Here is a 72,089-nt window from a genome sequence, read left to right on the forward strand (position 1 = left end):
TTTCCAAATTGTAGCTGTGTTTAATTAATATCCAGAAAAATATATATTCCAATATAATATACTCAGCATAAACATTTTAAATAGATTCTATATTTTTGGTCCATCCATGACATATTACTAAAGTAGCCTATTTACTGTTGTTGATGTGGGTCACTTGCTGTTAGCCAATTCACTTTCTCGTACCAGGAGAGCTGAAAGGAACTAGTATTATTCCCTACCTTTTTCACCAAGTCAATTTGAGGCATTGGTTTACCCTGCTCTTTAATTTTAATTTTTTCCTTGAAAGGAAGACTGGCAAATGGCTTCGCCAAAATTAAATCAGCAATGCTTGGCATCCGTGCGCAGCTTTCTTACTAGCTGACTAGCCCCCTCAAGTTCAAGTTCAGTCACTCAAATAAACGAAATTTCTGGAACTAAGATAGCAAACTTGACAACACTATATTTACACTTTATTTACAATGAAAATATATACAAACTAAAAAAGCTGGTAGAAACCGTATGTAATGAATGAAATCGAAATGTAAGCTGATCTCTTACAATACACCACAGCACTTGCGAATCCGCATGGGACTGAACTGAGATTCACCGCTGCCTGTCTATAGTTGAAACGAGCTGTCAATCAAAGAAAATATCCGGCCGCTTTCACCATTCACCAGTCTCCTCGCGGAAACTGCCATGTCCCTCCCACTGTGAGGCTGGGAGTCCGGTGGGTGGGCGTTTTTGTAGTATTTGTCCAATAACCGTCTTGCATTTTGAGATTGAAAAGTGCATAGCTCCCGAATGCCATTGAAGTCCACTGAGGCTGGGAGTCCGTGAGACTCTGTGGGCGGGCATTTTCGCAGTATTTGTCCAATAATCATCTTGCATTTTGAGATTGAAAAGCGCATAGCTCCCAAATGCCATTGAAGTCCACTGAGGCTGGGCTGCATCATGCTCTCGAGGGGGAAAAACTCACGCACACATTAGGCGAACTGGGGAAAGTTATAACGGAATGATTTCGCACTGTAGTTGGGTTGAGCACATACAAGTATATTTCTATGATTCTGGATCTGAAATAGCAATGTTATAAGGTCTGCTATAACATAAGCCTAGCGCAATTCATCCTACACAATGTTCGTCATTTTTAGAGGAGGCTGAGCCTCCCTCATTGTCTTAGAGCAATCGCCCGTGTATTACACAAATGATAAACTAAAAGTAAATTAATAATTAAAAATGAAACTTATTATCGTTAATGTTCCCATATCATTAGCACAGATGCTAATTAACCACTAATTTGTGCATTTGTTAATTATCTGCTAACACAATGGTGTTAATGTAATAATCAAAGAAACCTTGACATAAAGAGATATGTCTTAAGTAACACATTTAACACATTTACACATAACAGTCGGCCTCAGTTAAATGGCTGTAAACCATTTGTTCCAGTGTAGGAAAATTCAGAAAAAAAATTATCTTGCTTGTCCTCTGAAGTGTGTGTAAATTATAACACACACTAAATAAAGTAAACCTCAAGTTGATCAACTTCAGATCATATAACATACCGGTACATGGATTACTGCACTTTTACAGTGGTATGCAAAAGTTTGAGCACCCCTAGTCAAAATTGCTGTTACTGTGAACAGTTAAGCAAATTGAAGATGAAATGATCTCCAAAAGGCATAAAGTTAAAGATGACTCATTCCCTTTATATTTTAAGCAAAAACAATTTCTTATTTTCATCTTTTACATTTTCAAAATGACAAAAAAGGAAAAGGGCCCGAAGCAAAAGTTTGGGCACCCTGCATGGTTAGTAGCCAGTAACACCCCCTTTGGCAAGTATCACAGCTTGTAAACACTTTTTGTAGCCAGCTAATAATCTTTCAGTTCTTACCTGGGGGATTTTTGCACACTCATCCTTGCAAAAGGCTTCCAGTTCTACAAGTTTCTTGGGCTATCTTGCATGCACTGCTCTTTTGAGATCTATCCACAGATTTTCAATGATGTTTAGGTCAGGGGACTGTGAGGGCCAGGGCAAAACCTTCAGCTTGTACCTCTTGAGGTATTCCATTGTAGATTTTGAGGTGTGTTTTGGATCATCGTCTTATTGTAGGACCCATCCTCTTTTTAACTTCAACTTTTTACAGATGGTGTGATGTTTGCTTCCAGAATTTGCTGGAATTTATTCAAATCCATGCTTCCCTCAACCAATGAAATGTGCCCTGTGCCACTGGCAGCAACACAACCCCAAAGCATGATCGATCCACACCCATGCTTCAGAGTTGGAGAGGTGTTCTTTTCCTGGAATTTGGCACCTTTTTTCTCCAAACATACTTTTGCACATTGTGGCCAAAAAGTTCTATTTTGATTTCATCAGTCCACAGGACTTGTTTCCAAAATGCATCAGGCTTATTTAGATGTTCATTTGCAAACTTCAGATGCTGAATTTTGTGGCTAGGATGCAGGAACGGTTTTCTTCTGATGACTCTCGCATGAAGGTCATATTTGTTCAGGTGTTGCTGCATAGTAGAACAGTGCACCACCACTCCAGGGTCTGCTAAATCTTTCTGAAAGTCTTCTGCAGTCAAACAGGGTTTTTATTTGCCTTTCTAGCAATCCAACGAGCAGTTCTTTCAGAAAGTTTTCTTCATCTTCCAGACCTCACCTTGATCTCCACTGTTTCTGTTAACTGCATTTCTTAATAACATTACAGTCTGTGGAAACAGCTACCTGAAAACACTTTGCAACGTTCTTGTAGCCTTCTCCTGCTTTGTGAGCATCAATTATTTTATTATTCAGAATGCGAGACAGTTGCTTAGAGGAGCCCATGGCTGTTGATTTTAGGGACAAGTTTGAGGAGTCAGAGAATTTAGACAGCTTTGAAATCTGCATCATCTGACCTTTCCTAACGAAGAATTTGAACAAGCCACAGCTCAATAAGCTAATTAAGGTCTGGAACCTTGGTAAAAGTTACCTGAGAACTCAAATGTATTGGGGTGCCCAAATTTTGCATGGTGTTCCTTTTCTTTTTTCACTCTCCAATTGTACAAAACAAAAATAATACACAAATCTTGCAGAAAACGCTGAAAAGAAATGTGTCGTCTTTACCTTTATGCCTTTTGGTGATCAGTTCATCTTCTACTCACTTAACAATTCACAGTAACAGACATTTTCAGTAAGGGTGCCCAAACTTTTGCATGCCACTGTATATATGGAACATACCGTCATGGTTAAACTGCTTATTTTTATTCTGTTTACAGCAGTTAGCAGATGCCCGTATCCAGAGTGACTTATAGAAGTGCTTTGGACTCTCTAAAAAAACACATCCTCATACCAGGACTAGCTTCATGAAGTCAGAGACCAGGAGAACCATCGAGAACATTTTATCTCATCTCATTATCTCTAGCCACTTTATCCTGTTCTACAGGGTTGCAGGCAAGCTGGAGCCTATCCCAGCTGACTATGGGCGAAAGGCGGGGTACACCCTGGACAAGTCGCCAGGTCATCACAGGGCTGACACATAGACAACCATTCACACTCACATTCACACCTACGGTCAATTTAGAGTCACCAGTTAACCTAACCTGCATGTCTTTGGACTGTGGGGGAAACCGGAGCACCCGGAGGAAACCCACGCGGACACGGGGAGAACATGCAAACTCCGCACAGAAAGGTCCTCGCCGGCCACGGGGCTCGAACCCGGACCTTCTTGCTGTGAGGTGACAGCGCTAACCACTACACCACTGTGCCACCCAGAACATTGAAAATATGAGAACATTGAGAACATGAAAACCAGTTATTTTATATTATTTGTATTAATTAAAGGATATTAAAAATAAAGAAAGTGAGCCAACACAAACCTATGAATGAAGACAAATAAAACACCATTCAATTATGACAACAGAAAATATAGTAAAAAATGTCTCAGTTGAAAGAAGATTTAGTGCTCGATTATTATTATTATTATTATTATTATTATTATTATTATTATACACATGTATTTTTAAATCTTATTATTGCTGTAGAAGTGAGTCAAAATACCTTCCCCTTCTGCCTTTATGTCTTTCCACTCATTGTCCATGTCATGCCAAAATTGTGTCGGGGGGGGGGGCATGACACCTTCCACTTCTGTCTTTCAGCTTTGCACTTTGCAGTTGATCAGCATATGCATACAAGTGTTCCTAAAACTTTTGTAAATCCTACTGAAATTTTTAGTTTGCTTTGGCTTATACAAACATTTTGACCGCGAGTTGGCCTAGTGTCTGCCTCCTGACCGGGAGATCGTGAGTTCTACACATGGTCGGGCCATTTATAATGGATTGAGACCATCATAAAAATGGTACCTACTGCCATCTGTCAAGGCACGCTGCAATACAGTCAAACTCTTGTGGCTCCCAGAGGACTAGCCCCCTACTGTAACCCTAGCTGTGTCAGCGAGAGGCTGAGGGCTATTGAAATGGAAATCAGTGTCGCACCCATATGCCTTAAAGAGTTGGTTAGTACTGGGACAGGAGACTACCTAGGAAGACCAGATTCTGGCGTGAGAGGGACTTTGACTTGACTTGACTTACACAAACATTTACACAAAACCTTACAAAAAGTTTAATGGCCCAGTGGTGAAAAATTAATGAAAAACCTCAAGGTTTGATGTGTTGTGACTTCCTGACAGTTTCAACAACCTCTCTGATCAACAAGACCCTTTCCACCCACAGAAAATTTTTTTTTGCACCATTTTATGTAACCACTAGAGATTATTATGTGTGAAAAGCAGCCCATCAGGTATCAACAACCAGTCACTGATTGCACATTTTCACCAAATCTCATCTTTGATGAGCGTATTAAATGAAGTCTGATGTGAACATTAACTGAAGCTCTTGATGTGTATCTGCATGCTTTTGTGCATTGCGCTGCTGCCACATGATTGGCTGATTGGATAATTGCATTAATGAGCAGGTGGGTACTGTATATGTAATCAATTTTATTATGCAAATTTGTATTTTAAACACATACATAGTAGAGCGGGCGGCACGGTGGTGTAGTGGTTAGCGCTGTCGCCTCACAGCAAGAACAGGGCTGTGAAATAGAAATGACAAAATCTGAGGAAACAATTTTAGCAGGGGGTTCCCCAGGAGCCAGGGGCCTGCAGGGCCCCAGAAGTTGAACAGATTTTGTGTATATTGATAGATTTGAAGCATCTCCTGAAAGCAAATATTTTCTCAACCATGCCATTTAATTTGAACTGTTATTATTATGTTGAAATAATACAATATGAACTGATTTACCTTTTAACTGATAAGGGTTCAGTTGAAGAATGAAAATATATCAATAACATACCTCATATTGTAAATTCACTTATATTCTTGTGTAGATTCATATCAATTCATTGGGTACCATAATGTCTTTTCCAGGGGGGAAATTCTAGACTGATTATTAAATAATAGTCACTAACGTTCTTGTTTTTGAACTGATTCAATACCAAAATGTCTTTCTTGTTCATGTTAGACAGATTCTAGTCAAAAACTATATACAACTATTTATAAGTCAATATTTATATTTATTTCCTTTTCTTTGTTAGCAGTTTCTTCAGCTTAGAAAGCCTACTCTTTTCTTTCTGACTTTCTATATGGCTTTTCCTTGCTCTTTTGGTCTCTCTTTCAAGCACCTCTTTAGCTTTCCTTTTGGATGGTAGCTTTGCTGCACTTAGGATAACTCCTTGTTCTTTTTGTTTTTCTTGTTTCTTCTTTGCTTTTTCTGCCTTTTCACTGTTGTAAGCTTTATATGCTGACCTGAGGTTTTGGCACAACTTTTTATCAACCGGATCATGCAGAAACTCTTTCTTCTTGTACAGTTTAGCTGAAGTCTTGCCATGCTGCATGACTGTATATTTGACAGTTTGCATGGCACTCAAGGTGGTGACATGCATGCTGGGTGCCTTGCTATCTAGGACGTTGCCCATCATGCTGAATGCTGCTTTAACCTTTGGGCCATGGAAGCAGCTGAGTACAGCCTTCAGCATCTTCAAGAGGAGGGGATACTTCCCTGTTGCATCAACAGCTGCCCACCAGTCATCCACTCTACTTGATGGAGTATATGCTGGTAGATGGTTATCTGTGAGATATGTCCGGACCTATAAATTGAAATGAATAAAAAATTGATCAATAACATCATATATATATATATATATATATATATATATATATATATATATATATATATATATATATATATATATATATTACACAGTGGGGCAAAAAAGTATTTAGTCAGTCACCAATTGTGCAAGTTCTCCCACTTAAAAAGATGAGAGAGGCCTGTAATTTTCATCATAGGTATACCTCAACTATGAGAGACAGAATGAGGAAAAAAAATCCAGAAAATCACATTGTCTGATTTTTAAAGAATTTATTTGCAAATTATGGTGGAAAATAAGTATTTGGTCAATAACAAAAGTTCATCTCAATACTTTGTTATATACCCTTTGTTGGCAATGACAGAGGTCAAATATTTTCTGTAAGTCTTCACAAGGTTTTCACACACTGTTGCTGGTATTTTGGCCCATTCCTCCATGCAGATCTCCTCTAGAGCAGTGATGTTTTGGGGCTGTCGCTGGGCAACACGGAGTTTCAACTCCCTCCAAAGATTTTCTATGGGGTTGAGATCTGGAGACTGGCTAGGCCACTCCAGGACCTTGAAATGCTTCTTACGAAGCCACTCCTTCGTTGCCCGGGTGGTGTGTTTGGGATCATTGTCATGCTGAAAGACCCAGCCACGTTTCATCTTCAATGCCCTTGCTGATGGAAGGAGGTTTTCACTCAAAATCTCATGATACATGGCTCCATTCATTCTTTCCTTTACACGGATCAGTCATCCTGGTCCCTTTGCAGAAAAACAGCTCCAAAGCATGATGTTTCCACTCCCATGCTTCACAGTAGGTATGGTGTTCTTTGGATGCAACTCAGCATTATTTCTCCTCCAAACACGACAAGTTGAGCTTTTACCAAAAAGTTCTATTTTGGTTTCATCTGACCACATGACATTCTCCCAATCCTCTTCTGGATCATCCAAATGCTCTCTAGCAAACTTCAGATGGGCCTGGACATGTACTGGCTTAAGCAGGGGGACACATCTGGGACTGCAGGATTTGAGTCCCTGGCAGTGTAGTGTGTTACTGATGGTAGCCTTTGTTACTTTGGTCCCAGCTCTCTGCAGGTCATTCACTAGGTCCCCCCGTGTGGTTCTGGGATTTTTGCTCACTGTTCTTGTGATCATTTTGACCCCACAGGGTGAGATCTTGTGTGGAGCCCCAGATCGAGGGAGATTATCAGTGGTCTTATATGTCTTCCATTTTGTAATAATTGCTCCCACAGCTGATTTCTTCACACCAAGCTGCTTACCTATTGCAGATTTAGTCTTCCCAGCCTGGTGCAGGTCTACAATTTTGTTTCTGGTATCCTTTGACAGCTCTTTGGTCTTGGCCATAGTGGAGTTTGGAGTGTGACTGTTTGAGGTTGTGGACAGGTGTCTTTTATACTGATAACGAGTTCAAACAGGTGCCATTAATACAGGTAACGAGTGGAGGACAGAGGAGCCTCTTAAAGAAGTTGTTACAGGTCTGTGAGAGCCAGAAATCTTGCTTGTTTGTAGGTGACCAAATACTTATTTTACTAAGGAATTTACCAATTAATTCATTAAAAATCCTACAATGTGATTTCCTGGATTCTTTCCCCCCATTCTGTCTCTCATAGTTGAAGTGTACCTATGATGAAAATTACAGGCCTCTCTCATCTTTTTAAGTGGGAGAACTTGCACAATTGGTGGCTGACTAAATACTTTTTTGCCCCACTGTATATATATAGGAACAAGCATCTATATGGAAAATATTGTGTTGTTAGACATTTACTTTACCAGTTGATACTTTTCACAAATATCTAATTATTTTTTCACAACTACTAAATGCTAAAAAGTTATGCTAAGCATAATAGTAAGCTTACCTGCATATCATATTTGTCAACATCAGCACTGGTCAAAACATTACGGACAACCTTTGGTAGATGCTTTGACCACTGAAGGGCCACAGTGTGACCACGGATGACTGGGTCTATCAATGAGAAGGCCTGTAGAACCTCACTCTGCAACAGCATGGTTTCCTGTAAATACTGGCCACATTCGGTGTAGGCTGACTTGACCTTCTGCATGAAACCCAAGAAGGTTGAATCGTCTTTCCTACAGCCATCCATAATCTTCCTTGTGACTCCCCCAACGAAAATGTCCTTACTTTCCAGCAGATGGTCACGCAGGCTTAGGTCTTCGATTTTCTTTGGTGTCAGATTTTGGAGGAATTCTGGTTTAATGAAACAGGACATAAACTCTGTAAGTAGATCCACCTGCATGCCATGGAGTTTGGGCACCATGGGCTGTTTCATTTCAAACAGAAGGACGTATTTTTTCAACAGTGGCAAGACGGAGATGTAGAACTGCAGGATCAGTCTTGTCAGTGTTCGCTGATGGAAGAGGCGCTCCACTATCCTGACCTTTCTGTCTCTCCCCTCCTGCGTCATGTTCTTCTTGACCAGTGTCTCCTGCAATGAGCGGATGGTGTTCCTACCTTGGCTTGAAACTTTTCTTTTCTGATATACGCCGACGACAAACGGGTGGTAGAGGGCCCGATCTCTCTTCAGAATGAAGCTATAGTAGAATATGATGAGGACATCAGACAATCGTACATGATCTAATGCAACATCATAGACCGATAACCATCTGTGGCTGACGTAATGTTGTGGCACTGTATACTTTATGCCTAACACATCGCACATTTCTTCAAAAATCTGCCTCATATCTGCAGACCACTTGAAATCTGTAAATACGTCTGCAAACAGTTTCTCTACGTGTTGTTGAAAAACATTGCAGAATTTCTTTGCAGCATTGTGCGCATGGTGACATGTGTCTCCATCAATGTCGACGAGATGCGGTGCATTATCCTGGCGAATCCTTGTTTCGAGACCAGACTTGCTGCCCCGCATAACAGCACAGGAATCCATTAAGATTGAGACAAGATTCTCCCATGGAAGATTTTTCTCATTCATAAGTGCAACAAGCTCTGAGTGTAAGGTGTGACTATCTACTCGAATTACACTTAGCGATGATAGGTGATTCACAACCACTTGCTTGAGACTGGGGGAGAAGTAACTCACCAGCACAGCCAGAACTCTTTTATTGTTCTGTGAGGTAGCCTCGTCAATATTTAGAGAGAAGTGGGACTGCTTCAGGTCATTTGTGAGCTCATCATCCATGGTCTTCGCTACACCAAATCTCAGTTTATAGGATGCAGATGTTCTGTCCATGGACACCGAATTCAATGCCTTCTTATCAACTGCTGCAACCTTCATTAGCTCAAGAAGCCGTGGCACAATAGAGAGGGAGAGAGAATTCTCAGCAACAAACCCTAATGTCATGGCCTCCAGATTATGAACTCGATCACATAGCGGTGTGAAATTCTTTGGCGCAGGAACCACTGCTTCTGACCCCGTTTCTTTAAGCCACATCTTTGGACATCCGTAGGCAGCAGATGGATTTGGGGCTTCTAAATTGTAAAAAGTTATATCGTATACATGATAATTTTTACATGATAACAATGAACATTATGAACAATAACAAGTTAAAACTACATAAATAATAAATGTGAACAAGATGGTCTACCTGGTAATCTATAGTTCGACAAATTCTATTTCACCAATTCCGCATGTTTTCTTCCTTTAACATGGTCAACCAAATGCGTTCTTCCACCAGAACCGTACTTCACATCCTGATGGCACAAGATGCAGTAAGCTTTCCCTGGTTCTTTTATCTTCCGTATGTGCTCATGGGGATATTGACTACCGACTTTAAACTCCAGTCATCGCCAATTCCATGGATTTTTGATGCCGTTTTCCTTGTCAATGTTTTTGACATCGTCGGTCTCACCATCCTCCCTCTGAACGATGTCCCTCCGTGACACGGACATACTGCGAAATTCTCCTTTTCCAAACCGTTGATATCGAAAGCATGTTTAAAGAGCACAATGGTAAAACGAAAAGAACACAAGATTCGCGCCGTGGTTTGTAAGCATGGTGCAAATGTCGTAAACCGGTCTGTCATTGCTGCAAAAGAAAAAAGATACCGAAAAAATTATGATGTCGTTACAGAAAGAACAATTTGCGGTAGGTTCTTTCCCAGACTCGCCGGCTCGGTGACACTCACTGTATGAGACTACTAGCGGTCGGTAGACAACAACCCCTCCCCCCCCCCCCCCAAAAAATAAAAAAAATTATTGCAAAATTAGATGATTTACTAAAATGGTATTTTTGGCTGCCAAATTCGCGGAATTCTGCGGATCCGCGGATTTTTCACAGCCCTGCAAGAAGGTCCGGGTTCAAGCCCCATGGCCGGTGAGGGCCTTTCTGTGCGGAGTTTGCATGTTCTCCCCGTGTCCACGTGGGTTTCCTCCGGGTGCTCCGGTTTCCCCCACAGTCCAAAGACATGCAGGTTAGGCTAACTGGTGACTCTAAATTGACCATAGGTGTGAATGTGAGTGTGAATGGTTGTCTGTGTCTATGTGTCAGCCCTGTGATGACCTGGCGACTTGTCCAGGGTGTACCCCACCTTTCGCCCGTAGTCAGCTGGGATAGGCTCCAGCTTGCCTGCGACCCTGTAGAACAGGATAAAGCAGCTAGAGATAATGAGATGAGATGAGAGACATAGTAGAGCTGCTTTGTTGGATATATAAACTATTACACACATTAATTGCATCATATCAATAAAATATTGCAGTTATATCAAAATAACTGGAGAATTTTAATATCAGAAACTAACTGCAAACTAATTTCAGTCTTTGCAGATATTTTTTATGGTAGACGAGAACATTCCAGAAAAATAAAAGTGCACTTACAATTACAATGATGATAATGAGTGCTTACATTTTCTAAGTAGCATGTTGACTCCTACAGTACAAGTAATCCTCTCTCTCTTTCTCTTAGCATTAACCTTTTCAGCAGTTTGTGCTACAGTACCTCTTCTGTGGGATTGAACCATATGGACTAGCCTTTGTGCCCCATGCAAATCAGTGACCCTTCGACACCCATGACCTGTCGTCGGTTCACCGGTTGTCCTTTCTTGGACCACTTTTGATAGGTACTAACCACTGCATACCGGGAACACACCACAGATGTTCAGACCCAGTCATCTCACCATCACAATTTGGCCCTTGTCAAAGTCACTCAGATCCTTATGCTTGCCTATTTTTCCTACTTCCAACACATCAACTTCAAGGCCTGACTGTTCTCTTGCTGCCTAATATATCCCACCCCTTGACAGGTGCCATTGTAATGAGATAATCAATGTTATTCACTTCAACTGTCAGTGGTTTTAATTTTATGGCTAATCAGTGTATATTATGTATATTGTAAAAGCATGTTAAAGGCATACACAGTATATTATCAACATTTTCTGGCCCGCCTGTACTTGAACACTGATTCGACTCTCCTTTTTTCCCCCAGTAAGCCTGGTTTCTGGAGATGTATCAAAATGGTGTAATAAGACCTTTGAGGGAGGCCGAGCTTTCCCATTATCCCATGGTGCATCTGAGACACTGCATACCTCTAATGATCTACCAGCCCTTATTCCCTGCGATTTAATCATAAGACTTCCACTACAGAACGAAAAACAGCCAGCTTAAGCGATTGAGTGCGGCACAGGCTTTAAAGGTCTGATTTGATAAGTGTGCTTCCCCCATTTAGAAATGCTGCTGCACCCTAATTTGTCAACGCACTCAGGTCGTATTTTGCTCAAGCCAGGAAGCTGGAACAAAACAAATTACTTGTGTTTAGTATCTCAGGAATTAACATACAGTTGGTCATAAAAAAATCTAATCTACCCACTGTTATTATCATAAATTAAATCCATTTTATTTGCATGTATTAAACGGTTGTATTGCATGTGTTCTGTACATGTCATGAAACAGAAAACTCAGTATTACTGAATATATACTGAACCTTAGATTCAGTACAGATGGCTCGGTTTCAAGGATTAATCTGTGTGTGTGTGTGTGTGTGTGTGTGTGTGTGTGTGTGTGCGCACTGTATGCAGGTGGAGAACTTGAGAATTGATCTACTGACTGTATAATCAAAATGTGAGTGAGTCATGAGTTAAAAAAAAGAAATCGTGTTACTAATCCACCTATATGGACCTCCTGTGACCAATATAACACTGTTTAAGGTTCTGGGTTTCTTATTAGAATATAATGGATTCAAACTCTGACACAGTCAAGCTGCCAAAATTGGGTTCTTCGTGGTATATCAGATATATTCCATTCAGTTAGCATGATACTGAATAAGTCAAAGATGAGTAGCTGAATGGAATATATCTGATATACCATGAAAAACGCCAGCCAATATTATTATTATTATTATTATTATTATTATTATACATACAAAAGTTAAGAACAGGGGGGTAACTTACCAATATTGAATGCTGATTCTGATCGAATGTAATTCAATGTTCTGTCAATCTAATGTACTGTACAAAGTCAAAGTTCTAACAATAAAAATGGTACAAGTCCAAAAAGCCTGAACAACAACCCAACTTATATCCAACTATATCCAGGTTGACAGTTCAAGTTCAAAGTTACTTTTGGTCATGGTTAATTGTTCCATTGCAATTGTTCAAAACAAAAGGGCTTTGCTGAGTGAAGTCCACGAGTGAAGTCGTCTTGTAAAAGTCTCCATCACTTTTCCTCACCTCCAAGTAGAACTTTGACAATATTTCCACTATTGCTCTCTTTTCCAGTTTTTCAATGTCCATTGGTATGTTTTTCTCTTGTAAATATGCATGAAGAATATTCAGCTAAGTTTTGGTAGCCTTTCGGGTGTTCAGTGCATCTTTCTCTTTAAATCTTCTGCTTTTAATGAAGTAAACCTTGCGACCATGTTTGTTTACAAACTGTCACAGTCACTCACTAGAGGGAAGTTCTACATCTCCGACGTGTCTCTTTTCCAGTTTTTCAATGTCCGTTGGTATGTTTTTCTAATATGCATGAAGAATATCTAATGACGTTTTGGTAGCCTTTCAGGTGTTCAGCGCGTCTTTAGTTTCAGTTTTCAGTTTATTTATTTAGTGCTTAACCCGAGCACTGAATTAACCTCGTCTTCTCTCTGTCCTGGCCGACAAAGAAATGACTGGGTGCATACGCAGCAGAAAAGTTTTGTCATTGGATCTTCGCATGAGCTCTGATGTGTGACGTTGTGTTGTCTTGACAACGTGCAATATTATAACAATATTGCATGCTCATTCTCCATTGGGGAGAGTGGCGTAATACATGGAGGATAAGCGATATGATAACAATATTGTATGTCAACAAAACCCGCTAGAAAGGAATAGAATACATGTTTTTATTCCATGGAAAATATTATATTATATTATATTATATTATATTATATTATATTATATTATATTATATTATATTATATTATATTATGTGTGTTGGGGTTATTATTATTATTATTATTATTATTATTATTTCCTTCACAGTACGTATGCACTGGTGAGTCCTGTGCTGGCCACAACAAGTAGCCTCAGCAGTCCAGGGCCTTAAGGAGGATCCTCGCTGATCCAAGCAGAACAGTCGTCTGCATAGTAAAGGGTTTCAACCCTACATGGATGTTGCTCAAATATCCTTCTAATCTGTCAGTCAAGCTACCCAACACTCCTATAACAATTGGGCTGATAACAACTTTCTTCATCTTCCGCAGGGTCTTGATCTCTATAGCCAGATCACGATACTTCTCGATCTTCTTGTCCTCCTTCAACGCAATCCTACTATCACCTGGGCAAGCAACATCAATGATGTGACACACTTTCTCATCCTTGTCTTGCAGAACGCAGCGACTCTAGGGGAGACAACCCCGATAACAAACCCGCCACACTGGTGGTTATCTCATATTAATGATGTCAGATAAAACTAGAAACCAAGATAACAGCGTGAAAGGGACCCAGGTCACAGACATGGGTGTCTCGCCAGGCACGGGGATGGGTTACGAGCAGCCAGAACCGGGTCGACATCAAACTACTGCTTGAAGAGGATGGGGATATAGAATCAACAAGATTGTAATGGAGTATTATTATTATTATAATTATTAATTTATTTTATTTTTTGAGATCATCCTCCATTAATATGTCAAAGATGGCTGATTTCTGTGGATCTGTCTCAGTAAATATGCTTGAATCTGAAACAAGTTCCAAAATACAAAAACCAGGAGCAAGACAAGACAAAACCAAAGAAGTAATAATGATAAACAAGGCTTGGGAAAGTCAAGTACGTAACACTGAGCATTTACTTTGCAATTATGGTTTGGAGTCTGTATTTATGTGCTTGGGTGTGATTGTGAACAATTTGTGTGATCAGCAGTCCGATGATTGAGAATGTGAAAGTGTGTGAGTGTTGGGAGCTGTACTCCATGGCGGCCATGTTTATAGGCCGGGGTGTACCCTGGGAAGTAAAATCCAGAATAGATTGTAGAAATGGTATTACATCTCACATTTTGCAGTTAATAGAAGCCACACGTTCTCTCGTTATCCCAAAATACACCAGAACAGTTTCCATTCCAACTTCCATTTTGTAGTGCAACATTCTTGCTTTTCAAAAATTTTGAACATTTTTACAGCAACTTTAGATGACATTGCTTCTTTTTCTATTTAGAACTGGCTGTGACTGATGAGTGCATACAATGCTTTATAAAAGTTTTCGTACATCATCTGTGTATGAATGGGTCACTCACTGCATCCTTTTGAATTTTCCCAATTTGAACATATTACGTGCACAAAAATTGATTCGTCCATTCAGGAAGTGCTCTCCGAGCTTTGAGTCCTTGTGGATGGGGCGGGGTCATCCTGGAAGAGACTGCTTCCATCATAATAGAAATGTTTCATCATAGGATAAAGGTGATTTGCAGCAGTGCATTCTGGGGAATTTCCCTTGCCCTTTATGAAGAACTGTCCCAATTCAAAGCTTATTTCATCAATTTACTTAGCCATGACGTACCGGTAAAACACATTGAACAGTGTAGTTTGAATTTTCTAGTTCATTCTTTAAGTGCTGATCATAGGTTTTCTTTTCCTAGTAATTAGATTTATGAGCTTTTACAGTTGCAACCAGAAGTTTACATACAGTTTAGAAAGACAATTTTTTTTCCTCCATGTCTGACAGTACAATTGAGGAAACTTTTCCTGTTTTAGGTCAGTTAGGATACCCCCGATTTTTTTTAATTTGTAAAATGTCAGAATAATCAGAGAGAGAATCTTTTAGAGAATCTTTAATTACTTTCAGAAAAGTCAAAAGTTTACATACACTCGGTAAGTATTTGGTAGAATTGCCTTTGAACTCTTTAACTTGGATCAAGTGTTTTGGGTCGCCTTCCACAAGTTTCTCACAATATCTTGCTGGAATTTTGGCCTATTTCTACTGACAGAACTGGTAGAGTGGAGTCAAATTTGTGGGCCTTCTTGCTCACACACGCCTTTTCAGTGCCGCCCACAAATTTTCCATAAGATTGAGGTCAGGGCTTTGTGATGGGCACTCCAATACCTTCACTTTGTTGTCCTTCAGCCACTTTGCAACTAATTTAGAGGTATGCTTGGGGTCATTGTCCATTTGGAAGACCCAGCCACGCCCAAGCTTTAACTTTTTGGCTGACGTCTTGAGATGTTGCTTTAGTATGTCCACATAATTTTCTTTCCTCATGACGCCATCTATTTTGTGAAGTGCACCAGTCCCTCTTGCAGCAAAGCAGCCCCACAACATGATGCTGCCATGCCCATACTTCACAGTTGGAATGGTGTTCTAAGGCTTGCAAGCTTCCCCCTTTCTCCTCCAAACATAACGATGATCATTGTGACCAAACAGTTCAATTTTTGTTTCATCAGACCACAGGACGTTTCCCAAAATTAAGATCTTTGTCCCCATGTGCAGCTGGAACCTGTAATCTGGCTTTTTTATGGTGGTTTTGGAGCAGTGGCTTTCTCCTCGCTGAGTGGCCTTTCGGCTCATGTCGATACAGAACTCGTTTTACTGTGGATAATGATACTCTCTTACTGGTTTCAGCCAGCATCTTTACAAGGTCTTTCACTGTTGTTCTGGGATTCATTTGCACATTTTGCACCAAAGCATGTTCATCTCTGGGACACAGAAGCTGTCTCCTTCCTGAGTGGTATGATGGCTGTGTGCTCCCATGGTGTTTATACTTGCACATTATTGTTTGAACAGATGAACACAGGACCTTCAGGCATCTGGAAATTGTACTCAAGGATGAACCAGACTTGTGAAGATCCACAATTCTTTTCCTTAAGTTTTGGTTGATTTCTTTTGATTTTCCCATAATGTCATGCAAAGAGATAAGATAAAATAACCTTTATTATCCCACAATGGGGGCGGCGTGGTGGAGTAGTGGTTAGTGCTGTCGCCTCACAGCAAGAAGGTCCGGGTTCGAGCCCTGTGGCTGGTGAGGGCCTTTCTGTGCGGAGTTTGCATGTTCTCCCTGTGGGTTTCCTCTGGGCGCTCTGGTTTCCCCCACAGTCCAAAGGCAGGTTAGGATAACTGGTGACTCTAAATTGACTGTAGGTGTGAGTGGTTGTCTGTGTCTATGTGTCGCCCTGCGATGACGTGGCGACTTGTCCAGGGTGTACCCTGCCTCTTGCCCGTAGTCAGCTGGGATAGGCTCCAGCTTGCCTACGACCCTGTAGAACAGGATCAAGTGGCTAGAGATAATGAGATGATATATATATATATATATATATATATATATACACACACAGTGGCATGCAAAAGTTTGGGCACTCTTACTGAAAATGTCTGTTACTGTGAATTGTTACCTGTAAGTGAGCAGAAGATGAACTGATCACCAAAAGGCATAAAGGTAAAGATGACACATTTCTTTTCAGCATTTTCTGCAAGATTTGTGTATTATTTTTGTTTTGTACAATTGGAGAGTGAAAAAAGAAAAGGAACACCATGCGAAAGTTTGGGCACCCCAATACATTTGAGTTCTCAGATAACTTTTACCAAGGTTCCAGACCTTAATTAGCTTATTGAGCTGTGGCTTGTTCAAATTCTTCATTAGGAAAGGTCAGATGATGCAGATTTCAAAGCTGTCTAAATTCTCTAACTCCTCAAACTTGTCCCTAAAATCAACAACCATGGGCTCCTCTAAGCAACTCCCTTGCATTCTAAATAATAAAATAATTGATGCTCACAAAGCAGGAGAAGGCTACAAGAACGTAGCAAAGTGTTTTCAGGTAGCTGTTTCCTCAGATTGTAATGTTATTAAGAAATGGCAGTTAACAGAAACAGTGGAGATCAAGGTGAGGTCTGGAAGATGAAGAAAACTTTCTGAAAGAACTGCTCATTGGATAGCTAGAAAGGCAAATAAAAAACCCTGTTTGACTGCAAAAGACCTTCAGAGAGATTTAGCAGACCCTGGAGTGGTGGTGCACTGTTCTACTATGCAGCGACACCTGAACAAATATGAACCTAATTGGAGAATCATCAGAAGAAAACCGTTCCTGCATCCTAGCCACAAAATTCAGCATCTGAAGTTTGCAAATGAACATCTAAATAAGCCTGATGCATTTTGGAAACAAGTCCTGTGGACTGATGAAATCAAAATAGAACTTTTTGGCCACAATGTGCAAAGGTATGTTTGGAGAAAAAAGGGTACCAAATTCCAGGAAAAGAACACCTCTCCAACTCTGAAGCATGGGTGTGGATCGATCATGCTTTGGGGTTGTGTTGCAGCCAGTGGCACAGGGCACATTTCATTGGTCGAGGGAAGCATGGATTTGAATAAATACCAGCAAATTCTGGAAGCAAACATCACACCATCTGTAAAAAAGTTGAAAAAAATCTACAATGGAATACCTCAAGAGGTACAAGCTGAAGGTTTTGCCCTGGCCCTCACAGTCCCCTGACCTAAACATCATTGAAAATCTGTGGATAGATCTCAGAAGAGCAGTGCATGCAAGACAGCCCAAGAAACTTGTAGAACTGGAAGCCTTTTGCAAGGACAAATGTGTGAAAATCCCCCAGGTAAGAACTGAAAGATTATTAGCTGGCTACAAAAAGTGTTTACAATCTGTGATACTTGCCAAAGGGGGTGTTACTAGGTACTAACCATGCAGGGTGCCCAAACTTTTGCTTCGGGCCCTTTTCCTTTTTTGTCATTTTGAAAATATAACAGATGAAAATAAAAAATTGTTTTTGCTTAAAATATAAAGGGAATGAGTCATCTTTAACTTTATGCCTTTTGGAGATCATTTCATCTTCAACTTGCTTAACTGTTCACAGTAACAGCAATTTTAACTAGTGGTGCCCATACTTTTGCATACTATTGTGTGTATATATATATATATATATATATATATATATATATATATATATATATATATAATTATCTCTAGCCACTTTATCCTGTTCTACAGGGTCGCAGGCAAGCTGGAGCCTATCCCAGCTGACTACGGGCGAAAGGCGGGGTACACCCTGGACAAGTTACCAGGTCATCACAGGGCTGACACATAGACACAGACAACCATTCACACTCACATTCACACCTACGGTCAATTTAGAGTCACCAGTTAACCTAACCTGCATGTCTTTGGACTGTGGGAGAAACCGGAGCACCCGGAGGAAACCCACGTGGACACGGGGAGAACATGGAAACTCCACACAGAAAGGCCCTCGCTGGCTACGGGGCTCAAACTTGGACCTTCTTGCTGTGAGGCGACAGCGCGATACTCAGCAAAAATAAAAACTTGACACTCATTATTTTTCAAATAGTGTTTAGAAACTTTTCTTGAAAGAGTTCTTGTTGTGATTATGGTTAAATGCATTGTCAAGGGCATTACGTCACACATTCATTCTACTTGTCGGGCCTACATAGCACTTGCGAGAGCACTGCACGCTAAAATCACGTTTCCACGTGACACAAGTGACGTGACCTATTGATACACGTGCAATTGATCTCACGGTAGCAGAGTAGAGTGTCATCTCAGAAAAACAAGGTTTTATGGTTAATTATTCGTTAATTTGCAATGCCACGACTGTCAAACATTCAGCGTGAACGTGCCATTGGCATGCTGAATACGGGAACATCCGTCACTGACGTTGCGAGGGTTATGGGATGCAGTCGACAGACCATCCATAATCTCCAGACATGTCTTTATCAAACTGGCACCACAGCCGACCGTAAGGAACCCTCCACAGAACTTGCAGGAGCTTGGTGCCATGTTGGTACAAATATGGCGGCGCATTCCCCAAGCTGTGTTCAGACGCATCATCCAATCCATGAGGAGACGTTGTATCGCAGTTGTGAACGCCCATGGAGGACACACCCGATATTGACATGATTTCATTAAGTTGTGACTCACAGTTTTTGATCATGGACATTGTCGTCACATTTCCGGTGGAACTGATTCCATGACAAACATGATCTGTATGCTATAGCATCTTTAATGACAAGATAATTGAATACAATCGTTATTTCAAACCTATTTTCCAAAATGTTCAAATTATTGACTTTGAAACGAGTGTAAAGTTTTTATTTTTGTTGAATATATATATATATATATATATATATATATATATATATATATACACACACACACACACACACACACACACACACACACACACACACACAGTTAGGTCCATAAATATTTGGACAGAGACAACATTTTTCTAATTTTGGTTCTGTACATTACCATAATGAATTTTGAACAAAACAATTCAGATGCAGTTGAAGTTCAGACTTTCAGCTTTAATTCAGTGGGTTGAACAAAATGATTGCATAAAAATGTGAGGAACTAAAGCATTTTTTAAACACAATCCCTTCATTTCAGGGGCTCAAAAGTAATTGGACAAATTAAATAATTGTAAATAAAATGTTCATTTCTAATAATTGGTTGAAAACCCTTTGTTGGCAATGACTGCCTGAAGTCTTGAACTCATGGACATCACCAGACGCTGTGTTTCCTCCTTTTTAATGCTCTGCCAGGCCTTTACTGCAGCGGTTTTCAGTTGCTGTTTGTTTGTGGGCCTTTCTGTCTGAAGTTTAGTCTTTAACAAGTGAAATGCACACTGTAAAAAAATCCCGTTGTTTTTACGGAAAAAAACTGGCAGCTGGAGTCACCAGAAAAAATCCGTAAAATATACAGCAAAACGGTAATTGCTTTTACGGTACAGCTTGTACATTTTACAGTTAAATCCAGCATATAAAACACTGGACTTCTGTTATATTTGCTACTTTAAACTGTAAAATGTACATGCTGTGCTGTAAAAGCAATTACCGTTTTGCTGTATATTTTACGGATTTTTTCTGGTGACTCCAGCTGCCAGTTTTTTTCCGTAAAAACAACGGGATTTTTTTTACAGTGCATGCTCAATTGGGTTGAGATCAGGTGACTGACTTGGCCATTCAAGAATATTCCACTTCTTTGCTTTAATAAACTCCTGGGTTGCTTTGGCTTTATGTTTTGGGTCATTGTCCATCTGTATTATGAAACGCCGACCAATCAGTTTGGCTGCATTTGGCTGGATTTGAGCACACAGTATGTCTCTGAATACCTCAGAATTCATCCGGCTGCTTCTGTCCTGTGTCACATCATCAATAAACACTAGTGACCCAGTGCCACTGGCAGTCATGCATGCCCAAGCCATCACACTGCCTCCACTGTGTTTTACAGATGATATGGTATGCTTTGGATCATGAGCTGTACCACACCTTTGCCATACTTTTTTCTTTCCATCATTCTGGTCGAGGTTGATCTTGGTTTCATCTGTCCAAAGAATGTTCTTCCAGAACTGTGCTGGCTTTTTTAGATGTTTTTTAGCAAAGTCCAATCTAGCCTTTTTATTCTTGAGGCTTATGAGTGGCTTGCACTGTGCAGTGAACCCTCTGTATTTACTTTCATACAGTCTTCTCTTTATGGTAGATTTGGATATTGATACGCCTACCTCCTGGAGAGTGTTGTTCACTTGGTTGGCTGTTGTGAAGGGGTTTCTCTTCACCATGGAAATTATTCTGCGATCATCCACCACTGTTGTCTTCTGTGGACGTCCAGGTCTTTTTGCATTGATGAGTTCACCAGTGCTTTCTTTCTTTCTTTCTTTCTTTCTTTCTCAGGATGTACCAAACTGTAGATTTTGCCACTCTTAATATTGTAGCAATTTCTCGGATGTTTTTTTTCTGTTTTCGCAGCTCCATGCTTGTTTCACCTGCATGGAGAGCTCCTTTGACCGCATGTTTTCTTCACAGCAAAATCTTCCAAATGCAAGCACCACACCTCAAAATCAACTCCAGGCCTTTTATCTGCTTAATTGAGAATGACATAACGAAGGAATTGCCCACACCTGCCCATGAAATAGTCTTTGAGTCAACTGTCCAATTACTTTTGGTCCCTTTAAAAACAGGGTGGCACATGTTAAGGAGCTGAAACTCCTAAACCCTTCATCCAATTTTAATGTGGATATCCTCAAATGAAAGCTGAAAGTCTGGACTTTATGTCCATGTCCATTATATAACTATAAGTTGAATATGTTTCAGTAAACAGGTAAAAAAACAAAATTTGTGTCAGTGTCCAAATATATATGGACCTAACTGTGTGTGTGTATATATATATATATATATATATATATATATATATATATATATATACACACACACACACACACCATTGTGTATATATAAAGAAAAAATATACCTAAGATAAGGGGTGGCATGGTGGTGTGGTGGTTAGCACTGTTGCCTCACAGCAAGAAGGTCCTGGGTTCGAGCCCAGCACCCAGCGAGGGCCTTTCTGTGTGGAGTTTGCATGTTCTCCCCATGTCTGCTCCAGTTTTCCCCCACAGTCCATGCCGGTTAGGCTAATTGGTGGCTCTAAATTGGCCGTAGGTGTGGCTGAGAGTGTGAATGGTTGTTTGTATCAGCCCTGCGATAACCTAGTGACTTGTCCAGGGTTTACCCCGCCTCTCACCCATAGTCAGCTGGGAATAGGCTCCAGCTTGCCTGTGACCCTGTAGAACAGGATAAGCGGCTACAGATAATGGATGGATGGATACCTAAGATAAATACTTAATTAGAGGAATTATGAAGTAGATGAAACACACTCATTGCACATATCAGGTGGTTGTAATTGCAAAAGATAAAACAGGAAAAAACAGAAAAAAAACCAATGCAACAACTATTGACAGACATACAAATGTGAGTCTACTGTGAGCAGTGCTGGCTGTACAGTGTAACAGCTGCAGGAAGGAATGATCTGCGGTAATGCTCCTTCACACACTTAGGGTGGCGTAACCTCCTGAAGGAGCTCTGCATTCCAGTGAGTAAGTCATGTAGGGGGTGGGAGTCGTTCTCCATCATAGATGACAGCTTAGCCATCATCCTCCTCCCACCCACTACCTCCACTGGCTCCAGGGGGCATCACAGCACAGAGCTGGCCTTCCTGATCAGTTTGTCCAGTCTCTTCCTGTCAGCTGTGGAGATTCTGCTCTCCCAGCAAACCACGCCATGAAAGATGGCTGATGCCACCACAGTGTCAAAAACGGTCTTCAGGAGTGCCCCTTGCACTCCAAAAAACCTGAGTCTCCGCAGTAGATACAGCCTGCTCTGACCTTTCCTGTTCAGTGCTGTGGTGTTATTAGTCCAGTCCAGTTTGTTGTTCAGGTGAACACCCAGGTTCTTAAGATGTCACCAGCTCAATGTCCTTCCCCTGGATGCTCACTGGTGTTGGGGGGGGGAGTGAGAGTGCCTGTGAAAATCTACCACCAGCTCCTTAGTTTTCCCCACATTGATCTGGAGGTGATTTTGCTGGCACCAGTCCACAAAGTTCTGCAACAGTCCTCTGTACTCCCTGTCGTCCCCATCTGTGATGAGGGCAATGACAGCAGAATTGTCAGAGAACTTATGCAGGTGACAGGTGGGTGAATTATAGGAGAAGTCCGCAGTGTAGAGAGTGAACAGGAACAGGGCCAGAACCATTCCCTGTGGGCCCCCCCCGTGCTGCAGGCAACCATGTCAGACACACAGTCCCGTGTCCTCACATACTGTGGATGGTCAGTGAGGTAGTCCACAATCCACGATGTGAGGTGGTGGTCTACTCCTGCGTGTTCCAGCTTGTCCCCCAAAAGTGCGGGCTGGATGGTGTTGAAAGCAATGGAGAAATCAAAAAATGTTATTCTCGCAGAACTTCCAGGCTTCTCCAGGTGAGACAGAGCTCGGTGAAGGAGGAAGATGATGGTGTCGTCCACTCCGATGCCTGGCTGGTAGGCGAACTTCAGTGGGTCCATGGACCACAAGCACAGATGGACCAGGACCAGCTGCTCCAGGGTCTTCATCAGGTGTGATGTTAGCACCACTGGCCTGTAGCTGTTGAGGTCCTTGGGTGTGGAGTCTTGGGCACAGGTACCAGGCAGGATGTCTTCCATAGCCGTGGTACTCTCCCCAGCTTCAAGCTCAGGTTGAACAGATGCCCAACTATCCTGCACAGCTCATCTGCGCAGGACCTGAGGATCCTGGAGCTGATGCCATCCGGAACCACAGCCTTCCTTGCCTTCATCTTCTTCAGCTGGTTCCTCACCTGGAGTGTTGTGAGGGACAGGTTTAAGCGGGGGGCTGTGTGCTATGTGTTGTTTGTGGTTGTTTGAATTTGGGGTGATGTGTAAAACAGTGTGTTGTGTGACGTATATTGTCTGTGGTGGTTTGAATTTGGGGTGATGAATGAATCCATGGGTGGTAAGTGGAGGTGGGAGTTAGTTGGTGTGTGTGGTGGCTGTGAGCTGCTAGATGTTGGGAGGGGGAGAAGGTGGAGAGGCAGAGTCCTTGAGGTGTGAACAACAAGGGCTGCAGCCAAGGTGTCTGGGCCAGGGGAGGTGCAGACACCTGATCAAATTTATTGAAGAAGAGATTCAGGTCATTTGCCCACTGCTGGTCTCCCTCAGCCTGGGAGTTTGAAGACTGGTGGCCAGAGATGGTTTTTAGTTCTCTCCAAACTCCTCTGGTGTTGTTCTGCTGCAGCTGCTCCTCCATTTTCCTTCTGTAGCTCCTCTTTCCCTCTAATCCTCTTCCTCAGCTCCCTCTGCACAGCCTTCAGCTCCTTCTTGTCTCCAGACCTGAAAGTCCTCAAGCACCACTGTACAAGTGTCTCTGGCTCTTATTACATGACCTTGGCCCTGTTATATTGTGCAAGCCTTCTTGCTCTGTGACAAACAGGAAATATAACAGACATTATTTTTCTGTTCAGCTTTGCAATGCTATTTGTATTACACAGTCGGAAGCACTTTGGTTATCCCACTTTTTGGCAGGTGATTTTTCTTCTGATGAGACCTCAGTAAGAGATGCTTGCTGGATTCAATGCACAATTCACTTATTATCATTGCCGATTGGTGTCTGTCCACTGGGAACATGAACATTTCAGTATGCAATATTTAATAATAGAAAGGCCTGGCCTATGTTTGTTATTTAAAAGCTACCTTGTAAAGCTGTGTGAATTTCCCTCAATTTTACCAAATTGTCCATGCTGTTTCGAAGCGCTATTTGGTTTCAAAGGCTATAATAAATGCTTGAGCAAAAATGTAACGTTTAAATCTAGATTTCTCCATTGTACTGTCAAGTCAAGTCACATCAATTATATTTGTATAGCGCTTTTAGCAATAGACATTGTCACAAAGCAGCTTTGCAGAAAAAATATAAATGTTATACATATAAACTTATCCTTAATGAGAAAGCCTGAGGTGACAGTCGCAAGGAAAAACTCCCTGAGACAACATAAGGAGAAACCTTGAGAGGAACCAGATTCTAAAAGGAACCAATCCTCATTTGGGTGATAGCATGATTATAAATAACTTGCTTCTATGGGTCATTGTAGAATTCAGGGTACATTTCATGTCTCGAAGATAAACCTTTGGTTATTTTCCACAAAAGAAATCTTTATTGAATCAGTTTTGAACAATGATGCAAATTATGACAAACTTTCACCAACAGCAATGCTTGATGTACATTTTAGACCCAATTTATCCATAAAACATTCACTAAATGACTCCTACCCCTCCCTCCATATTACTGGCTGTCTTCAACACCTGATTCATCCATTCAACTTGAATAAACATGAAGTGATTCAGTCTACCTATCTGTTTTTTGGGGCTTATTCTATTAACCGTTATAAAATCAATCGCATAGAAAGTCTATTTTCTGTATTATGTGAAATTTCAATAAAAAAATAGAAATATATTTTTTATCTGCCCCAGTGTTCTTGTCAACTCTGTTAACTATGTTATAAAACCACATATAATCCACAAAGACTTTTTAATAATACGCATGACACCTGCACAGAGAGCTGTCACTTCCTCTGGCGCGAAACTTCAGAAAGGCAATGAGGTATGTTATGTTTTTTCTCTCATTAATTTGAAAAAAAAAATGTTGAGGTTACACCAACAGTAGATTAATTGTTCGTCAAATATGTTACTGTGATATTGAAGTGAATCACTCATTTAAAAAAAACAATAATATGATTAAAATCCATAAAATTCTGTTTTATATACGCCGTGTGGTAGCTAGTTTGGCGTTAGCATGTGGCGTTAAGAGACAAAATGGTGGAAAGTGTCAACTCTGTTATCGTCAGTTCTGTTAATGGATTGCTCAGTTTGACGATAACAGAGTTGACGACGGCTAACGGAGTCAACACTTGAAATGTATCCGCAATTATAGAATGGGCCTCATAACTGTCCTATATTATCAAAAAGTGCAATTGCAGTCTCAGAAAACAAAGTATATTACTGTACCATTAGGGGTACAGTAGGGCTTGTCTTTAGGGCAGTACCCTCTATGGTAATTATTTGTACCATTTATATACTGATTGGGAACACATATGTACATTTTTGACTCTAGAAAGGTACACATACTTACCTTGAAGTCCAATAATAAGCCCGAGGGGATACATCAGTGTAGATTGTACCTCGGGGGACAGAAATGGACTCCTACTGCACCCTTATTTCTAACAGTGTATGCTGTATTTCCTATTCCTCTGGGTCCTATATTATTCTACTTTCGTCGCACCAAAATATTTAATACTGGAAGCAGAATTATATGATTAGGCAATCTGCACCACTGTGGATGTAAGGAGCGCAAAGATATTTCATGACTTTAGAAATATCTGTGATTCATCATGATGTTCAACATAAATCTAAATACCAGAATCAGGTGCCAGTGTCTTGGTGCTGCTGAAAATGTGTGCTTTGTTGTTCTTACAGAGATTAATGACATGCAGTGTGTGATATCCTCTGCAATCTGTTAACTTGCATACTGCATGGACAAGCACAGGTGACAAATGCTGCGGATGCAGACCTCCATTACTCACGCCCATATCACATCTCCATCTCTTGTAGCATAGACTCTCACCCAGAGAAATGTCAATGTGACAGCACCCTCATTGTATTCGTGTCCGACACGTCCCTTTGAACCGAGCCAGAGTGCTAAGGTGGACCTGTCCCACACGTCTCGGGCTCAAATTGGATTTCTCCCATCCCCCAACTTCTGTCCTATTATAGCTATGTGGGTTGTCAGGTGTTAGGATTTCAGGCAAAATGATGTCTGTGCCACGGTAGGTCTTTCTGCTTGTCATCTGTGATATGGATTTATTGTGAAATTGGATGCTAATTTGGTGTCGTTGCTAGAACCGACCTGTTTCTTATCAGGCACTGTTTCTGCTCGGCTCCTCAAAGGCTGTTGTGTTAGGCTACAGGCTTGTGGAGTATTTGATGTGGCATATTATTTCAGTCCCTTATTTGCAAAGCTCTTATGCAAAATACATTTTAAAAGGATGAATGCATAAATAAGTGACAATAAATGAAAACAGAATTACCATGCCAAACCATCACAATGCTCACTCAGGTTTTGCTTTTTATTTTGTATAAACCAATTAAAATTCAAAGAACCATCATTATGTTTTCATTGTAGTGATGAGCTCTGAAAATATGTTCCAATGCTGGTTTGGTGAGAACGTGACTATAATTACACTGGATGCTCTAAGGAAACATCTATGCTTAAAATCATGCAGTCGTCACAATTTACTTAATATGGATTTGTTCAAATGAATGTCAGTTCTAGTTTTAGGCTGAAAACTACTTGCTTTCAGTCTCTTTAGGATGATGAAGATGAGTTCCTGTGTCTCGGAGGACGAATGTGCTCGCTTTTATCCTCCCTGGCAAGATACGGTAGCAATCATGTGATGGAGAGAGTTAGCTAGTGGGCTGTGAGTTGGGGAGAAAATGGGGGTGGTGGTGGTTATCTTATATGGTTACCAGTACCCCGTGTGTGCAACACAGAGCCATGATTTTAGCACCACATACCATTTCCATGGTGACAAGCATCAGATGGATTGAGATCTTCTCAATATTGCTTTCTTTCAATATTAGTTATGACAGGAAAAGACTCAAACGATGCAAACGATGACATTATACTGTTAAAAATGACCCTGTAAATATATGGTATCTTAATAGCACTTGAAAGGCAATGAATATTTATAACCCTTTACTCTAATGTCTGTTTGGCAAATTCTAATGCATTTCTGAAGCAAGTGCACACTTGTATTTTTACAAGACTACATAACGGTAGCCTAAAATGACTGCTATAGTTTTATACTTTTATTGAAAAATATACATTTTAAAATTTAGTTAGCTATAAAATAGAGGGCATTAGCTCTCTAGATAGACTAATGACTCTTCTGATTTAGCTCTAGTTTATACTTATTGCACACAACATGGTTCACTGACATTGGTGCAACTATGCTGTTGAAGGTTAGGAATACAAAATAATGGATGACTTTAGCTAATAGAGCTGTTTCACTGCTTGCATAACCTTTTTTTAATGATATCTATTTTCTTAATTTATTTATGTACATACAGTAGCTTGATAGGGAACCACACACTCAATCGTGTTATACTCTATTCACTGTTTCGTCACCTCCATCCATCCATTATCCATAACCGCTTATCCTGTACAGGGTCGCAGGCAAGCTGGAGCCCATCCCAGTTGACTATGGGTGAGAGACGGGGTACATCCTGGTTAAGTTGCCAGGTCATCGCAGGGCTGACACATAGAGACAAGCAACTATTCACACTCACATTCATACCTACGGTCAATTTAGAGCCACCAATTAGCCTAACCTGCATGTCTTTGGACTGTGGAGGAAACCAGAGCACCTGGTGGAAACCCACACAGACACAGGGAGAACATACAACCTCCACACAGAAAGGCCCCCATCAGCCACTGGGCTCAAACCCAGAACCTTCTTGCTGTGAGGTGACAGTCCTAACCACTATACCACCGTGCCGCCCTGTTTTGTCACCTAGTTTCCTGTATGTTTCGCTGTGTTTTACAATAAAGTCACAGAAATGTTACAGTAGCTTCAGCTCTTAATTACAGGAAGGTAGATTACATTTTGATGAAGGCTTATGGTTGAAGTTTGTTTCTTATTTGCGTCTAAACAGTGATATACATAGGCATTAACATCTTTATTTTTGAATCATGACACATTTTTAAGAAGAAGATTTTACTTAAATTTATAGTCTTCATAACAAATAAACTCAAATAGTTTTCATTTTGAGCCCAGCTAAAGCTGCAAGGAGAAGCCTATTCTGGGAATTTTGAGAAAAGCCTCCTAGTAGAGAAGATGCTAAGAGAATGGAATGCTTCGTCAGGAATACCATAAGTAATTTAAAATATAAAATGATTTTGATTAATTAAAATCTAAAAAAACCAACCAACCAACCAAAAAAAAAAAATCTAAAAATAACCATGAGTTGGCCTAGTGGTTAGTGTGTCCGCCTCTTGATTTGGAGATCACAAGTTCTACTCGCGGTCGGGTCATATCAAAGACCATCATAAAAATGGTACTTATTGCTGTATGGCAAGGCATGCTGCAATACAGATGCGAACAGGGAGTCAAACTCTTGCGGTTACCGGAGGACTAGCCCCTAACTGTATAGGTGAGAGGCCGAGGGCTATGGAAACGAAGATCGGTATTGCATGGTGTGGGAAGGACTTTAGACTTTTAAAATCTAAAATAGTTGGAGCATGTTTCTTTACCACTGTATTTGCCACTGTAATTCAACATGTTATAGTGTTAATACCTTCATTATTATTCTAAAAATAGTAAAAAAAAAAAAAAATTAAGAAAAACCCTTCCATAAGTATATGTGTCTACACTTCTGACTGATTGTGCAATTTGATAAAATATCATCTGCAAGTAGGATTACCATTTTCCCAGAATACCATACAGGCTGCTGTAGAAAACTGTAAAACTATTAGATAGGTTTATATACAGTAGTTTACCCAAGTTATTTACGATGCAGTAAATTCTGGACACCAATCCTATGATGCAGGATATCTGACATGCTCTGGAATCTGTACTCTCAACTTTCACAGCCAGTGGTTAATCATTTTTTAGTTGTTTTTGGTGGCGAAAAAAAACAACAACTCCAGAAAGAATAATGGTTCAATGGTTTCATTTTGTTCTGAGTTTTACTGAATGCTACTGAGTTGCTGGATGTGTCAGTGTTATTAATGAGACAAAAGGGATGATACACGGGACAACTTTTTGGGCAATGTTGCCAGCAATGGGCAACCAGGTGAGATACAGGGCAACTAAATAGGGCAACATACAATTGGCAACAACCAATCAGATAAGAGCAAATCTATTGGCAGCGAGATAGACACTGCAAAGATGGACACCGAAACATTTGCAGCTGCCTTTTTTGTCTCTTTTAGGTCAGACGATAAGTTAGACAATCAATTACAATTGGCAAAAAATAAAAAAATCATGAGCTGCCCATCACTTTTAACTTGATGCAAGAGAGCTAACGTTATCCCTACATAGCTAGCAATAACTTTCAGCTAACTACGTTAGCAAAAAACCACTGCTAGTTAGCTAAATCCCATTCAATCTCTATGGAGCAGTGGTTAGCTAAAGTCATTTGACACTTAGCTGAAAAAAAAATCAATGTCTTAATAACAGCCTGAGCACATAAAAATAGATGTCCATTGGTTTTCTAAGCATTTGATGAGGCAAATTCAGCACTTTGGGTTTACACATGACAACTTACAGACATAAAAAGATACAAGTTGTCTCTCTTTTTGTTCGCTCCACTACTGTTGAGATGGCACCATCTTTGTTGAAAATTTCAGAAGCTCTCAGGTGGTCATGTGATTTGTTGCTAGCACTCTGATTGGATGATTTTAAAAAAGTTGCCCCAAACGATCAAAATCGTTCAGGTAGAAATTATGTTGCCCAATCTCAACGGGGAAAGTGTCAAAGTATAATTACCCAGCAGCACTGCCCAAAAAGTTGCATGGATTAAAGTTTTCCGTCATGTGACAGATTTCCGTCAACTGAACTCTCCTAAGGCCAAATGTGAGGTCGGTGCTGATCCGAGGAGAATTAAAATGACGGGTGGTTGGGTAGAGATTGGGTTATAACACTGATGTGTTGCAACACCATCAACTATAAGCAGGGTTTTTTGTTTTTGAGCCATGCTTTGTGTCGTTCATTTCCTATGTTTGATCATGTTTAAACGTTCGCTGTCTACGGTGCGGCATTAAAAAAACATGCGCTGTCAAAATGGGCAAAATACATTCCCATGTGCTTGGCGTGCTTGTGTCTGACCATTTCTGTTTTGTATTAAATTAAATCTTGCCAAAATTACTTAGTTCAAACCTGTACATATAGAAATAGAGCATGTAAAAAAAAAAAACGAAAAAATAAACCCCGGAAAGCCCACTCCTCTGCTTCAGCCAGACTTGAAGACCTGACGGTGCAATGCTTGCAGACTGTCAGAAGTAATTAGACCTAAATTTATAGCTAACAAATCAGCAGACGCCCCAACAATTATTATTTTCGTTAGGCCAACGTGTAAGGTATGTTAGAACCGTGCCTTATAGCCTACATTATATCACAATTTAAAGGACGTTTGAGGGGTTGGAGGCTGCGAGTGCAATGATGTTCCGACATGCGCTAAACTTTATTCCCTGAAAATCATACACCAGCGTTCAATGCCCCAAACAGTCAAAATGTCTAGAAGACTATGGTTAAATAATAATCATGGCCTACTAATTTAAATTACGTCAAAACATGTTTCTGGCCTATGAAATGATGGAGGAAAATGAGAACAAACGCAAAGTAGATAGCAGCCAACTTCACGTGATCTTTTAGGTAACTTAACACTCGTGTTGGCCACAATATTTCTCTTAATAAAATCTTGAATTGTTTTTGAAGTCGTATTCAACACAAAGTAAGGTCAAATTTTAATTTTAATGTAAGCGAAGATCCAAACTTTTTTCTATATTGACGTCGAGCATAGAGGAGCATGTCATTCTGCTTTCGGTTTCGGCAGCATGGATGCGCTTTACATGAAAGAAGGCACTGATGTGTCTGCCATCGATAAAGGTGTAAAAAACAAGTGGAGGTGGGCTTGGCTGTACGAAATAGGTGAAAACGGAAAGCCATTTAGTTCATGGTGCAAAAAACTAAACATTCCAGGCGCTTGCATTTGTGTGGTTTGCCACAAAAAAATAATGTACGGAAGCAATAGAAAGAAAGTGCAATAAATTGAATATATTAATCCATTAATTAATTGATAATAAAGTTATCAGTTCTAAGTTAATCATTCTCAGAATTTCATCAAAATCCACCCATAACACCCCCCCGTAGAATTTCATCGAAATCCACCCTTAACCCCCCCCCGTAGAATTTCATCGAAATCCACCCATAACCCCCCCGTAGAATTTCATCGAAATCCACCCATAACCCCCCCGTAGAATTTCATCGAAATCCACCCATAACACCCCCCGTAGAATTTCATCGAAATCCACCCATAACCCCCCACCCCCCGTAAATTTTCAGTCAAATATTTTTTTTTTGCTTTAATCCATGAAGTTGCCCTGTGTATAATTACCTTAATGATCCGAGGAAACTACTACAATAGTGACAGGTTCAAATGATAAAGTGGTTTTTAAAATAAATTAAATACAAAACTAAAGCATAACTAAATGCAGAATGGTAGTGTGAGGTTGTGCAGAAAAAAAAGATGCAATTTCGATTGGTGTGACTAAATTTTAGCTAGTGGACTTCTGTTGACTACTACATTTGGAAATGTATGATTTTATGATGATTTAACTGAAAGAATGCAGCGTAGGAGTGCTGCGAAATTGTTTTGATGGAAAGAATTTCAATAGAGGCAATTATACTTTGTCACTGCATTCAGCAACCTTAAAGCTAGACGGCTTTTCGATTTCATAAAACCGGTGAAATTTAGTTCCCTCTGAAATTTGGTCATTGTGATATATGTTTATTTTTGTAATATCTCGAAAAAACCCCCAAAAAACAGGCCATTCTGTGACTGGGAAGTTATTTAACTTGAGGGGATTCCCTAGCAAATAATGTGCATGAAATCGCTCACTTCGTGCAGTCAAGCAGACAGAGAAAGTCCAGTGTGCGCATGTTTACCTTTTGGCGTTGTCTTCTTCTTCTTCTCTTGGATTTTACAGCAGCTGGCATCCACAATGGTGCATTCCTGCCATCTACAGGTTTACCCTGACTGTGCACTAACAATTACATTGTTCTGTCGCTAAACGAACAGCTGATCACACCGAGGTGTTCTCTGACCGCTGATATTTATTAGTTTGGTTCTGCGTTTCCTTTCCTTCACAACATAATGTCTTATTTTTTTCGCGGTGTGGTTTCCATCAAATCCTGCGCTCTGATTGGCTGGCGAGCGGGTCCGTATCCTACGATACGGACCCCAGTTACGGACCCCGGTTATGGACCTCTGGCGACTCGCTCGTTCACAACAACAAACATAGTAGCATTTTTTGTCAATATTTATCTTTTTTTTATAAGATTTATTTATAAGATTATCAAAAATCTTATAAATTTTTGCCAGCATTTCTCAGGAAAATAGCATTAATTTTACAGCATGGATACCGATAATGACAGTGTTCACAGCGAAAGCAAGTTTTACTACCCTGAGGAAGAAGAAATAAAAGAAAAACATTTCAGGAGAAAGCTAAAAACCTCTAACTTGCTAATGCCGAGCAAAAACATGGCTGAATCCTGAATGACTCAATTTTGTACAAATAGGGGACTACATAGGCGGCAAAATGTAGTTTTTTTTTCCTGCCATGGAAGTGCACTTGTATACCAAAGAGAAAGCAATTTGCATTACAGCCGTGAATGAGGATTCAAAATGGCGGGGCGCCTCGGCTCGGCTCGGTTTTCCCTTTCGGGCGCTCTTGTTTTCTGTTAGAATTTGGTAAAGAAAAAAATAAATATATTATTTACCAGCTTAAGGTCGGTCCGTATGAAGAAATACTGTGACCTTGGCCTTGAATACTGACCTCGGCCCAGAGGGCCTCAGTAAGTACTTTCAAGACCTCGGTCACGGTATTTCACAATATGGACCTCCCAGCTGGTAAACAACATATATTTCTTCTCGCTTTCCGTTAATGTAGTCGGTCTTTCATGTTTCATTCGCGTCCTCCATTTTTCTCTCCTGTTTCAAATTTGTATCCCACAATGCCTTGTACGAACGGGGAAAGCCCACCACGTCACGCATGATGTAGTATCTTGTATTGCATCATGGTGAAGCAAGAAATAATAGTGGAGAATTTAGGGCCATATGGCCCTAAATTCATTAATTGTCCTATAAAAAAATGAATAAAATTGGAAGTCTGTGATTCGAATTCAGTAGCTTTTGGTCCACTAGACAAAAATAATCAGGTGTCAGGGAGAATCTTTTTATGACCTAATATTGAAAAATCTGAAAGGCAGTCTACCTGTAATTTTGACCTACAGCATATTGTGTATTTCTGATACTGTACTTCATCCATAATTATCTCTCTACTCATGTCACTAATGTGTACTCAGTATGGTAGCAGTATTTAGATGTTTTCCTTTAAATTCCTGCAATAACTTTGACACTATTTGAATGACTGATTACTTTTTGAATGACTGATATTATTTGGTGCAGGAAGTGGTACAAGCTGGGCAATTCAATAATAAATGAGTTTTGCAGGCACGGCCATGATTCATACAACTCTGAATATGGTGCATGGAAATTTCCCAAGAATGATGGCAAAGCAAGCAGAAGAAAAATGTGTTGTGTTCACTGATTTTACAAATAGATATAATGCAAAGATTTATTCTATATTATACAGAGCAGGTGTTTCTACTCTACAGATGGCAAACACCCACCTGTTTCTCTTTCCCTGGCAAGAACATTTAAAAAAAAAAAACCCTCTCTGAGCATACCAATTTAGGTGCCAGGACATCACTGGGAACTAAAAACCACCTCTCATTGTGTGGCATTAACTTCAAGGAAGATCATCACATCGCTCTCATTTCAGCCAGCTGCCCTGACGCTCCAGAGCAAATTTGTTGCAAAATTATTTGCATCAATCCTACCTGACTGCTAGGTAGCCGACCCATTCACGGGGGTATTCACACGCACAAACTGAACTGTGGCTTGATGCTGTTGTTTGCCATCTGTGACAGGGGAAAAGTAATTAAAATGTGATTAGAGTAGTGAAACAAACAAGGACACAAAGGTCTGTGCAGAATGTGCAGCTGGAAAATAACAGAACTGCCAAATCAAACATCGACAGAGAGAGAGACAGAGAAGCACGTTGCTCATGTGGCATTCGTAGAATAAATACTAAAGCTCTTTTGGCTCAGCTCATAGAAATGCAGCTATAGCCATATGCAGCACCAGGATGCTTAGTTCAAATTGGGTGATCTGGTTTGGCAGGAGAGGAGATTCAAATGGAAGGAGCTTTGTGAACTGAGTTGAGGGCAGATGAATAGCACATTGGATCTGCATGAACACATTTAATGAGAAGTGCAAAGGCCTCTCTCGGTATGGACAACTTGACAGTCTGTGTGGTAAAACAACATACAAATGGATGTCCTGTTCAAACCCCAATCTTGAGATATGAACCAGGATCATGGACATTTTGTAGTGTTTCTTAAATCTCTACAGCATGAGTTTGTTTGTGGATGAGCTTAATGGTTTCCCTCGAGGACCAAACAGTGCTGTTGGTTTCAGGGTTGATTTGAACACATGTGTCCCTGAGGGTTTTCAGTAAATTAGCAAGCGGAAAAAGGGCAACTCTGGAGGATATCTAGCCAGGAAGGTCTGAAGGATATTATATAAGCAGTTCCAGATGTATTAGTCTCATACTTTTGCGAGCAGACACCCTCATCCTGACGCGACAGATTCCCATATGGCCGAGAGGATAAATATATTTTAGTTCTGGTTCATTTCCCCAAATGACTTAAAAGCCTTAAGATCTTCAAAATGCTTCATAAAAGTATTCCAAGTGGTTCTCTTTCTATCGTATAGATGATCGTTTCAGTGCTTTGATGCTTTTATGCATAACACTGCTTAATATGACTCTTCATTTCCATGAATAGAGGCGGTACTGGCAATTACTTCAATTTGTACCTAAACCTGAAAGGAAAGTTGAATGTTTAGCAGAATATTTTTATTGGGAGTTCTTGAAAACACTACAGTATCAAAACTAAACAAACTGCTCTCATCATACTTTTTCAGACGGCTGAGTGAGGAATACTAATTGCTCTGAACGCCCCCTTGGAGTAATGGGACTTGTAATTACAGTTTAGCAGCAGACAGACTCCTCATGCTCGCTGTTAATTATTCTTTGCCAAAGATGAAAAGACTTAAGATAAGCATTACAATCACAGCTGCCATTTGCAGGGGGCTGCGACGGCTTCAGAGGGCACGGAACATCAGTTCCCCAAAATGGCTACCCCCTGGGTGGAAGAGCAATCTCTGTGGATGTTTCAGGGTGACCCCTGCCTTCAAAGCACAAACACCCGAACAGACGAACTCGGCATGGGGCCTACACAAATTAGCCATATCAAATTGCGGTCGCAAATTGCCAGCCACTTACTCAAAGGCAGGATAAGCAGGTCTTTGATTTGACACAACCACAATGCTAAAAGCTGTTTTTTGTTGTTTTGGAGCTGATTTTGTGGACTGGTTAACTAGCAAAATATGCATGTTTATGTAGGACATAAATAATCATTTAAAACTGGGGCAACTCGAGCTACCACATTATAAGATGTGATAGCTAGAAAATAAACACACAGAGTCTTTTTTGATTAGGCACCCCCTTACCGAGGTATGCAAATGAAGAAAAATGAGGTAAATTGAATACATGAATATTGATCATGACTTTGAGATGCACGTTTATTTTTACATTGATAACCAAATGCATTTATGTGGCGTTGGTAACCAGTAGTGCAGGCTGCACTTGGCAGGCTTCTTGTCTCTCAGAGGAGGATGAGGATTAATTAATTTGACACCTAAATGCTTCAGCTGGGAGTGAAGTGTATGCACTTACTGGCAGCATCAGCTCGCTGTATTTCATCTTCCCCGATGCCAACGCGTAATATACAATTATAACTCAGCGCTATTTGGAAAATAACCACGTTACCAAAACAATGAGCTTCGGTCCTAATTGATCCTTCTCATTTCCATTCATTTCAGTGACGGATAGATAGATAGATAGATAGATAGATAGATAGATAGATAGATAGATAGATAGATAGTGCTACTTCTAAATGTGATGGGCACCAGTGCCAGCTTGTGCCAACTGTTGATTACATTCATTATATCTGGTGAGTGTGAGTGCTGGGAGAGGCAGACAATCTGATGGCACATGCCTGCAATCCCCCACCTCCTCTCAGTGCCTGGTGTGGCTAATGGCATTGTCCAGGCAAAATTAATTAACTGATGTACTTCCGTCTGTCAGCGCCCCTGCACAATTAATCACGCAGGGAATGAGACAATGTGGGGTGCCTATAAATTCTATGCACAAGTGTCTGGTTTCAGCTTAAGCCCTATGGATTAGATGTCAAGCATCTCATAACTCAACAGGAGGTGCTGTAAAATCAAGTCCATCTTAAGCCAAGATGTGTCTAGAGGTCACTTGTCTTTCTCTTCGCTTTGGTGCAGTGGGGTGCCAAAATGAACGATGAGGCTATGGAGTTGTATGTGTGAGAAGAACATTTTTTGTCCATCTAGGTGAAATAAAGCCTTGTGATGACTTGTTTTTGTCATGGAAAGAGAAGCTGACTCATGGAATTGATGATGTAGTCAAAGCCGTAGCAATTCTTTATTATACAGCTATTCTTCTCATATATTTCCGCGAACACACCAGTGTTGACTTTTACTCCTTACTTAACAGATACATTAGCTGTATGTAATAAAAGCAGGACACATATGTCTCGTTTATATTTAAATGATGCACTTTGATGCCCTTCCCAACGCCATTTCCGACTTGTCAAGGTCTTCTGGGGGTTTTAATTCACTCTCGCTGCAATTCTTCAAGACATACAGGCTAAATTGAGCCCACACGGACAGTCAGGGAACAGACACTAAACTGCTTATATGCGTGGGATTAACTACTTCCTAAAATTACTGCTGATTCACATAGTCATGAGTCATGTTGCTATTTGCTTCATAAGCCATATAATGTACCGTATATCTCTTTATGAACTGTCTCTTGCTCGGATTATACCAGTTAATTGGCTTAAATGAATCATCGAATCAGCATATACGATGAATAAAACTAATCAATCAGTCATGAATCAGCGATTATACATATTGCTTTGAATTTGTATAAGATATTAGAGCAAAATTTGTGTACTTTGATTTTACCTCCATAGTTCTACATCACAGGCATTTTTATTTTTTTTATCAGATGCTCTTATCCAGAATGACATAAAACACACCCAGAGCAGCAGGTGCCTTGTTCAAGGACACTTCAGCCATTCCTACTGGTCCAGGGAATCAAACCAGTGATCTCTTGGTCCCAAAGCTGCTTCTCTCACCATTAGGCCATGGCTTCCCTATACATAACTGAATTTGACGTAACTGATGCTTGTATGAGGGCAATTTCATTTAATATAAATTTCATATATGACTTTATATATTTAAGTTGCAAGAATATGTAGGAACCTTAACCCAACCTCTAACCCTGACCCTAATGCCACCCTTTATATCTTTTATTATTCTATCCACATTCACTGGATATAAGCAATCATGTGCTCTGATTGGCTACTCTACTACTAGGATATCAGCTCATATACTGTGAGTAGAGAAAAACAAAATAGCGGAGTGTGTTGCTGAACCAAACGAGCATGAAATAAAAACTGCTCAAAAACAAAACCCCAACAAATACAAAAAAAAAAGCAACAAAATATGGAATAAAAGTATTTGATGGTAAGAACATATCTTTTTAAAGTTTTCAATATAGTTTTTCCTGTGATGACCTGGCGACTTGTCCAGGGTGTACCCCGCCTTTCGCCCGTAGTCAGCTGGGATAGGCTCCAGCTTGCCTGCGACCCTGTAGAACAGGATAAAGCGGCTAGAGATAATGAGATGAGATATAGTTTTTTTTTTCCCTCCAATATAGCCTGGTCTACACTCCAGCCCAGTCGGTGGCAGTAATGCACCTTTAAGTTGGTTTGCCAACCGCCAAAAAAAAAAAACCCTCAAGAAGAAGAAGAACCCCCCCCAAAAAAAAAAAAAAAAAATTAAAAAGCAACAAAACATGAAATAAAAGTATTTGATGGTAAGAACGTATCTTTTTTATTTTTCAAGAATTATTATTCAAGCATTTTTCACGAATTGCTCCTGTCATTTCGCCGGTTTGTTTACATTCTAAGTGGAAATTATTTTGTCGGACGTTTTGTATAAAGTTTTTATTTATCAAATTTGCAAAAAATAAAAATGCTCTGTTTCTCAAAATCCAGTGAATGTGGATAGAATAAAACAGTTATTCCGCTCAATATCATCGTACATGGCTTATAGCCGACTCGGTGCTATGTGCCTCGTCGGCTATCAGCTCATGTACGACTTGATTTGGTGGAATAACTCTTAAATATAACTTGAATTATTAAATTGTTATGAATTTGGCAGTGTGAGACCATGTTGTATGTCAATATATAATGCATGAAGCTGTTACCAAAACATGTTCCCCACAAACAGCTATATCTGTTTTGATCTTGCAAGATGTGCAGCCAGTTACCAGACCTTTTCAAACACAGGGCAGCAGAACACACTGAGGAAAGCATTATCGGCCCTCTGCATACATGAGCTCACAGATGCCCATGATTGGGTCATGTCACTGTGATTGACAGAGAAGTTGTTTTAATATATAGTATTAACATAGGTAATGAGGCTGTGAGGTTTTTTTTTCACCAAGTTCATTTACAAAACTATCCAGCAACAATAAGCCAAATAATTGCGTATTTGCACTGTTACTGCAATATTATGTCACATTTAACCTTTTATAAAATGTTGAGTAAATACTAGGCCATAGAGAAAACCATATATTTAAAAAAAATGCTCCACTTGATGTCTGAAATAAATGAATGACTTTGAGTTTTTACATGTGATCCTCCAGCACTGATCGTTTCTTCAGGGATTCCCTGGGAGACTTTATACTAAATATTACTGCGGTTCTGGAGGAGTTTATTACAGGCAGTGTACAGTTCAAGGTGGGGTGAGTTAAGCATCCAGCCCTGCTGAAATGAGCTAATATAAAAGATTCACAGCAGCCGCAGCCTTTTTTTTTCCTTCACTCAAACTCATGTGTAGTTTGTCCATATTCATGACTAAACATTATATAAAACTATGTGAGACATTCTTCTTAATCAACAGTTTCTCTAAACATCAATACAAATACTTTGCCAAGATTAATCATTCGAAGACCCAACACTTAAAAAAAACATTTTATTTACATTTACAGCATGTACTGTATGAACTACAATCTCTGGTATTAATAAATGTGGGTTTTTTTTTCCGTTTATGGTTAACCCTCAAATAAGCGTATCCCAATAATACGTATCACTGACTTATCCGTATAGGTATTGTTGAATTTAGAGACGTTGCTGTTAATGCTTAAACAGTCCATGTAGGAAATCTTCTTTTGGTGAAGCGCATGTTCTGTCACTCAAAAAGAGTTAAAATACCAGGATTCTTCACTTCAATTCATTATAGAAATCTAAAATGAGTTACTAATAACAAACAAATCACAACAAGAAAACATAACAAATAACAAAAAAAGGATTCTGCTTAATGCCATAGATACACGGTGAGAGTCACGCATGTCAGGGTGGATTAACTCCGACACCGCTGGTCATGTGAGCACTGGAGCAGAAGGAGTTTTTGTCACTCAAGAACACACAGTCACTCGTTTTAATAGCCAGAGTATTGGTCTTTTCTGTACACACTGACTGTAAGTCTTATTTGAGTTTATTAAAAAAAAAGAAATAAAAAAAAGGCTTGACTGGAAGATAAGCAATGGCTTCTTTTTTGTTTCCACACATCAACACGGATGAATCTTTATAAGCCCTGCAAAGAATTTCGACTCTAATGGAACTAAGAGTAAAAGCCATGAACAAACAGGTACAGTATATACTGTAAATAAGTGTCGGACTCGTTATATAGTACACATGAGAAATTCAGGAAATCTTTATCTCTTTTTTTGAAGCTTTTCTGAACAGCTGATGGCAGTAAATGGTTTAAAACAAAAGGTCAAATATTTAATACGAAACAGTACTAATAAAATAAGGTCAATAATAAAAAATCTTATTACCTTCATCTATATTTGGCCTGCTTAAATGCTTTTATGGTAAACTCACAAAGACCTTAAAATTGCAGCATGGAAAATGGCATTCAAAAGGAGGGGTTTTTATAACACAGTACTTTGTTTAATTGTCGAATTGACGAGATCTGCACTGATTAACCGATGATTAACTGAAGACTTTCTCTTTATGCTCTAAATCAGCATTCTTAGTCATGTTTTGAAGCGACATCATGTGTTTGATAATGAGGTGGATATTTATATCATTTCAGCTTAACATTGAGACTCGCATCTCTTTTTCACAATTGTAAAAGTTGTGAAATAGTGAAAGCAACATTTTAAGCACACACGCATACACCCACACACACATGCCATCTCTCCATTCAGTCATTCAGGCTCAAGGAAAATGTGATGAGTAGCAGAGCATGTGAATAAAATCCTGCTTGCTAATTAAAAGTGCTGTTAATTGAAAGGCAATTAATATTTTTAAATGATAGTCATTATATCGCACACACACACACATACACACTAAACACAAACCACAATACAATCCTTTCTTACGCCATATAACAGCACTGGAAATAGTTTCAGATTCTTACCAGCACTGGGCCGTGAGCCAATATCCTACCTGCAAGGTAAGGAGTTTCCATAGTAATGGAAAGCAGCGATATGCAAGATTAAACAAAGAATTGTGCTTTCTCTTGCAAAGTATGACACTGCTGTTTATCACAGCGGCTAAGCTTTTTTTTTTTTCTTAATGTTTAAATGTAGGTGAGATTCCTTTGTCATTCGATTTGACCTCTCACAGGATTTATAACATCTTGACCAACTTGATTTATAAGAACTTGACCAAGGGCAAATGATGAAAAGCAAGTTTACGGTGTGATGTAATGCTTAAAGGCTTCAGTCGGATTTCCACAGCTGTTCTGACGATCATTAAATGGATGTGAGTGTTAAAGCCTTACCTGTGACCCATCTGAAAGGGCAATATTTAACACTTTATCCACATAACTACACATCTTTATACCTTTGTCCAGTAATGAGACTCATATGCTGTATGCTCAGGGAATTCAGTACCTTCGAAATGAACAAACACCATCATTTGCACCATATAATCTGGACCACTGTATCGAAAGCTTTTCTTTTCTGCTGCTGCACAATATATGATCATGTTGTGGGGAATAGAAACAATTGATTTTCTTCTCTGAAATTTCTGCATCCACCAAATAGGTTTATCACATCTAATGTAAGTACACTACATTATTTACAGTCGTAAGTCCTTAGTGGCCATCTTTTGCACTCATTTCACTAAAATGTGAAAAGATGAAGTGAAATGCTGCAGCATGCCCACAGATACAACATAAATGTCATCATTATTAACGTAATACCTTGTGGTTTGTTCATAGGAGGCTGCCAAAAGCATTTCATTTTTACCTTGAATCCACAAGTGCATTGTTTTTCAGCAGACCATTCATCCATGAAATCCCAAATTCAAACGAAAATTAGGAGGAAAACAATATGAACTCTTTTTTTTGATTCAGCCACGAGACCTATTTTTAAATAAATAATCTTTGCTTGTAAACACATTTGTTGAAATAATACATACATCCTCAGTGACATCCCCGTCTTCATGATCACGACACGTCTGCCACCAAAGCCAATACCTTTGTTAGTACAGATCAACTTTTCCTGTTCAAAGTGAGGAAATTCAAATTTGCGTCTCTTGCACGTTATCTTTTGAGCTGGCTTGGATTAGTAAAGGTTCATGTGCAGAGCTATGCAGCGAGCCAAGCGTCGAAGCGTGGTTGTAAGCACTCTTGTATGAGTTGTAGTGGTTGTAGTGCTCGTGCTCCAGTGGAGGAAGAGTGAGGTGGCTCTCCATCGCAGGAACCCCTGCCAGTTCGTCATCTACATTGATGATCTCAATTGTGCGAGTGGGCCCATTGTGATCTTGCTGGTGGTGCTGCTTTCTCATCTTGTAGAATATGATGAGCATGACAGCAGCCATCAGTGTGATGGCCACGAAGCAACCGATGATGATCTTGGTGGTCTTCATTACCTCCTCCAAACCATTGAGAGCTCCCTCAATGTCTATGTCCGTCACAGGGATGGTATAAGCTTTCTCTGTGGAAATTGGGGTCGCCCTTGTAGTAGATGATGCCACCCAGCCAAAGGAAGGCTGCACAGGGGTCCTACTCAACCCATCAATTGGAGTCTCGATGATCTCAACAGTGACTGTGGTGAAGTAACTGAAACTACTGTTTTCTATGGAGGTCACGTTGAGGACTGCAGAAGCTGAAATGTTTCCCAGCATGTTGCTCACCATGCAGGTGTAGTTCCCTGTGTCATGCATTGTAACACTGGTGAAGTTCAGTGTTCCATCGTTATGCACCATGACACGTGCCTGGGATGCTCCATGGGTCATAATGGAGCCATTTGGTGTTAGCCAACTGACTGAGGTCAGAGAATTTGTCCGACATTTGAGCTCCACTGCTATTCCCTCAGTAACATTGAGGTCTGCAGGAGGCTCAACAATGACCGGTGCATAACACTGAAAGTAGCTCTGGTCCAGCTCACCAATGTAGCGCCCCTTGAGGCTTGGAGGAGAGTTGCAGCGAGCGCAGCAGCTGGTGTTAGTTGGTACGGTTTCCCTTAGCCACCAGCTTAACCACAGGATGTCACAGTTGCAATTCCAGGGATTGTGGTGTAGATGTACTCTCTGCAAATGGCGCAAAGGAGTGAAAAGGTCATGGGGCACAAACGTGAGGTTATTGTGAGCCAGGTTCAGCTCACTTAATGACTGAAGGTCATCAAAAGAGTTCCTTTCAATTGTTTGGATCTGGGAGTGCATCATCCACAGCTTCTGGAGGTGAATAAGACCCTTGAACGAACCAGGCTGGATCACCGTCAGCTGATTCCCTGACATCTCAAGCTCGTCCAAGCGAACTAAGGGCCTAATGTTGGGGACCTCCTTGAGGTTACACATTCCCATGTTCAGGTAGCGCAAGTTGCTTAAGCCCTCAAATGCTCCATCTGAGATATAGGAGAGACGCCTGAGCTCCCCCAAGTCCAGTCTCCTTAAGGATGGTAAACGGTTGAAAGCATAGGATGGTATGCTCTCAATCGGGTTATTCCTAAGCCATAGTTCTTTGAGCTTAGAGAGATATTCAAAAGCTCCATTTGGGATGGTTGTGAGGCGATTGTCAAAGAGCTCCAGGGTGTTAAGGCTGGTTAGCCCATTGAAGGCGCCGATCTCAATGTTGCGGATATGATTTTTGCTAAGCTGGAGGATCTCTAAATGCCGTAGATGCTTGAAACTGTCCACTTTGATGACCTGGATATGATTGTCCTGAAGGTTCAGGTAGCGTGTGTTTGTGGAGATGCCATCAGGGACTTCCCTGAGTCCTCTGCGTGTGCAGATGACCTTGCTAAATTGGTTGCTGCAGAAACACACAGAGGGACATGTCTGGGCCCTTACTAATCCTGCCACTGCAAGTAACTGCAGAGCCAAGAGCAGGAGGAATAAGGGGTCGAACCAAGCCCCTTTCCATCTAGGACCTCTCATCATCTGGTGCTGATGGTAAGAGGTCATCTTGTTCAACATTCATAATTTATCGTCTGCTGGTTCCATCTCTGCAAATGAAGCAGCCTGAAAAAGAGAAAAATAGTTACTTGTTAGTGATGTTGTAATTGAGATTGTGATGCTTTCTACACCAATTATTAGTGCTACCTCGGTGACAACCCTTAGAATGCCACAACAGTGGGTTTCTATTTCATTAAGGGTTCCAAGTACGTATTATATATTTAAGAACCCTTGAGGAACATTTTTTTAAAAGAGTTAATCCTGTGTTATGATTATGCACCTAATATATAAATGTACTAAAGGGACTTCCTAGTGTTCAAAAATAAAGAGGATCATAGTGCACACTCACAGATACTCGTACTTAAAGGAGAACTGAAGGCAAATTTTTTATGATCAAAATTCTATTTATCTCATTTTATTAAATATAGGAATGCATTTCTGATGGCTATTTTGTCACTGCTATAGCAAGTTATGAGTTTTGAAATATGCTATGTAATATATATCAGTCCATATGTCAAAGCAATGGCCGTAAACGAGATTCGTTGAGACCTGTCAACAACCACTCACATCTACAGTCAATTTAGAGCCAACAATTAAACTAACCATATGTCTTTGGACTGTGGGGGAAACCGGAGCACCCAGAGGAAACCACACGGGGAGAACATGCAAACTCCTCACAGAAAGGCCCCCGTCGGACACTGGGCTTGAACCCAGAACCTTCTTGCTGTGAGGCGACAGTGCTAACCACTACACCATACCACCCATAATCATTATATCACACTTTTAATTTTAAAATTAAAATGTAGAAGTTGAGGGCGGCACGGTGGTGTAGTGGTTAGCGCTGTCGCCTCACAGCAAGAAGGTCCGGGTTCGAGCCCTGTGGCCGGCGAGGGCCTTTCTGTGCGGAGTTTGCATGTTCTCCCCATGTCCGCGTGGGTTTCCTCCGGGTGCTCCAGTTTCCCCCACAGTCCAAAGACATGCAGGTTAGGTTAACTGGTGACTCTAAATTGACCGTAGGTGTGAATGTGAGTGTGAATGGTTGTCTGTGTCTATGTGTCAGCCCTGTGATGACCTGGCGACTTGTCCAGGGTGTACCCCGCCTTTCACCCGTAGTCAGCTGGGATAGGCTCCAGCTTGCCTGCGACCCTGTAGAACAGGATAAAGCGGCTAGAGATAATGAGATGAGATGAGAAATGTAGAAGTTCTGTTAAGATTCTGTTATTTTTGTTTAATTTGATGCTCCATTCTTGAACGCATTCCAATTAAACAGAGGATTCTTTTTTCAGTCCAATTTGCAACCACAACATGCAATATAATAACAAAATTAAAGGAGAACTTAAGGCAAATTTTTCATTATCAAAATTCTATATCTCATTTTATTAAATATAGGAATGCATTTCTGATAGCTATTTTGTCACTGCTAGAGCAAGTTATGAGTGTTTGAAATATGCTATGTAATATATCAGTCCATATGTCAAAGCAACGGCCGTAAACAAGATTCATTGAGACCTGTGCGAGACATCGTAGGACGGAAGTAAAACGTACAGCGGAAATCAAAGTGACCAACATCTGCCAGCGTTGTCAAAAGACGCGCGCGCCCTCTTTCGAATGCTGATGTAATCAAGCTGGAAGTTTTGTTTGTTTTGATAGCAATCAAGAAAGATTGAAAAAAGTAGGCAGTAATTGTCATGTAAACTCATTTTTGTGCAATATTTCATTTGGAAAACAGTTTTCAAAATGGCGCCACTGACACCTGGCTGACACTTCACGTTTCGAAGTCTCGCACAAGTCTCGTGAAGATCGTGCGGATAAGCGACGCCTGCCGTGGACCAAACGAACTAAATTCAACATGGCTAAAAACCGGACAGGCCGATAAGTATAATATTTAATTGCAATTAGTTGCCAATGCGAGTCATGATATAAGGTTACTAAAACCGAAAATGTAATTGAATAGCACATTAGTTAAGAAATAAAGCAAGTTTAAAAATGACTTCAGTTCTCCTTTAACCAAATTACACCTTTAAATATGACATTTTTAGATTTGGTACATGTAATTCTTAGGTCTGTGTATGTGTAATGTGAAATCCTTAGTAAGATGACCATCAAAATGATTATTATATGCTGTACATGTTCTTGAATACATGCCATTTTAACCAGTGGAAGATTATTTGAGTACAGTCTGCATGAAAAAATAATCAACATATGGAAATCTTGAAACAACATATTGCCAGATAAGTGGAAGTAGCATACAGGCCCCTGAGGATTGTGTTCCACTTCTGGGTTTCTCTATACAGGATGTTTACTGGCCTAAAGGACCATTCAAACCAATGAGAAATATTCCAGTACTGGAGTACAGAGAAATGATTTTCTGTGAGTGCTCTCATGAAAAAATCTGATTATTACCTGTCATGTTTCTAAGTATGCGCTAACATCACTCAAAATTATATCAATATGGTGTGTTTGAGTGTGTATATGAGAGAGAACAAGAAACAGAGACAAATGGACAGGAGGAAAATGAGAGCGAGGTGGATGAAAACATTATGAGATCTGGCACAGTGGTCACTAACCCAAACTCTCTTGGTGGAGATAAACATAACCTCTGTGTGAATGGAGTGTGCTGTTAATTACAGGTTTAAATCAAATACCGAAAATGTTGTTATTTGCACCGCACCGCACAGCGCAATTGACTGAATTTACACCTATTAAACAACATGGGCGTTCTTTTTATTGAAACATTTTGACAGCAAGATAAACCTAATGTGTGACAGCGTCTATTATATTCATGTCTGTTTTAATATAACTGATATTATAATAAATAGGTTTATTTAATTTAGGTTCGTAGAGGCTCCACCATGCTTTCTTCTAGCTGCATTTGAGAGAAACACTCACGGCAGATGTGTATATCATGTCAGGGAGTGCCAGAATGCTGAAATGTGATTGAGTTAGTTCGTTGCGTGGAGACAAAGATAATTAATCTCTGCATTCAGCAGCGAGCGTTAGTTAGCAGCAGCAGCAGCAGCAGCAGCAGCGTAATTGACGCAGCACCGTGAGACGCTGAGAGGTCTTCCAGGGGACATACTTTTAATGGGATGCACGATGTAATCAGGCCACATCCTAGCAGGAGCTCACGTATTTAAACCAAAAATAACCAGTGAATATCGGAGAGAACTTCAGCGTTCTCGGACGTATCGACTAACTTTGATATCAGAGTCCATATCCAGAAACAATTATTCCATCAGAGATTAAATGTCTGTATTCAATTCTCACATTTGTTAGATACTGAAAACAAAACTGGATTAATAGTCCATAAATAGAGATTAGTGCAGACCAAGCTCCTGACTACCCACACAAGCCGAATATAGACTGTGTGAGACATCTCCTGCTGTTCCTGCGCACACACACACACACACACACACACTTTTATATATATATATATATATATATATATATATATATATATATATATATATATATATATCTCCATTATTCCTAACCATTTATCCTATACAGGGTCACGAGCAAGCTGGAGGCTATCCCAGCTGACTATGGGTGAGAGGCGGGGTACATCTTGGACAAGTCGCCAGGTCATCGCAGGGCTGACACATAGAGACAAACAACCATTCACACTCACATTCACACCTACGGTCAATTTAGAGCCACCAGTTAGCCTAAGGTGTATGTGTATAATAGATATATTTTATATGGGTATATGTATGTATGTATGGGGCGGCACGGTGGTGTAGTGGTTAGCGCTGTCGCCTCACAGCAAGAAGGTCCAGGTTTGAGCCCCGTGGCCGGCGAGGGCCTTTCTGTGCGGAGTTTGCATGTTCTCCCCGTGTCTGCGTGGGTTTCCTCTAGGTGCTCCGGTTTCTCCCACAGTCCAAAGACATGCAGGTTAGGTTAACTGGTGACTCTAAATTGACCGTAGGTGTGAATGTGAGTGTGAATGGTTGTCTGTGTCTATGTGTCAGCCCTGTGATGACCTGGCGACTTGTCCAGGGTGTACCCCGCCTTTCGCCCGTAGTCAGCTGGGATAGGCTCCAGCTTGCCTGCGACCCTGTAGAACAGGATAAAGCAGCTAGAGATAATGAGATGAGATGTATGTGTATACATATGTGTTTATGCTTATGTGTATATGTATATATGGGTATGGATATATATAAATTACATTTAGGTTTTTCTAAATACAAAGTCAGAAATAAATTTTATTTATCTATAAGTATCAGGCATGAGCATCTCAGGGTTTCCCATACATAGACCATTGTGTGACGCAGCGCCACACAATGGATTCCTATCGCCACACAATCGGACTCGCGATTTTGAAAAAAAAAAAAAATTCCGTTGCGTATCGTTCCGTTCATTCATAGTGCTCTTTCTTCTCGTTCACGCGTGTGCGCACACACCCACACAGAGAGAGAGAGGCATGTCCACAGGCCTGCCGGTGCGCATATACCCGGACTGCAAGTAGGCCTGTTAGGCTAATTAAAAATAACAGCCTTCCCGATTTGCCTCCGACCCCTTATCTTAAAAGGTAGCCTACGTCATGCTCGTGATGAGCTTTATCATAGCCTTCTTGGCTTACAGGAAACGGACATCCCTGAGTCAGGCTATCAACCAATTTTGATGCATACAGCAGCAGCTTGACGCGAGGAACCGGCCTTATTGCATTATCCCGTTTATCCCGCTTCAGCAATGACTTCCCTTACGATAGGGCAGGGGTTTTCAAAGTGTGGGAGAGTCAGCCCCCCCTCAGAGAGCAAATAAACAACAGCGCCCCCCCCCCCCACACACACACACACAATTTTTGTTGTTGCTATACTTAATGTTCCATTCGTATTTAAAAAAATGGTTGTTGTACACATTTTTATTTTTTTTCTTTTACACATTTTAAACATCTGTGCTTTTTGAAAACATCTTTTACACATTTTAAACATCTGTGCTTTTTGTTTTTGTAAACATCTTGTTTTACACATTTTAAACATCTCATAGCATCGTTAGCTAGCACCTCTTGGCAGACACACACTGTGGCAGTGGAGCATCTTCAGATCCTGTCCATGAAAATCCAAACTTTAAATAATCGTGGTCATACTTCCTTCTTTTTTTTTTTTTTTTGCTTGGCCCGGACTCTGTCTCCTCACTCACTGTAGCTTTAGGTACTAAAAATCGATCCATTTTGTCTCTGGCAAAGGCTAACTGAAGTTCGCTAAATGTCCGCAATCGTAACTTATTCTGGTTTATTTTTCCTCATGTTGCGCCCCCCCGAAGAACTCTGGCGCCCCCTAGGGGAGGCGCGCCCCACACTTTGAAAAGCCCTTCGATAGGGCACTTGAGTTTTTTTTCAGGAAGCCACGCAGAATTAAATATTCTGATAGGGCATGCAGGCTTTGCACCAATTAGGGTAATGCTTTTTCATTATTGTTAGTTGCCTTGGTGTTACCTTAAGTGGTTTCTTACATCTAATTATCTCATCTCATTATCTCTAGCCGCTTTATCCTTCTACAGGGTCGCAGGCAAGCTGGAGCCTATCCCAGCTGACTACGGGCGAAAGGCGGGGTACACCCTGGACAAGTCGCCAGGTCATCACAGGGCTGACACATAGACACAGACAACCATTCACACTCACATTCACACCTACGGTCAATTTAGAGTCACCAGTTAACATAACCTGCATGTCTTTGGACTGTGGGGGAAACCGGAGCACCCGGAGGAAACCCACACGGACACGGGGAGAACATGCAAACTCCACACAGAAAGGCCCTCGCCGGTCCCCGGGCTCGAACCCAGGACCTTCTTGCTGTGAGGCGACAGTGCTAACCACTACACCACCGTGCCGCCCCAGTGTTGAGTTCAATATTTAAAATAAAAACCTCCAGCTTGTTTTTTGCAATTTATTCCTTGAATGTCAATTGAAGAATAATTGAAAGATTGCCACCAAAAAGGCAAAAAACTAAGGTAAAAACCAGAGATGCACCAATTGACCGGCTGCTGATCGGAATCGGCTGATTTTCACGTGATTGGCTATGACTGGCGACCGGCTGGTCAAAATTAAAATATGCCGATTTTTTGCCGATCAAAACTTGTGTATCACATAGAGATGAAAGTGGAAATACTCGTAATTCGCAACTAAAAAGACTGCAGCTACACTGGCAGCTTGAACATGCTTTCTAGTGCGATTGTATTGCGCTTGCGCAGAACAGTGTCAGTCCTGCGTGCCTAACGAGCTCCAGCGCGCGCGCCGTTAACAAAAAAAAAAATTCACTATATTTGGATATCCAAATATAGTGAATTTATTTTGTGCCAGATATTGGATGTGAAAAGAAGAAAATGTTTGTGGTTGTGTGAATTTCCCATTACAGGAATTAATACGTTAGCCTATTACCAAACATCTAGTTAGATTTGTACAAAGAGAGAAAGAAAAAAATGTCTTTTTGTTTGTTTTACAACCTTGGTTGCACTTGATTCCATTGGAAATTACTCTACAAATACACATTTGGGCGGCATGGTGGTGTAGTGGTTAGCGCTGTCGCCTCACAGCAAGAAGGTCCTGGGTTCGAGCCCCAGGGCCGGCGAGGGCCTTTCTGTGTGGAGTTTGCATGTTCTCCCCGTGTCCGCGTGGGTTTCCTCCGGGTGCTCCAGTTTCCCCCACAGTCCAAAGACATGCAGGTTAGGTTAACTGGTGACTCTAAATTGACCGTAGGTGTGAATGTGAGTGTGAATGGTTGTCTGTGTCTATGTGTCAGCCCTGTGATGACCTGGCGACTTGTCCAGGGTGTACCCAGCCTTTCGCCCGTAGTCAGCTGGGATAGGCTCCAGCTTGCCTGCAACCCTGTAGGACAGGATAAAGCGGCTAGAGATAATGAGATGAGATGAATACACATTTGACAAAGATGATAGAATGGCTATGGTACAAGTATGACTGGAAATTATTTTTGTATTTTGATACTGAATGAAGAAATGGGTTGTTCTACGTATAAGGCATAAGTTTTCAGATCTAAATAGGCTTATGAAAGTGTGTTCCATAGCAGTAGGCAAATAATATATGAGGGGGAAGTTGTTTTTGTGCCAGATATTGGATGGGAAAAGAAAAAATGTTTGTGTGAATTTCCTATTTCAGGAATTAATATGTTAATACCAAACATGAAGAAAGATTTTACAAAGAACAATGTCTTTTTGTTTGTTTTCAACCTTTGAGGTGTTGAAAATTTATTACTGAAAATCTGGCAGAATGTTCTATTAAAGAAAAGATAAAAAGAAAATAGTCTTTGTGTGTGCTGTGAAGTGGTTTGAAAAAATGAAATTGGAATCGGCCAAAATCGGTATCGGCAGGTCACACTCCATGGAAAATCAGAAATCGGAATTGACCCCAAAAAAATTGCAATCGATGCATCTCTAGTAAAAACTAAACTTTAACTTCAATTTTGGTGAGTAATTTTCATAAATTTAAAAGACAGGTTTTCCACCAACATCAAGCCCAGCAAACTAATGGCCGGCCCTGTAATGTAAAGTTGGGTCGAGGAATGAAACCAGGCAGGGTTCTGGTAAAAATTGTTTTAGCTGTCTTCTCTTAAAGAACTTAAAAGAATTTAGATTGAACTGAATAATCTCAAATGCTTCCTGTAGCTTTAAAATAGTCCCAGCAGGTGACTGAAGAAAAATACTGTGTGTTTGAACACCGCCCGCTGTAAACACTTTGCATACACCCCAATGACCGACTCCACCGACAGCCACGACACCACCGCGCACGATTCCCTCATTGGCACAGTGGAACACCACAAATTGCTACCTGGTCTGTGGGAAACACTGCATCTAGACAGGTAACAAGGAAGCTTGTTATTGTTATTCATTATTTAAGGAGAAGGGGTGGGAGTTTATAAGTTATACTTCTTCTCACTCCTTTTCGAATATGTATTTCTATGTATTATGTTTAAATGTTTATTTTATTTTTCTTATTTTGCTTTTCATATTTGAAATAAACACTTCAATCAATCAAACCTGCATGTCTCTGGGGGACACCGGAGCACCCGGAGGAAACCCATGCAAACACAGAGAGAACATCCACACAGAAAGGCCCTCGTCGGCCCTTGCTCGAACCCAGGACCTTCTTGCTATGAGGCGACAGTGCTAATCAGTACACCACCATGCCGTCCCTGTATATGTATATATAAAAGAACGTTAACAAATATGGATCTAAGAAACCCTGCAGCATTGCTTATGTAACGTTACGACTTTTTAAAAGTCTAGTTTTAAAAGAACTAGATCACACTTTTATGTGCCATACCAACCATACCAACACCCCAGCTTTCAACCATATACAATTTGTGTATAACTGCAATTTTAATGTTGAGTATAGTAGAATCAGGGCGTTGCTAGACATAAAGCTCTACTAGGGCACAGGCCCCAACACTAACCCCCCTCCAAATACCCATATCATTTATTTTTTTTTTTACGTTTGCTGTGTATGAAATGTGCTGTAGGACATACAGTTTCACTTAAAATTTTTGCCGCGTGAACTTGCGTGTCCTCACTGTACCTTCCTTCTCCAATTTTGCGCGCTTGGCTGCATGTCCGTTCCCTACATTCACATGGATGTGCACAGACGCATTAGGGACAGCCTACGTTGATGCACCTTGAAGTAGAAAAACATCCACTCTATTCCTGATATTATTGATCTAAATTAACCATAGGCTATTTTCAGGGTATGCGAGCTTTACTTTTAAGCTCATGGTCATTATAAAGGCCGTACGTCTACATGCTATAATGATATAATCTAGGTGGTTGTTGTTGTTTTTCCAGGACAGTCTAGGTTATGATAATATTTGCATATTTACATCAGGCTTTTCTATCAAGGAAAAACATTTTGCGTTTATGAATTTTCCGTGTTCTTAAATGTACATTATGCCACTATAGGAAGCATGGCAAAAGAAATATCTTTTCATACTTGTGTGGATTGTCTGGAAGCTGGCAACATAAATATCATGATAGTAGGATAGCCTACTGTATGTCTTAGCAAGAATTTATAAAAATATATCCTGTACCAACATAACTACATGATGTAAGCTACATTAGAATATCAGTCTGAAATTAGAGACAAATCGTTGCTGTAATTTCAAAACCAGATTACTTGGGAAAGGCAAAAAGCCCAGATGAATACTTTATACCATTCAAAATGGTATGGCTTACTGTTTATTTTGATGTATAGTTTGTCGTGTAAACTCAGGAGTTAGTGAGGTATTGGGCTGATAAGGACGGGTGTAGAGATGGACGCAGAGCTATACACAGAATATCATTAAATTTGATGTGAATTCATTGATGTCAATTTTATCACAAACCGTTTATCACAGCAACCAGTGGGTAGCATCGCTGGGAAGCTCAAGTTGTGTGATTTCACGTGATATATGTCTGTTAATTGTGTGATGAGCATTCCGCCAGCAATTTAATAGAGATGAATGGGTGCCATTTGGATGCCTCGGTCAGGTACGGTTATTCCGCAGTGCCAAAGACATTACTGTTTCTGAAATGTGATCAGGAAATTTTACTGGGCCAGAGCAGATGTATACTGGGGCACGTGCCCCAGTAAAACGGTTCTGGCGACGCCAATGAGTAGAATAATTATTCATTTAAAATCACAATCAGCGTTTATTCAAGCTGTCAGCCCTCATCATTTCTTACATAACAAATGTAACCGTTATCCATTATATATGCCATTCAAAACCGTTTCAACATAATTTAGAATATTTCATTTTGAAGCTCATCTTTTTTCATTCCGCAACTGGTTTGTAGTACAGGTGCTAAAAACACAACATCTCCCAACAGCCTCATCAGCACTTGTAGTGGAAAAAAAAAAGTAATTAAAGGAAGAGATGAATGTCAGTTCAAGCTGATAAATTTGAGCCAAGGGAAAGAAATAAAGTAGGACCTAGAGTTTTTTGAAGCAATACAAAGTCATATCAAATGCATTTGATATAGGAAATCCATTATATATTCATTATATCATTTCATTCATATTTCAATGAAATACATTTAGGTATTATGCGACAATGGTTGCATATACATGTACAGTATGTATATTATTATTATTATTATTATTATTATCCATCCATCCATTATCCATAACTGCTTATCTTGTACAGGGTCACAGGCAAGCTGGAGCCTATCCCAGCTGACTACGGGCGGAAGGCAGGGTACACCCTGGACAAGTCACCAGGTCATCGCAGGGCTGACACATAGACACAGACAACCATTCACACTCACATTCACACCTACGGTCAATTTAGAGTCACCAGTTAACCTAACCTGCATGTCTTTGGACTGTGGGGGAAACCGGAGCACCCGGAGGAAACCCACACAGACACGGGGAGAACATGCAAACTCCACACAGAAAGGCCCCCGTCGGCTACTGGGCTTGAACCCAGAACCTTCTTGCTGTGAGACGACAGTGTTAACTACCGTGCCACCTATTATTATTATTATTATTATTATTATTATTATTATTCAGTATGTTGAACAAGGGATGCCATGACTCTCTCCAAGGACCTGCTGTCTGCTTGCGAAGTCAGACTGGTTCATTCATTCAATTACCCAAGAATGTCTGACAGTAAAAAGCCCTATTGATCTGCAGGAGTGGCTGCAGAGGACAGCATCTCTGATAGAATGGCTATAACGCTATATCAATCATCTACCACATTTTACTTCACAATCGATGCCTGACATGGGCTTTCCAATGCACTCTTGGACATTAGAAAAAAGTGTCATTTTGATTGGAAAGCAAAAAATCCACAAGAGGATGGTGGCAGAAACCTTTATTGCATGGACCTTTGGGTTGCTATTACATGTTAGGCATAAAATAGTCAAGCTGGAGAACTACCGGTATCAATGCCTTCACAAATTATTGTCATGGTTAAGTGAGACCACATCCATTGCAAAAATCTATTCACTGATATCCACATTGCTTTTAATATTCATCATATCCATCCATTATCTGTAACCGCTTATCCTGTGCAGACTCATGGGAAAGCTGGAGCCTATCCCAGCTGACTATGGGCGAGAGGCGGGGCACACCCTGGACAAGTCACCAGATAATTGCAGAGCTGACACCTAGAGACAAACAACCACTCACATCTATGGTCAATTTAGAGCCAACAATTAATCTAACCATATGTCTTTGGACTGTGGGGGAAACCGGAGCACCCAGAGGAAACCAAATGGGGAGAACATGCAAACTCCTCACAGAAAGGCCCCCGTCAGACACTGGGCTTGAACCCAGAACCTTCTTGCTGTGAGGCGACAGTGCTAACCACTACACCACCGTACCACCCATAATCATTATATCACACTTTTAATTTTAAAATTAAAATGTACAAGTTCTGTTAAAATTCTGTTATTTTTGTTTAATTTGATGCTCCATTCTTGAACGCATTCCAATTAAACAGATTATTTTTTTCAGTCCAATTTCCAACCACAACATGCAATATAATAACAAAATTAAAGGAGAACTTAAGGCAAATTTTTTATTATCAAAATTCTATTTCTCATTTTATTAAATATAGGAATGCATTTCACATAAAGCGGCTATAGATAATGAGAATGAGATTTCTGATAGCTATTTTGTCACTGCTATAGCAAGTTATGAGTGTTTGAAATATCCTATGTAATATATCAGACCATAGGTCAAAGCAACAGCCGTAAACGAGATTCATTGAAACCTGTGCGAGACATCGTAGGACGGAAGTAAAACGTACAGCGGAAATCAAAGTGACCAACATCTGCCAATGCTGTCAAAAGACGCGCGTGCCCTCTTTCGAATGCTGATGTAATCAAGCTGGAAGTTTTGTTTGTTTCAATAGCAATCAGGAAAGTTTGAAAAAAGTCGGCAGTAATCGTCATTTAAACTCGTTTTTGTGCAATATTTTGTTTGGAAAACTGTTTTCAAAATGGCGGCACTGACACCTGGCTGACACTTTACGTTTCGAAGTCTCGCACAAGTCTCGTGAAGATCGCGCGGATAAGCGACGCCTGCCATGGACCATCTCATCTCATCTCATTATCTCTAGCCGCTTTATCCTGTTCTACAGGGTCGCAGGCAAGCTGGAGCCTATCCCAGCTGACTACAGGCGAAAGGCGGGGTACACCCTGGACAAGTTGCCAGGTCATCACAGGGCTGACACATAGACACAGACAACCACTGACACTCACAATCACACCTACGGTCAATTTAGAGTCACCAGTTAACCTAACCTGCATGTCTTTGGACTGTGGGGGAAACTGGAGCACCCGGAGGAAACCCACGCGGACACGGGGAGAACATGCAAACTCCACACAGAAAGGCCCTCGCCGGCCACGGAGCTCGAACCCGGACCTTCTTGCTGTGAGGCGACAGCGCTAACCACTACACCACCGTGCCGCCTGCCGTGGACCAAACGAACTAATTTCAACATGGCTAAAAACCGAATAGGCCGATAAGTATAATTGCAATTAGTTGCCAATACGAATCACGATATAAGGTTACTAAAACTGAAAACGTAATTGAATAACACGTTAATTAAGAAATAAAGCAAGTTTAAAAATGACTTCAGTTCTCCTTTAATAAGCCATTGAATTCAAGGTCATAACTAATGTCACAGTGTGTGAATATATTACTCAAAATTTAGAGAACAATTTGCCTTCTACTGCAGTCATATCTAATTGAAGCATTTATTTATTTATTGGTTTTATCCGTCTGTTTCTCACAACAATCATTTATGATCATTTATTTATCCTCCTTTCATGCAAGCGCTTCAAATTAAAGTGTTCAGACACACAGTACAAAATCTCATAAGCTCATAATTTTGGAAGGCACTCAGCTTTGTTTGCCCTACAACTACAAAAGGACAAACACCACACAAAAGCAAGTTCTCAGGAGACGTTGTGTTTGGACGGAAGCGGTGGCTTACACGGAGGTTTGGCGGACAGGCTGACTGCCAAGGTCTTTAGTGAAATTAGGAGAATGTACAGCAATCAAAAGAGAGGCTTCACAAAAGGAAGTGCTCAGTAAAATTTACTAAGACTGAAATGTAAGTGTAAGCGCATTCTGTTTGCTTTGAGTAGATGATCGTGTTAATAACGACACAAGACGGATTTGTACTGAATTGTATACCTATGTACGCATGAATCTCCATTATCGTCACTATTTCAAGTGTTTAGCCTGATTCCTTTTCTTAATGCGTCATTATCCAAATGAGCTTTTACTCCAATGAAAGGAATCTGTAAATGGTGTTTAATTACAATTCATTTCGAATCTAGTTTGATGCTCAGATCATTCCATTCCATTCTATCCAATCTAATTTAAACAGAGAATTATGCACTGAATACAGGAATGAACATTACATAACCCTGCCACTCAGTGCTGAGTACTGAGTACCTCTTTGCACTTGTGCTGAAACACATAAAAATCAATACTTTACTTGCCTTTTAGTAGAGCTCTTCAAGCTGTTTATTTAGAGAAAATAGGTACAACTCTTAGAAGTAATGCACATTACCAATCGTCTCGAGCCGTGATCCTGCACATCCGGTCGGACGACTGCTCTGCCGACTACTTCAGCATGAAGTGCAATCCCTCTGCCCCTGGAGCCAGGTATAATCCGTATAATCATCAGACTGTGTTAAACTAACTTGTGCTACCTCCATTATCATAATGACACATAAATAATCAGACAAAATGGCCACAATCAGGCTTTTTTTCCCCTTGCAGGCTTTGGTCGTGTCAGGTGGCGTGGGTGGATTAGTCTGCAGGGAACGCCAGGCTCACGCTCCTAATATTCCTGCTGATTACCTCCTAATGCCTGGCCTTCTCAACATGCTAGAACCGTACAGAGGTCTGCAGAGCCTCAGGTGAGCATGTAACCCAAATGCAGGACACACTCATTATGGTAGGTTTCAACACAAATGTGAGACAGTCCCAATCCATGGGCTCGCAGGAAATCTGGCTGGGATTTGGTAACAGTAGGAATTGAAGTCGCATATGAAACACACCGTAGTCAGTCAAAATGGTTGTTTTTTTGTCAGTAGATTACAGTGGCCTATGAGTGCAAAACATCCGAACAAAACAAAAACACAACAGCAAATTCAGAAACCCATCAATGGAACTCAAAACACAAGCAAAAGGTCATTATTGAACATCACATGACTGATTGACAATAGCATGCATCAGCCTGAAAGGGCATTCATATGATATAATTATAGATATGCTGTCAGTGACATTAAAATAAGCATGCGGATGCTGAAAACCTGCCTAAAAAGGAAGCTGGGTTATTCACAAGAAAGAATTACTCCTCGATATGACAACATATGTAATGGCACATTCAATTATTTTCTCGAAACTAATGAGATAACAGACTGAAAACCTTGCTTGGAATAGATACTATACAGTATCCCAATCAACAATTAATTAAAATGTGATGTTAGATAAGGACCTACCCTTTACCCGTTTGAGTTAAATGTTGATGTTTTCCTGAATTTGTTGTCGTGTTTTCTGATTTTGGTTTGTTTAGTTCATCCAGCTTATGCGATCACATGTCATCCGTCCACAATTTACAAAAATCACTATTCCTCCTGCAGGATGATCGGATTTCGATCAAACTCACAATGTTCCCCAGGTAGGTGTGCATAAAAGTTGTCAAGATGGTGGCGCCACCTGTCATATTTACAATTTTATGGGCGTCTGAAATTTTGGGTGACTCATCACACCAAACACTACTGTTCGTAAACTGCTAGGATGTTTTCACCAAAACTCATCCAGAAGACTCTAAAGACATATTCCAACAAGAATTGTTCACCAGCTGGCGCCACCTGCCATGGATGAGTCTGCAGAGGGGTCACGTGCAATTTCACAAAAATTGCTACTCCTCCTACTGGATGATCGGATTTCGATCAAACTCACAATGTTTCCCAGGTGGGTATGCATAAAAGTTGTCAAGAAGGTGGCACCACCTGTCATATTTACGATTTTATGGGTGTCTGAAAATTTTGGGTGACTCATCACACCAAACACTACTGTTTGTAAACTGCTCGGATGTTTTCACCGAAACTCATCCAGAAGACTCTAAAGACATATTCCAACAAGAATTGTTCACCAGGTGGTGCCACCTACCATGGGTGTAGCTACACAGGGGTCATTTGCAATTTCACAAAAATCGCTACTCCTCCTATAGGACTGATTGGATTTCAAACTCACACACAACAACAACATGTATGAGCTACAGCCTCATTGAGGTGATTGTTTTTTCCACCTGACTCACTGTACCAGGCTCCAGATTTCCTTTCTCTTGTTCCTGAACCATTCTGATAACCAAATGCACCATTTTAGACACCATTAGACAAAAAAAAAGTTTTCGAAAAATTCAATACTTATGCTCATCATGTTATACTTGACCAAGTGTAAGATTTATTATTTACCGTTAGCTGCAGCTACCAAAACAATAATACTCAATATTTATGTGGGCTAGTATCCATTGTAATTTAGCTCTTAATCATATTCTGACTGCATGCTTATTGAATCTCTCTCTCTCATCTTCATTAGCTCAGCTTCTGCGCTCGTTCCATCGCAGAGTGGCTTTCGGCATGGAAATAAAATACAAAGCTTGTACATCTTTATAATGAATAGATTGTTTAGATTATTAAATTAAGTAAATAAAGTTAGCAGCGCTTGCAGAATCTATGGCTAATGAATACAGTCAACTACGTTTAATAAATCAGAACAGGCCAAAGAAGCCAGGCCTCCAGAACACAATTTATGACATATGCGTATTTTATGACACCGTGACATACATATGATCCCAGTCCTGATTGGGTGCAACTGTTTAGATGACATAAGCATATTTAGTTCGAGCAAAACAAAAGATCTTTGATGAAATCTTTAATGCACAGTGAATAAATCATCAGAAGGCCTTGCTGAGTGGCAGGTTTACAGACTGAGGATGGCTTTAGATATAGACATCAGTCACTGAGTCATGACACTGTGCAACATGCAGAGATCTTCTGCAGGAGCTGCTCAGTCAAGCGCGGGTGTAGGATGTGGAGCAGGCAGCTGTGCCACTGCATTCACCATGTGCTCATCTCAGACTCAGGCACACACCGCTGGGAGAAATACAGGAGCTATGCATGAGGGTAATTTATTGCCCGTGGGTTGGTGCGCCCTCATGTTATGGAACTGTGTGAAACCCTTGTTAGTAAAAATACTGGTTCACTTTTAAACTGTCAGAATCAGGGCCAAAACTGCAGCCCACAGCACTGCAGGTGAGGATAAAAAGTGGATTAGAGAGCAATCAATCACAGTCTTGCCGCTCTGTCCCGTACATCCCGAGCTGCAGCTGTAATGCCATTGGGAACAACATTAAACGTGTGCACGTATGGCAATACGAAGCTGGTAAACACAGCCGCTGAAAGCCTCGCTCCGACAAATTAATGTCGGCCCTGTAGACGTGCGTTGGAATTTCCGTCAGGTTATTCTGAGCACAGAGTTAGAGCACAAGACCCCATCAGATTTGCGGCTTGTGTAATGCTATTAGTCATCTTCGCAACAATGGACCTTAACACCATTGTAGCAGATAATCTGTCCATGGGGATGTGTTCATGTGCTGCTCCTCTACCACATCCCATAGAGAAAATCTATAACATAATGGGGAAAGAGCTTGAGGAGGAATACAATTACTAGACAAAAGCTCTTCAGTTGCTGCTTTGGCAGCCACTCTTCCTGCTGGAAATACACAGCCCGCGAGAAGGCAATCTTGCATGTTCTTATTTTTGACTGGCCGGATTTTTTTGCAAGGCGTTCTCTGTTCTCACCCTCTGTTATCTTGCTGCGCGAGCCGACACAAAAGAGCCGAAAAACATTATTCCGCACCACAACAAATCACTTCACCCAAGCAAAGCGGCAACAACCAGGCGCATATTGTAAAAACACTTTCTCTTCTTTTTCTCTCCCTCCGGAAAGAGTCACAAAGCCGAAACACATCTAATCTACGGGAACATCCAGGCGAGATAGGCTCTTCATCAAGATGATCTGAGTAAAGAGTGATCGTGCTGGCCTAGACCCTTCAGTTCACTGCGCTATTTGGATGGAGAACGAGAGCGGCAGAATGCTGACTTGGTGAAAACACAACAGACAGTGCGGTCATCCTAAAACTCGCCACCCATTTAAAACAACACGCCGTGGGATCCAAAGTGTGTCATGTACACCTAATCAGACATCAGAGGATTAAAAAATAGAACCTTTTATTCAAAATGAAATGATATTTTGAACAATATGAACGCTGCATAATTTTGTAGCAAAGCGTAATGATTCTCTGCATGCTTCATACGACTCGCTGGGAATCCTTACAGTTTATGAATGCTTTATCTCCGCAGGCTTCTTACAGCATGCAGAGACCAACCATTCATAAATGTTTATCAAATCTGAACCCAGGACATTTATATTCAAAGGCTGATGTCTGAATTTTAAACTAGACCTGCTTTTTCACCTACAAGAAATGGATCACTGATCGTTACTTTCATAACATCCATCCTTTCAGGACTAGAGAGAGAAGGCTGGGACACATTTTCCAAATGCACACTCTTCATGACAGAGCTGCACATATGTTTTAGCAGTTTTTAAGCCCAGCACCTGCTTGTTGCCCCTTGGATAAGATGGCGAGGGATGTCTCCAAGTAAATCCAGCCTAAATATTATGGTCCTCTTGAAAACGGTGTTGTGAGCTGCTGCTGGGAGGCCTTTGCCTTTCAGGTTGCTGTGTTTCTAATTCAGAGAACGGACCTCACATTGTGTCCAGACTGTTGCACAGCAGTGGTGACTCAGTGCTCTATATACATGTGTTACACCCCTACCATTTCTCTCTCACACACACACTGCCTACTTAGGAATAATTCATGATTTTGCATCAGAGTCACTTTGGATACAGCATTTATGGTGTCAGTGCAAAACTGTACCCATTTTAAGAATAGCAATGAACTACCGAGCTTAATTCCTCTTTAAATTACTAGACGGTGCCTCTATTAGAAACTCCGAAGACAGCCAATCATAGGTTGCTCTAGCAACTGCACAATAGCATTACAGTGCACATGGAACAAGAACCCTTTCTCTGTACATGGAGAAGGATCAGAACGTTTCATTGTGTAAAGCTCATAAAGCTGAATTCTCCAATATCCACACTCCCAGAGCTGCTTGTGTCCATGTGACAGCTTTTTCCTCTCTCTCTCTCTCTCTCTGACACACAAACACACCCACACCCACGCTACAGATATAACCCATTTGGCCGACTGACCTCCTATTGCTTGGCAATTGCTTCTCGAGGTCAAACTTAGCTGAGCTCTAGTTCCAGAGCTTCTCTTTGCACGCCGTCGAAAACATTTTTAAACCATTATACCACTCTGACAATATGAAAGCATTGACATGGTAATACCTAGGAGGTATATTTAACTCAGGATGCTGTGGAAAGTGCACAGTGTAGAGATGAAATGAAGAGTCGGAGCACTGCATTAAAAGTCTGAGCACAGGGAGCATAGAGTCACATTCATTATTCATTAACTAAGTCACCGTGCATTGTAATTGAACGCAAAATCTAAAACTGAGATTGTTTTTGTCGACATCTCCTTGCTGAACTCCTAGCAGAGAAAGGTTCCCTCATTATTCACAAACAAGACACAAAATTTTTACACAGACTGTTGACTTCCACAATGTCTGCACAGAGAGACAAAAATACCCTCGATATATATATATATATATATATATATATATATATATATATATATATATATATAAACTAACTCCAAAACAATTCATTCCGGTTGTCCATAACCAGCTCAAGGCAAGTTAAGAGTTGCTATGAAAACTTCATGTTGTGACATGCAGTTTTGTCTGAGATAATGAAGAGCGCACTGCTAGCAGGCAGGAGGAGAATAGGGAGGAAAGGGGGGGAAGAGAGGGATGGAGTGACCCTCCTGCATGGGCACAAATGAGGGAGCCACAGCTTGCACGGCACTCATCCCCTGCATACAGATTGCATTACACAGCCAATCCTCTGAAAGAGCCTTTGCTGCTCAAATGCACTGACATGCTTCAGTGTGTGGAGGCAGCCAGCCTCATATTCAGCCAAGTAACCTCTTAAGGGCAATTAATACAAGGGACATTACTTTATTCATCAGCCACCATGCTCGATATAATACACAACATGTTAGCAAGACTATTTTTCTGTCATTATCACACTTACAGTGTCTTGCAAAACTATTCATCCCCCCCTTGGTGTTTGTCCTGTTTTGTCGCATTACAGGCTGGAATTAAAATGGATTTTTGGGGGGTTAGCACCATTTGATTTACACAACATGCCTACCACTTTAAAAGGTACAAATTGTATTTTTTTTTTTTTTTATTGTGACACAAACCTTAATTAAGACGAAAAAACAGAAATCTGGAGCGTGCATAAGTATTCACCCCCTGCAAGTCAATACCTATTGCTGCAATTACAGCTGCAAGTCTCTTGGGGTATGTCTCTATTAGCTTAGCACATCTAGCCACTGGGATTTTTGCCCATTCCTCAAGGCAAAACTGCTCCAACGCCTTCAAGTTAGATGGGTTGCGTTGGTGTACAGCAATCTTCAAGTTATGCCACAGATTCTCAACTGGATTGAGGTCTGGGCTTTGACGAGGCCATTCCAAGACATTTAAATGTTTCCCTTTAAACCACTCCAGTGTAGCTTTAGCAGTATGTTTAGGGTCATTGTCCTGCTGGAATGTGAACCTTTGACCCAGTCTCAAACCTCTGGGTGACTCAAACAGGTTTTCCTCCAGAATTGTCCTGTATTTAGTGCCATCCATCTTTCTTTCAGTCCTGACCAGCTTTCCTGTCCCTGCAGATGAAAAATATCTCCACAGCATGATGCTCCCACCACCATGCTTCACTGTAGGAATGGTGTTCTCAGGGTGATGGGTTTGTGCCACACATGGTGTTTCCCATGATGGCCAAAAAGTTCAATTTTTGTCTCATTTGATCAGAGAATCTTCTTCCATGTGTTTGGGGAGTCTGCCACATGTTGTTGGGCAAACTCCAAACATGTTTTCTTATCTTCTTCTTTAAGCAATGACTTTTCTGGCCACTCTCCCATAAAGCCCAGCTCTGTGGAGTGTACGGCTTAAAGTACCTGTGGACAGATACTCCCATCTCCACTGTGGATCTCTGCAGCTCCTTCAGTGTTATCTTTGGTGTCTTTGTTGTATCTATGATTAATGCCCTTCTTGCCCGGTCTGTGAGTTTTGGTGAGCGGCTTTCTCTTGTCAGGTTTGTAGTGGTGCCATGTTCTTTCCATTTTGCTATAATGGATTTAATGGTGCTCTCTGGGATATTCAAAGTTTGGGATATATGAGTGATTCCACGCTTATGGGTACTGAAATGGGGACATGAACTTATTTTTAAAAATTCACCTAAAACCATTTCTTTTTTTTACCATCAGGTCACAAAACATGTAATCTTTAATGAATGATATGTTAAAAGATAACTTTAATTTTCTGAGATGTAATAAAAACATATTTATATGCCAAAGTCAGAACGTAACAGAAGTGTTGTGGACATATATATTCTCAATTTTAACAATGTAGAATTACTTTTTGAAACATAGGAAGGTGATGTTTTAGCAAATATAATTAATAAACATGTGTAGTAGAATAAACATACACATTCTTTCAATAAGATTAACATGGTATATAGCTAGATTGTAATTAATTTGTAACAGACGCGAGATGGACAATCGTAACAGAAGTAATGTAACAGACATCATTTTGGAACTCATAGGCTTGACTTTGGCAATATAAATATGTTTTTATTACATCTCAGAAAATTAAAGTTATCTTTTAACATATCATTCATTAAAGATTACATGTTTTGTGACCTGATGGTAAAAAAAGAAATGGTTTTAGGTGAATAAGTTCATATCCCCATTTCAGTACCCATAAGCGTGGAATCACTCATATATATTTTTTATAACCCAACCCTGATCTATACTTTTCCACAGCTTTGTCTCTGACCTGTTTGGAGTGCTCCTTGGTTCTCATGTTGTTTGCTTAGTAGTGTAGCAGAGTCAGGGTCCTTCCAGAACAGGTTGCTTTATACAGACATTGTGTGACAGCTTATGTGACACTTTGATTGCAAACAGGTGGCTCTTAATCAACTAATTATGTGACTTATGAAGTGAATTGGTTGGACCAGCTCTTATTTAGGGGTTTCATACGAAAGGGGTGAATACTTATGCACACTCCAGATTTCTATTTTTTCATCTTAATTGTTGTTTGCGTCACAACAAAACAACAATTTGCACCTTTAAAGTAGTAGTCAAAGAGTCCCATATACGTTTTTCGTACATGCTGTCTAAGCCGTCGGCATGGTGGCCAGTTCCTTTCCTCGCCGCCTTTAACCAGGTCCCCATTCACTGCTGGGTGGACAGGAGGCGAGCCCCAGATCACCATCCGAGGCGAGGCTCAAACCGGGGACCGTTCGCTTAGTGGTCTAGCGCTCTAACCACTTGGCCACTAAAGTGGTAGGCATGTTGTGTAAATCAAATGGTGCTAACCCCCTAAAAATCCATTTTAATTCCAGCTTGTAATGCAACAAAACAGGACAAACACCAAACAGGATGAATACTATTGCAAGACATTGTACTAATGGGTCATGTTTTGAGATCTCCTGTGGAGAGGGTGATACCAGGTCTGATGTTCTGCATACTGAATCTTTATCATTTTAAAATGAGAAGGCTCCCTGGTGATGGCAATCCATCTGATTGAGTGATGCACCAAATGGAGCGGCGTATGGAATGCCCTCCTGCTGGTCCATGGATTATCTGACTGGACATTTAGCTCCCATTTCCTGACCTTCAGATTATACAGTTCTACCTTGAGATATCAGGCATCAAGTTTTGACATAGCTGCTGGAAGTGTAATACATTTATAGGTGCTAGACCTCAATTGTGCTTTAAAATGCTGAGACATTTAGAAAGTCAATTTATGACCAGGTGTCAAATAAGACTTTATCATTCTGTAGGGCTGAATAGTGGCCGGTTTTATAGGGTTCTGTCTGTGTGTTTTTGATTAAAGGTCCCTCAGTGTCGAGAGATAGATTTAAACTTTACATTCCCCAAGACTACATATCATTTTACTTTGTAGAGTAAACCTTACTCCTTAATCATCATAAGGTGTGCCAGTTAGCCAGCTAATTAGTCCTTACTTTGGTAGCTGCCTCAGATTAAAAAAAAAAAAAAAAACATATAATGGAGGCTGGGCGATAATACTTAATACAAGAATCATTTAGCAAATTTGGCTGCAATGTGGTATTGAGTAATTGGTCGTTGGGAACAATGGTGATCATTGATTGGTCATTGCCAAACAAGCATGATCAGACATTGAGAACATAGGATTGCACAAGCAGAATTAAGTCTGGCTTTACACACTGGTGGTGAGTCAACCAGACCTGCTATCTCAGCTCATACAACCAGTAGCTGTGATTTGAGTTGGAGTGTTGTATCAAGCAGGGACGGATCCAGACCGATGCAACTGAATGTACTGCACGTACATCAGTCAGAAATATATGTGCACCACTTGGCGTCAGTCATGGGGCATTTGTTTACTTTACCGCTAGCCGGCTGCATGGGCAAAAGCAATGCTCAACCAATAGACCAATGGTTCTGGATCCGACTGCCTGTGGTAAGTGGTGATGCTTATCTGACCTAATTACCTGTATTCTCACAGTGCTTTGTATAGCGTGACCTGAGACAAAGAATCTTGGTCAAACCAATACAATGTTCCAGAAAGAGGTCAAAGTTCGCCACAAATAATGGGCTGAGCCACGGTTGTAGCAGGCCATGCCTGGGCTGTTTCGAAAGGTCTCAGGGAGAGGGAGATGCCTGTAAAGTTTGGCGAGGCCAGGACTTTCAGTGGTAGAGTTATGAATTTTTAAATCCCAGTGTGTGGCTGGAACCAGGGCTTATATTAAAGTTTTCAGCGAGCCGTGCTTGCGCGGGGCTTCAGGGGTGAACAGCAGGCCGAGCCGCGGTAGTAGTGGGCCATGGCTGCCCTCTTCGTAAGGGGCTTGGCGTGCTCTACGCCCCTGTGAAAATACATAGCAACCTGGTAAAATTAGTGAAAATATTTCTGCAAATGTGCATCTGTCAGATTCTTGGGCTGGATCCGTCCCTGTCGAATGCAGGACAATTGCTCAAGTCAAGTCCCTTCCACACCAGGATCTGGTCTTCCCAGGCAGTTTTCCTGTCCCAGTACTAACCAGCTCTTTGAGGCACATGGATGCTGCGCTGATCTCCGTTTCCATAGCCCTTGGCCTCTCACCTATACAGCTAGGGGCTAGTCCTTTGGTAGCTGCAAGAGTTTGACTTCCCCACTCGCATCTGTATTGCAGCATGCCTTGCCAGATGGAAGTAGGTACCATTTTTACGACGGTCTTTGGTATGACCTGACCAAGAGTAGAACTTGCAATCTCCTGGAAAAGAGGCGGGCACACTAACCACTAGGCCAACTCGTGGTCAGGACAGTTACTAATTCTGCTCAAAATGTTACTAGGTTCTTTTTTAATTAAAGTTGCAAAAGAGGTCTAAAAAATAACAAAATCAATCAAACTCGGCAACAGTGAAGCACCATTGTAACTTGGTGCATCTGCAATCTGTTAGCTCCTCCCCTTCTACCATATAAAACAAATCCTGTCCAGGATTCCACACTTTTTTCCATTTTGCGACAATATGATACATCATTTGGATATTAATACTAAACTACATCCTGTTTCCTGGTGCGACCACTCTAATTTCACTAAAAATTAGCTGGTGTATTTTGGAAGTATGCAATTTGAGACAGAATGTACTGCTCTTCTTTCATGGGGTGGATTTTGAGCAGCTTCATCTGCACCCATCACCTTGTCATACACACTGGATTCTCTGTGAAAGAGCCCTCCTTTTTAATATTAACCCAAAGAAAAATAACACCAAACGAGAATGAAATATGTTCCAGTGAAGTTTATGTGCTGAATCCATTTTCCAGCAAAATGCCATACAGAACCTCATAACACTAAGTTCAGTGTGCGTGGAGATGAGGTGCTGCTGAAGTGCTGTCTTAGCTGGTCTATCCATCACGCCTGGTGTCCAAGATGCAAAAAACCTGCATGAATTATAACACAAGCCTCAGTGACTAGAGCGTTCTACTAAGCACTGAGCATTTACATTCATGCACAAGTGATGCACTAAAGGAGCCTGATATCATCTTGCTTCACTGGTTTGGTGAAAAAAAAAAACCCAGCGTGAACGCATTCTACTCAGTTTCCCTTGTCACCACTGCATACATTCCAGTAGCCGATATTTTCCACATCTACAGTACATGTTGCTTGTATTTTCCACCATTCAAAACAAATACATCTGAATAGTCATTAGCCTTAATGACTGTATAATACAGACAATGCAGCAAGGAGATGAAAAGGGGCAGACCATGGTAACCATTACTTTCCTTGCCTGAGATGACAATAGAAAGGGTTGGGGCCTCAGAGCTATAATCTTACTGTGGCCATATAGTCTCCTCAGTCATTAGTATTGACTCAGTATGAAGCCAGGCCAATTGAAGCACTCAGCTGCTTGCAGGCTGCACATAATATAAATTCTACGTATTGGGGGCCTCAGTGGGGTTTTCTGTGCATCATATCTATTCATCCTACTCACTTACACTCTGTACGTGCTAAAATACTGGATTTTTTATTTTTTTTGCATTGTCACCAGCATACACGCTTAAGTGATGTAGAAATAGTCATTCTAATTGCAGAGCAGAAGACACAGAAACAAGTCAATAACAATTTCAGTGAACAAACACGAGATAGTAACTGCTTAAAACACTTGCTACATTAGCTGAAAGTTGGCAAAGCTTAAGCTTGTTTTAGACTCTACGATTTCAGCAGTCTTTTAAGATTATTACTCATTACTCTAGATGCTCCTAATAAAATCTTGGCTTAATTCTATAACAGACTGTGCACAACGTTTTCTCCGATATGATGAAGATCCTCTAACAATAGAACCGTGACTAAAGAACATTACTATGTTCTGCTTACGTCATCAATCAATGTCATCCAGGCTTGTGCAGAAAATTAGGTTACATAAATAGAAACATTCTTCATTGTAGGTTGAGGTAATAAGATTTTTTTTCCTGTCCATTGCACATGTTGGCCTAGTGGTTAGTGTGTCTGCCTCTTGACCAGGAGATTGTGAGTTCTACTCATGGTTGGGTCATACTAAAGACCATCATTAAAAATGGTACCTACTGCCATCTGGTGATGCAAGTAGGGTTTCTCATGGTTACCAGAGGACCAGCCTCCCCACAGTAACCCTAGCTACAGTATGTCATATGCTAGAGGCTGAGGGCTATAGAAATGGAGATTGGCTCTGCCCAAGGCACCTTAAGGGTCTGGTTAGTACTGGGATGGGAGACTGCTTGGGAAGACCAGGTCCTGGCATAGGATGGAGTTTGACTTTGTTCATTTGCACCAAATGTTGTGTTTATGTTTCACCACTGACACTACTTGTAGCTGCCCAGTGAGTTTTGCATCCTCCTATTGATGGCTTTTAGACGAACATTGTAGCAGAGCTCATGCTCTGAGTTTTAATAAAAAAAAAAAATCCCATGTCAACTATCTTTGGTTGTACTAGCACATTATACAGTACGGTCTAAGACAACCAATCTCAACTTACACACAAAGATTTTTTTTTCTTTTTTTTATTATATGCAGCTTTGTCTGATTTTACAAACGCCGTTTTAGTCGGTCTTGTAAGAAAAGACATGTTTCACATTCTTTCTTGCATTTTTCATATGCTGAATGATATCTGCCTCCATCTTTTGTTGTGGAACAAATTCAACTCTGATTGTCTGCACCAGCATGGACTCTGGGCACCCTGAGGTATATGGGCCTCTAAAACACGGTTCCCTTTGACACCCTTCTGTTTCAGAACCCATGCCAACTGACCTGAGAAGCTTGAAAAAGCCACCTGCCCTTCAGTTTCTCTCCAATCTCAGAAATGTGCTGAGGGAGAAGAAAAAGACGTCCACGGGGGAAGATGTGAAAGAAGTGTTTCCAAAATAAAGAACAACCCAGATTTGTTAGGGAATCACTACGCCGACAAAAATATACTCACTAAAATGATACTCCACAAGCAGCTCCCAGTTTGCTTTCGAGACCTAATCTTTGTGAATATTACAGTTTACACAGTTGGTGCATAAATGGGATATAAGTGTTTATTGAAGCTTCCTATATTAACATTCAACATCCAGTCTGCCATTTCATTCATGAGATAATATCGACTGGAGCTCTGATTAAATTGCAAGGGCAAGGTTCCCAAAAACCACCGATATATTTATTACAGTCAGAACGGCTGGAGGCAGCAAAGCATCCAAGGTCCATTTATTGTTTAAATGAGTCATTTGGTTAATAAGCTTCTCTGAGGGCATGCAGAAACCTTTTAAACAGATGAACTTTCACCTCTGTGTGCCTGTATGTCTGTGTGTCTGCAGAATGCTCTGGACCTCCTCTGGAGTGCCATATGCCCCTCAGACAGGGTTTTCCAAAGCATCCACGCATGGAATCAGACATCTGCTGCGGGATTTAAACTACTGTGGCCTCTTCAGCTTGTCACTCATTTCATCTGCTATAATTTGGATGTCATCTTATTACGGCAAAGTCACCATTTTATTTGGGGAAGGTCATCGTTTGGTTAATATACTTTACTTGAGGTGAAATGATACCAAAAAGCTTCGTATCATTAATCATTAATACTGAATAATCCAGGAAGAGGTGCAGTGAAGACCCAGACAATAATTTGGATTATCATGTGACCCATCTGGACTCGCACGTGTGCTCTTTATAAAACCACTGGGAAAGGTCACATGACTGGGCAGATATGGATTTTTGAATCTGGTCTGGAAAAAGCCGTATGCGGCCTCGGACCCGCTTCTCTCGCTTCCGCCATTTTCATTTTGCTCCAAATTGTAATTTTGCAAAATGAGCGACATAACTGAGCACAGTGAAAGTGAATTTTATTATCCAGATGATTTATCAGACACAGACCTCATTGAACAAGCTGAAACTGTCAACAAAAATTTAAAAAAGGTACTTTCAAGCGAATAAATTCACTTGTTTATACAAGGACAGCAATAAGAAAACACCATAAAAAAACTAAGCACGACATGAACGTTTTTCGAAAGATTTCTTGCTGAAGTTAAGGAGGAAAGAGACATAACAGTCATCCCCTTTAAGGAGCTAGACAGCTTGCTATGAAGTTTCGATATACAAACGAAGAAAAAAGGAAAATTTAGACTATGAATCTAACATTGTCTTCCCTTTTGCAAAGTATTCAACGCTATCTTGACAACAACAACAGTAAGATACACTGCTGTTCATTATTTTCCAATGTGTATGTTAGTTAAAAAAAGGTCATATAACGTTGTATGATAAAATGCTTATTGACCAAGTTAGGTCGGGCTGGACAGGAAAACATTTGACTCTTGGTCATTTGTACGACCCGAGCATGGGCGGCATGACCTTGAGCCAAATATTTTCCCGTCAGGCCCTCCCACTCAATCAATAAGTACATATTATTAAGGGTGATTCCATGATTGAGATGCCTCATAACTACTTAAAATTTAAACTTTGATTTATAATTTTTCAACATTGCATCTATGCTTTTAATAATTCAACAAATATGCTAACCCATCTCAGGCAACAATATCAAATTTTACAAGGT

General features: G+C 40.6%; 1 protein-coding gene across 1 annotated transcript; it reads right to left on the reverse strand.

Annotated features, from left to right (window-relative positions):
• Positions 1–42,243: 42,243 nt before the first annotated feature.
• lrrc4cb (leucine rich repeat containing 4C, genome duplicate b) lies at positions 42,244–44,322 on the reverse strand. Its single transcript, XM_060912013.1, has one exon. The coding sequence runs from the start codon at positions 44,320–44,322 to the stop codon at positions 42,427–42,429; it is 1,896 nt and encodes a 631-aa protein (XP_060767996.1). The 3' UTR covers positions 42,244–42,426.
• Between the last annotated feature and the right edge of the window lie 27,767 nt (positions 44,323–72,089).

Source organism: Neoarius graeffei, chromosome 27 (genome assembly GCF_027579695.1).
Source record: "Neoarius graeffei isolate fNeoGra1 chromosome 27, fNeoGra1.pri, whole genome shotgun sequence".
Taxonomy (NCBI): domain Eukaryota; kingdom Metazoa; phylum Chordata; class Actinopteri; order Siluriformes; family Ariidae; genus Neoarius; species Neoarius graeffei.

Bases quoted from the DNA above. Each gene is read 5' to 3' on its own strand.
- lrrc4cb (XM_060912013.1), bottom strand. From the start codon at position 44,322: ATGTTGAACAAGATGACCTCTTACCATCAGCACCAGATGATGAGAGGT.